Raw genomic sequence first — 71,300 nt, forward strand, 5'->3', positions numbered from 1 at the left:
TGAAACTCGCTAGCTTTGGGGCAGGTCAGTGCTTCAGCCTCTGGACTAGTTCAGACTGAGCTGCGTTCTGCTACGGAGGCCCTCAGTCCTCAGTCTGTCTGCAGCTTGTCCTGCGTTCTGCCCATTCAGCTTTAAGGAGTCTACTCACGCAGAAGTGTGTGTGTACTTTTACTGAGGCTGACAAAGAGAGAGTTGGATTAGTCATGCTTAAACAAGTATCGTATCTTATTGAACCTGTGTTTAGTAGTTGTCTGTGACCATGAAATGCACTTTTTGTACGTCGCTTTGGATAAAAGAGTCTGCCAAATAAATGTAATGTAATGTAAACACAGTTCAGGTTCGGTAATTATCACGGTCATATCCACTATTATACCTATTAGTGTTTTTCTAAACTTTCATGAGATGTCCTACCCTTTCACAACTAATTGTCGTTTTTCATCCATAGTACATTTATGTTGGTTATATTCAGATATATTCCACTGTGACAAAAACATCAGCAATTGGTATATTTTGCTATCAATTTGTCTATTTTCAAGTTACTGTTTCTTATGTCACATGTACATCAGTGTTATTTCCTGGTATCATTGACATACCTGTATGTGATTAAGTTCTTAAAATAGGATCAGGACTGCCTTCCATTGTCTCAGAAAATCAAGACAAGTTAGAAATGCCAGTATATTGGATCTTAATGAATGGAACGATTGAGTGATTTTTGGTTGCGTAAGGAAGGTGTAAACCAGTGGTTCTCAACTCGGGCCAGAAAGGGCCAGTGTGGGTGCAGGCTTTTGTTCCAACCAAGCAGTTACACACCTGATTCTACTAATCAACCTTTGGAGTCTTTACTAAGGACCTTGATTAGTAGAAAAGAACAGGGCAGCCCTCATGCAGTAGGCTACTGGCCGCTTATGCAACCTGTAGTTTAAAAGCAAACCTCCAAGAAACAGAAGGAACAAGCGAAGCGTGTTCCTGGACAGGAGAGAACATAAAACCATCTTCAGACGCACACAGTGTGCTGGAAAGCATCTCACTGCAGCCTTAAAATAGAGCTGTGGGGCATATGCACAGATGTAGATGTAAGGTGAGAGTATATGTGTGTGCGTGTGTGTGTGTGTGTGTGCACGTGTGTTTGTGTGTGTGTTTGTGTGATTGTGAATGTGAGTGTGTGTGAGAGTAAATGTGTGAGTGTGGGTGTGAGAGTAGTGTGTGTGTGAGTGAGTGAGTGAGTGTGTGTGTGTGTTTGTGGCACGTGTTTGGGGTGGGGTCGGTTGTGCAAGGGGTACTGGGTAGAGGATTGGGCAGGTTGAGCTGGGTGAGGTTCCAGGCAGGCTCTTGTTTACAAAGAAATACTCCCAAATGCAAGGGGGTCAACCAGCAAGGCATTCTGGGTAGGTGCTGGTCACAGCAGCACACCTCAGGACAGTGAAGCTCTCTGTTAATGGCCTTAAAGTCCTGGGGGTGGAGAGGTCATTGAAAGGGGGGGGGGGGGGGGGGGGGGGGGTTCCACATGAACGTAATGCCACAAAGCAGGCTTCAATACCAGTGGCAGGCTTCCATGCTTCCATTGATCTACGGTCTGACCAATCAGCATGCACATTCCACAGATTCCTCCACTGACCAATCAATCAATCAAACCCCCTTTAGTCAGTGGTTCTCTGGTTATCACCATTGGGCTGTTCACAGTCCCACGTCTGCGCCATGGCAGCTGACGGGTTTAGTTCCACTCCGCCGGTCCGTAGGGGACTCTTGAGCAAACACACAAGCGCATACGTACGTGGGGAGGAAACACAGCGGGAACAGGGCGAGCGCTCCAGAATGCCAGTGCGGCCCCTTCCACACCTCTGTGTGTGTGAGGTCGCTTTTCCCCTCTCCGGTTGAAACCGGTCTGAGCCGGCTCTGAGGCGGCTGGCCTTCGAGACTTCCTGCGTGGCAGGGGGCCCCCCGTTAGGCCTGGAGTCCTCTGCCCCCCCCCCCCCCCCCCCCCCCCCCCCCCACGGGTGAAAAACACACAGTGATGTAACAGCGTCTTTGACACTGTGAACCGTGGCAGTGATGTTTGGTTATGAGACACAACCGCACTTTTGCACGTTCAGTTGTTTTTCTGAGACGTGTCAGAACCAGAACACAGTGCCTTCTCTCTAATGTGGCCTCTCATATGGACACCGGTGAAAGCTTCCTTTCACTCAAAACTGAAACAGACTGACTTTCCTACAAGCATACCTGTAAACTTTCTTAACCAGAGAATAGATAAATACCATGCACAGTACAATGTCCATTGTTGATTCATCTATAGTTTATGAGTCCAGTAGAGAGTTTATTTAACACTGAGCATTGCAGAGCAAGAGACTGCTGGGAGTGTTTTAAAAATGTAAAACTTCTTAGAAAGGTAGAATCAGTATCATTTAAAACTTTTATTTACATTTTTTCTAATTTCATTGTTTTCTAGTATTGTGTGTATATTCATCTGATATATATTCCATTCTATCAAATCATTCACATAATCGGGATTGGTGTTAGTATAATGGGGATCTGATGTCATTGTGTGAAATGAATATTCTGTCTCGAAATGCTACACTGTGAAAGTCTTTTTTTGTTTGAGCATTCTGGTTGAAGTCACCATGTGAATATTTCTTTGTAAATTACTTCCTCCAGGCAGATTTTTGCATGCTGACAAAAACACCGACACATATGCACACACACCCAGACATTCACACGTGCACACACACACACACACACACACATACACACACACTCACACACGTGCACGCACACACACACACACACACACACACTCAGGCACACATGCACACTCAGACACACACACAGACAGTCACACATTCACACGCACACACATGCACACGCACACACACACACACTCAGGCACTCACACATTCAAATGCACACACACACACACACACACACACACACTCAGGCACACATGCACACTCAGACGCACACACAGACAGTCACACATTCACACGCGCACACATGCACACGCACACACACACACACTCAGGCACTCACACATTCAAATGCACACACATGCACACACACACACACACGTACACATACGCGCACACAAACACACACACACACACACACACACAGGCACACATGCACACTCAGACGCACACACAGACAGTCACACATTCGCACGCGCACACACACATTCACACACACACAGTGAAATCTCCTCAGACAGGAGACAAAGCCTGCATTGTGGAGTCAGTCATGTCTGCCTGGCCCCGCTGTGCTCGTCCCGCGTCGCCCCGACAACCTGCGTCCCTCAGACAGCTTCAGAAAATAGTGCTGTCATAGGTCAAGGAGAGAGAGTCACACAGAGAGAGAGAGAGAGAGAGAGAGAGAGAGAGAGAGAGAGAGAGAGAGAGAGAGAGAGAGAGAGAGAGAGAGAGAGAGAGAGAGAGAGAGAGAGAGAGAGAGAGAGAGAGAGAGAGAGAGAGAGAGAGAGAGAGAGAGAGAGAGAGAGAGAGAGAGAGAGAGAGAGAGAGAGAGAGAGAGAGAGAGAGAGAGAGAGAGAGAGAGAGAGAGAGAGAGAGAGAGAGGGAGGGATAGATAGAGAGAAAGAGAGAGAGAGAGAGAGACGGTGACAAAGGGGGGAGCATTGTGCAGATCACATGATGCAGCACAGCTCATTTACATACAAGACAAGAAGTGGATCCCTGTCATGTGACACTGTTCAGCCAATCAGAAGCCAATCACCACCCAGCCATGATGTATGTTTTCCTATGTCGTTACCATGATGGGTTACATCACTCGGGCCCCAGAAGTCCCGCCTTCTCCCTTCTTTTTTAGCCAATCCTGACAAAGGGGCTCAATCTTTTAGTGATTGGCAGCTTGCCGGTCCAATCCAGGAGGGCTTGTGTGTTAGCAACTGGCAAGCGCTTGCAAAAGGCCTGTGGCTCCTTTTCTGCTTCTTTCTGGCTGTACAGTTTCCACACTGCACTGTTTCTACAAAACCTCCCAACACCTGTCCCGTCCACACGCAGGGACCTAAATAAACTGGAACTATACACATGTATAAATCATGGATGAAATGCTATATCCACCCCCTAATCCTGCACACCTCCCCGCCCCCCACCCCCCAAATTTGTAACGTGAGTAAATTCTAGGAAGGCCCCGTCTGTCAGAACCCCCTGCTGTGTCCCAGGCAGCCGACAGTCGGAGGAGTTCGCTCCTGTTCGAAGCTCGTTCGCTGGGCGAGCCGCGGCCGTGGCGGTACTGTGCTGACTGTAGCGGCAGGAATGAGTAAACAGACCGCAGAACAAACTGCTAACCGCCTCGGGGATTTAAATTTTTTTTTTTTTACTGCATAATTCACCACGATTATTGAATGTCTAATTGTAAGGAGAAACTGCACTTTGCTGGGCGTGGAGCTGCTCATAAATTAATTAACTCTGACAGAGGCATTTTTTGGCTCTGTGCCGCATCACAGAAACGATAAAAGATTTCAAAGGACGTATAAAAGAAGACATGTACGCGCATTAATAAACTGTTGAGAGGCGCGGGGCAAACAAATATAAAAATGAAAAAGCCGCAAGGGTTTGGCAGGCCCTGAGCCAGGCCAGCTTGTTGCATTGCATAACACCGTGTGATCAGTTCACTGTGCCAAACTGTGCGTGCGCTTCAGAGGGCACAGTCAATGCAGTCGGTTCATTCACTGATCCTCTCGTCACCGCTATAACAATAACACCAAAATACTAGATGCGGACTGAAAAAACTGCAAATAAAACGTACGTTTCTGTTTGTGTCGATGGGTGTTATTCAGGCTTGATAAAAGGCTCGCAAACACTGCACTCACGAAGGGAATGAAATCACACAACTCTTTTCTGGTCTATGTCTCACCAAAAGCAACGAGTAAACAGCAGTTATTTGTTTTCCTTTTTTTTTTTTGATATAAAGCTGTGTAAATGGGTGACTATTTTTGTCCCCGCTCCATGGTTGACGTTCGATAGCCGTGCGAAACGCGGGTGACGCGCCGGGCTCTCCTCTGCGAGGCGGGTCACCTCGGTGCGCGGGAAGGCGTGTCCCCACCGGAAGCTGCCAGGTGCTCTTCATTTACACCTTCAGCAACAGGCCACGCCCAGTCTGACACTCAACTCCGATCGGCTGGCTTTCAGCATGCAGATTGAACAGAAATCTCCCTGGAGCAGTGCACTCACTAGGACTGGTTTAAAAGAGAAACATGCAACACTGGCAGTGTTCACATCATGTAAGTATTAAAATAAAATTTACAGGAGCTTAAGAGAGTGAGAGAGTGTGTGAGAGAGAAGCAACAGCGCAAAAAGATCCCACTCCCACTTAATCAGCACCTGGTGTTACCTCCTGTACTCCCCCCCCCACCACCAGACATACACACACACCCACCCACAAACATATAATTGTACAGACCTCAGAATGCTTCCAACAGCTCTCTGGTTTCAGATCGAGACATTATCAAAATTCCTTTTGTGAAACTGAATGGGAGAAACGGGAGCTTCCCCGTCCCACTCAGGTCCAGTGGTCTGAAACAAAGCCGGTCCTGTTTTTAAAAGTCATTTTAGGAAGCGCTGTTAATATACCCAGAGTCAAAGGAGAATAAATGATGTGCAATATTAATCAAAGAAACCCAATCGTCACTACAGAAACACTGAGAATAAAACCACGAAACTGAGCACGATGTGGAACATTTCCTGTCCTGTTTTTGACTGGCCAATAGCTGCATGAGGGCTCACAGGAAGTGTACTGAAATGCTGTAGGTGCTTACCAGAGTCTCTCTCTGCACTTCTGCTGGAGACGCATCTCTCTGAACTGAAATCATTCACCATGAACAGCAGTCAGCCATTGTACTTCTTCCAAGTTTTTGTGTTTACGTGTCACTTTTTATTAAAAAATCATCAGTAGAAATCAGCCTGTTTACATGACTGTCAGTATAATTATCAGTCAGCTGAATGATCCTTCCCATGATCCTCAGGGGCATTCCACACACAAGACAAGACAGGCCTCAGAAGTCATCTGAACTCAGCTGCTTTGAACGAGCAAGTGTGTTTCATTAGAAATGTGAATCATTTTACATTTTCACCAGTTTAACCAAAACCCTCCCCACTTGAGCAGTATATGCCTGTGTACAGGTTACTGCAGAGACAAATTCAGTCATTACTAAAGGCAGAAAGAAAATGTAACGTATGCATGATGTTCTATATCATATTTTCAATATTTATGTAAAGCAGTTTTTATGGGTACCTGGCAGTTTTGCAACGTGTCCCAATTGCTTTTGGGCAGAGACAAGTGTGTCACGTCAGACAATGTGGTTACCCACTGAGTGCTGGATAGTTCAATAAAAAAGGCAGTGTGGAAATGAGAAGGGATTATGGTATAAATGCCAGCCTGAGAAAAAGCCATTTAACGATAACATAATACAGAGTGTGTCTGTAAACCAATTTCTGAAACAGACTAAAGACGACACATGGAAGTTATTTTCATTAATGTTTGATTAATGGGTTTATATTGGGTTTTAACTTTGTGTCATTGGGTAAAAAAAATGTTTTGTGGTTATTAGGAAACAGGCAACTTCAGATACCAGGTTGGAGGCTTAGTGTTCACCTTTCAAAATATTTACAAGCCGCTGCCCTCAAGACAATTCACACTTTGCTTAAAAAAAGCGTGTTGAATAATCAGTGATTAATACCCAGTCAGAGCAGATCATGGGAACACCCGGCTTCATTTCTATGGTTTCTGGACATGAGGCGGTTTGGCCAACAAGCACAGTACAGGCCATTACCCAATTATCTCAGCACTGTAGAGTGCCAAGCCCGTGGGACAGTGTCCAGGTTCTCACACAATGGAACTCAGTCCTCCTGCCGTTGGGACAAACTGAACCTCAATGGTCCAGAACACAAATCTTCATCCTTTACCTGATTGTTGGTCTGAACCTCCACTTTAGAAGCACTCAACTAGTTAGACTGGAAAATAGAGTAAGAAATATTTATAAGCGATTGGCCACAAACTGCATAAAATAATGCAAGTCAGGAAGAGGATAAGCCTCTTTTGACAATCCAGATGGATAGAGAATGGCCCCATTTCAGTTAAACAGCTTTCGGCCGTCAGTGCTGCTGGAGAAAGAAATTGGATCTGGGCATGCTCAGTGTGGACAGGCCCAACATGGCTAGTCAGTCAGGGGGTATGCACATGGGATAGTTAGTGACAGGAAATGGAGGATTTACTGTACAGACATGAGTTGTAGAGCACAGAATCATCCGAAGAAACTGAACTACATTCTTTGCAATGTCAAGAAAACTGACAAGACACAAATGAAGCATGGACTCCACAGAAATGTGGATTAAAGTCTTTATTTTGCACTTGTAGCAGCAGTACAAGGACATCATTTTGGGATGGGATGAGATGGGGGGGGGGGCACCTGGAAAAGCAACCGCAGCATTCGCGACAGGAACCCAGGCTCTGCCCCTCGTGGATATGGGGAGGGGAGGGGGTACATAATATGGGCCACACCTAGCTGGGCCTGGGGGCAGGAAGAGGAAACTGCTGCTACGTCAAAAGCTAAAGAGGTCCCCCGAGGACCCTCAGGGCCCCGCAAAGGGTCTTCACAGTGTTGGCGGTACAAACCTAACGAAGACGGGGACGCTCAGACCAATCGCCGCCTTGCTGAACGAGCCCCATACAATCATCATCATCATCAGCATAATCATAATCATAAAACAAGAAAAAAAAAAACGAACTAAGTAAGTCACACTCACGGTTACATGAGTTAATCAGGTAACGCACGGCACACTCGCACAAAGATTACACAGAGTTAAAAGCCTGCAGGCACCTCCGTTAGATTTCACTAATCTCCAGGTTCTCATCTGCACCAGCGCTTAAGGTGAGTGCGGTCATGCTCAACACCGGTGGGACTGCCCAGCACCATAAGCTTTGAGTATGTTCTTTCTGCCAGTCTGAGCTTCAGGACATGAGGCTTTCCTGCCTGCAAGATCCCCTGAAACTGTCTGTATGGAAACACGTTTGTAAGACAGCATACAAATGCCACTTATCAAGCAATGCAAACGGGCAGCATTGGGGAAAAGTAAAAAAAAAAAAAAATTCCAGTAGCTAACGCAGATTCTGCATAGACTTTAAGGCCCCAGTCTCAAATTGAAGTGCCTACACCACCCCCAAACTGACCTCATCCCACACTCCCTAAACCTACCTCACTCCACCACAATTTCCTCTCATTTAAAAACAATAAAAAGAAGATAAAATGAATCCCTCAAATCAAAAACAAAACTGCGATGCAGGATTTTGGACGCATTCCCCTAGCCGTGCCCCCCGTGAGGCAGAGTCTCCATCGCTTCCCTGTATCCATGGGCCAGCTCGCGCATCACGTCACCGACCGACCAATGGGAGGGTGGCTCACGCAGGTCATGTCCTCAGATTTTGCTTTTACAGACCTGGGGGTTTTTTCCTTCTACCCCCACCCCCACACAATTTGCTCACTTATGTACAACAAGACTAAGTTGGGACAGGGTAGAGTGGGGGGGGGGCGGGCACGCGTCACCCAGTGAGGCCCTCGCCTGTCATGGGGCATCATGTCTGCCCATGAGCACATGCCCCCCCGTCCTGACTGCGCAAGGGACGCATGCTCAAACGGACCCGGCTCCCAGACAGTCGCCTCACATCTGACAGACAAATATAAAAGCACGTACGCAACAAGCGCCAGGCAGCCATTTTGTTTCGACAGCGTTTAAGGCGATTTCAGTTCTTCCATTATCACCACATTTCTGCTCCTGCAGACAGTGGCTACATTTTTATTGTTTTGTTTTTTCTTTATATTAAAAACATCCCCCATCAACATTCGAAAGTATAAGCATAGTTAATTATTAGTATAGTTATATTTATTTGTCCTAAACTTTTTCACTTTTATTTTTTTTATTTTATTATTTTTAATCGATTTTGTTTGAATCGACAGAATATGCTATACGATACGTTAAGCTGGATGAATGCTAGTCATTTTATTCAACGTTCAGTGATGCCTTCTTTCACATCTCTTAGACGTTTCTCTCAGCACATGCAGGAAAGCAAAGCAAGCGAAGCAAGCAAAACGATCCCAATACCAATTTCCGACTGACTCATGTTTGGCACTTCATACCTTAAATTCTGCCCCCCCCCCCCCCCCCCCCCCCCCCCCCCCCTCACCACCCTCAAAAATTCAGAATGGGGCATCTAGCAAAAGCCATGCTTTCCTTAGAAATTCAAGTGGGAGAAAGAGCTGCACAACCTTGAAAATAAATAGAGGGCTGGGATACACTTGCAAGATTGGCTAAAACCCACCAATAAAAGAAGCAAGCAAAGAATCTGCTCCACCCATCTGTCACCCTTATCAGAAGATATAGCGACCTCCCATTTGCACCCACCTTGCATGGCTGCCATGCATCAGCTACGTACATTCAGGAAGGTTCAGGCTAACTTACAAGGTAACAGACTACAGACCTGGGGGACCTTTATGCACGACATGACAGTTTCTGGGGGGTTTTCCCCTCTTGGACAGGAGGGCATAAACAAACAGGCAGGAAGAAATGCTCTCTGGAATCTTGGAGATCTTGGAATCCATCTTGTTGCTCCTTGACTGGGCCAGACTGGGATTGAAGGACATGCTGCTTGCGCTGACATTTCTGAGACTTGTCCTATGCCACAAGAGTCACCAAATTACAGTACAGGCGTCCAAGTCTCTCTCTCCATATACAGTACACATCCCATTTAAAAGATGAAAGGACTAAATTATTAGCAGAAAAAAAAAACAATTACATTTCACTTCAAGTAGTAATTTTGTTGAACAGTGTTCCCCTACCCCTACAGACAATAGCTTAAAGAAGGTATTTCTAAGAGACTACAGTGTAAAAATTTTATTTGGGATTGGGGAGGGGGGGGGGGAATAACCATTTGTAGGCTGGCATAGACAAGCATCCAAACTCTGGTTCAGACGGCTGTGGTTTAGGGTTATGACCACTTCCTGTTCAGTCCCTGCAGCGGCCCCTGTGGAACCAGGGCATCCGACAGCACAGGAAGTGGTTCCACGGCAACGAATTTCAGTGCCGCGCGGGTCTGCCGTTACGCTTCTGAGCTCGGGCAGCGAAACAGGAACTAGCACCGCGTGCCTCCGAGACGGTACAGCGAAAACCGACTTATGGCCGCCACGTCCCTCAAGCCTTACTCTCCACAGAGCAACCGGCAGTTAACTGCAGAGTCTCATCCTTCACGTTCATACGCATCACAGCTTTATTCAATAATCAATTCTAAAAATATAGATTACAGCAACAGACATTATAGCAATTCTGTGTTTTTGTTTTTTAAAAAGTCCTTATACAACAGAATATGACGTTTGAATATTATTTTAAAAAACTAAGTGCCACACCCATGCATTGTTCAACAGAGTTAGACCATTTGAGCTTACACCTACAGATTGAGGTTATAGGGGTTTTTTAAACCACTTAAGCAACCAATCTTTAACTTACATTGTGGAGAAAACGAATCAAACATTAAAAATACTGTAGTATTAATTAGAGTAATATTAATTCCCTTTCAGATCTGCTTATAGGTTCTTCAGCCCCTCGCCCACAAAAAAAAATTCCTTCACAGTAAGTTCTGAGGCTCAGTTAGTCTCACTGATTTTTAAAAATGCATGTCTGCTGTAGAGGTGTTTAAAAGCAGAGCTATATCTCTCCCATAGGCCCGCTTTCATGGGTTGATAGGTACATTTCAGAGGAGACTGTTCCACTAAGGATAGGGTTAACAGTCCAAGCAAGCCCTGTGCAAGGGAGGACAATGGAATGGACTTGCTTTCTAAGTGGGTTAACCCCTTTCCTTCCTACGGGCAAACGCAAAAAGCCTGCACACTCCCATGTACCATATCAGTGACTGAAACTCGGGCCTACTCTGAACATGGGGCTGGAGTTTCTAAAAACCAGCACAGCAGGACCCCCTCCCCCCAGCCTTCCTCCCACCCCTGAAGTCCCAATGATTCCCAAAGCCGAACGACTGCACCGACTTTGACATCTTAGGAAAAAAAAAAAAAAACAACAAAACAAACAAAATAAGACAAAAACGAGAAGATCTAACAATCCCCCAACTGGTTCATGTGCGAAACAGGGGAGGAAGAAAAAAAAAAAAACCCCAGTGATCGTGCCTACAGCGGTAATGTGTGGAAGATTCTGGATGTCGCCATCCCTCTCTCCCTCCCTCCGTGATTACACAGCCTTTTCCTCTGGCTTGTGGGTGGGCAGGGCCTCCTCAGGGGGTGGGCGTGTTCTCCACCTTGTCCGTCATCTGTCGGGCGCTGTAATAGGACAGGCTGAGGCCCATGATGGCCAGCATCATGGCGATCTGGTTGACCATGCGGTCCTGGGGCTGGGTCTGGACTTCCCCCGCCACCTGCCTCTGCAGAGGAGAAAACCAGACACGGAATCAGCTGGAGCAGGGCTGGCATCAAACCCCAACACCACACAGACAAAAATAAATCAAGGAGGGCTGGGTTCACTGGTGCCTTCTCCACGCCCAAGGTTTAAAAAAGGAACGAAAGACCTGAGCACACACGCCTACACACACAGTGGATGTATGGATTGCTGGTGCTTTGACCAGGCAGAGATGACTTGTCCGGTTAGCACATTTTATATCAATCAAGCACAAATTGAGTTCGACACGCAAGCAAACATGCAATTTGGAACTCCCATTCAAAACCAGCAACTAATTTGAGCATCTTTGCACACAATTATGGTCACACAATTGAAAGAAATGTCTGATTCACTAGTTTACATCACAGCCCATGTGCCCCAAATGTGCACCTTTACCATGTTGTTGAGTCACATTCTAATCAAAACTGTATTAGACATTACATGTTTAATTATTTCCATGGAACAGCCAGCCTATAAAGGAAATTAAAAGGAGGGGCGGGGGGGGGGGTGTTTGAGTCCTCAGACGTCAAACATAATGCTCTCCAACAATGTTCTAAGCAAGTGCATTCCAGCAGCTGAGTGAAGAATTCTAGTAGCCAACCGTGAGATTTCAGCACAGTCATCATGAGACCCAACAACAGGCGGAACATTCCAGAAGCAGGTGTGGGAGTCTGGGGCACATTTCGACTGGTAAAGTAAGGTTGTGGGAAAGAAAATAAAATAAAAAGGATCTCATCCAACCACTGGACCAACTGGGGTGCTGCTGGTGGTCAGATGCATGTTCCAAAACAGACACACTACTTCAGCAGAGCACAGGAGCATTGGAAACCTACATCAACAGCATTAGCAACAGTCATAATCGCATCAAGGATTGCAGGCGTGAAGCGGATTGTTCTTGCCGTGGGCCTCAAGTCAAGCCCAGACCTTACTCCCCACTGATTAGAGACACACACAAGCTGAAAGCCCCTGACTAGCTGGCGACACTAATGCTGTTTTAACAAGCCTTTAACTGGCTCTGTTAAAGCGATATCATGAGTGAGGACACACACACAGACACACACCACACACACTGAGCTTGAGTCAGCAGCAACATGTGCAGTTACTTTTAGTTGATTAGTAATTAGAAAGTAGTAGCTCTTGAGCATGTGTGTTTATAACACAAGACTCGTTCGCGTATTTGGTCACAGCCACACTAGAGCATATCACTCTAGAGGAAGAGGCAGGTCCAGCGTGTGAGAGAAGAGTAATACTTTATAGGAAGAACATACTTGGCACCCAGGCAGGAACCACTCTGCCAAAGCCTAGGGAACAGGCCATGTCCCCCCACCCCTGCAGCCCTCATTCATTAGTGCCAAAATATTTCCATCGCACCCTCTCCCTAAAAATAAAAAACGTCATCTGTATTGATCCGCCCTAACTTCACTAACAAAAATTAAAATTAAAAACCTTGATCAAAGCAACAGGCTGGTACATTCAGAAACTCTGCTGGTTTTACCAAATCCAGCTCACGCCCCCTTCCCACTGCGGGTATTTACACTATTTTTTACTTTCAAAGTCAAGCGTAACCCCTTCGGTCATACATGAAATGTCGGAGCTGGCGCTTCCTGTGCCGGCCATTTTGTAATCGGGGGGTTAAAGGCGTACAGAGGCACAACACTGAAGTAAGGACAGGAGGATTCCCTGGCCTGGCAATGGGTTGCAGTTCTGTGTGGGAAGGTTAGTGGCAGAAGGCACACACACACACACATCTGAACCAGCCACTATTTGGTTATTCATGCAAACTGGCAGCGGACAATAAGGTCTAAAAAGGATTTAGGATTTAAACACACCGCCTGCTTTTCATGTGCACTCAGGTTACAGAGCCATCATTCTAAAGATACGATTAGAAATAAATTTAATGAAATCTTGAGGGAAAAAAAAAAAAAAAAAAGTGGTAGTCCACCACAACAGGCAGAGCTGTGTTTTAATTTAAGAAATTTAAAAAAATCTGAAATCCCAACACTCTGCAATGGGGAAGCCAACTTCACAAACCCCATAAGTCAGGAGGTGTTACCTGACAGGTAGGAGACCAATCAAATAGGTCACTCTGCATAGTAAAGATTGCCAGTGTTAAAGCACTCCCATCACTCCTCTATACACCTTCACCCCCCCACATCCTCCCATCCCCAGAGAGAGGAGCGGATAAACGGACAGACCTGGAGAAGTCTGAAGTACCCAGGGGTCAGTCTGCCCAGTCTGATGATCATGTCTGCGGCACGTCTTCGTTCAGCGAGCGACGGCGGCGAGTCCGACCTCTCTCAGCGCAGTCTGCAAACCACCGAAGGGCCTGGGGAGCAGAGGAAGGAGCACATGAGGAGTCACCCTCACCCCACACTGGCCATATACCCTCACCCCACACTGGCCATATACCCTCACCCCACACTGGCCATATACCCCACCCCCATATCACTCTGAAAACCGCAAATCACATTCTTAATCCCACACACCTGGTGTCTGTGCAAATCGATGTGAAGGTTTATTTGCATATACTTCCACGAATAATACCTACATTGCATTATCAATCAACCATTGCATTTTCGAATAAACAGCAGTGAGGAATGGGGGGGGTTGGAACACTTCCACTTCAGTTCCAAAAAAGCTGCTTTCCTTTAAGTTTGGCGTTTCGTGGCATGATGAAAGAATGCGTCTGGAAAGGATGAAAACGCCTCACCCAAGGCTAAGATTAGTGAGAGAGGATATTGTCAGTAATGTCAGAGCCTTTGGAGGCCGACCAGTCACTCACGTCTGCATCTGGGTCTTGTTTCGGATCGGGCTTCCTCGCCTCAGGCTCCCAGAATGCCTCTTTCTTTGAGGAATGTGCCCGTTATTGCACGAACCAAATCTGAACCAGATCCTAGCACAGCAACAGCAACAGTGCTCCTTTCATAATCAAAATTACCCAAACCCATCGGGATAAAAGCCAGGAGGGAGGACAGGGATTAAGCCTTTCCTTTGGACACAATTACAGGAGAATTTGCCAATTCTGAGTGGCTGACAGCTGAAGGAGAACCCCTAAAACTCGCCAAATAAACCCGTTTACCAAAACTGAAGCCAAACCAACCAATCAACTCAATGCTAGCTTTGCATTCTAAACAGACCAAAGCCCCACATTTATTTTATTTAGTTTGTCCACACATTCTCAGCGGTGTATTGGGAGTCACTCTTTGATATACAGAAGAGAACCTGCCACAGGCGAAGCTCTGAGCAGAACCAGATGTGGGTGGGCAGGAAGGAAAGAAGGAAATTTAACCACAACCACTAACAGGCAGGGGTGTACAGCACCCAGCCAATCTCAGTGCACCATTCCTGGGAAAACTGAGGAAAGACGACAAAAGCTCAGTAAGAACTCTTCCAAAACAGACGGATATCCACCGAAAAGATGCAGGGTACCGGAAGACCCGGAAGATTGCACAGAAGGGAAGGGTAGGGGTGACCATACACACTTCTAGGAGGGGTGTGACTGCAGACCTGGTTGCGATTGGACCTTTTGTTAGGGTTAAGGAAAGCGAGAGCCACTCCCGGGGTGTGGGGGGGTGAGGTGGGAGAAGAAAAAAAAAAAAAAAAAGTACATGGATAAATAATCCCAAAATCCATAGGGGGGTGCCACCCCGGGGCAGGGGGGTGTGGGGCGTAAAACCCAGCGGGATCCTCACCTTCAACGGCCCCTCCAGCCGCAGGAAGCTTGGCGGGGACACGATTCCGAGCAGCAAGCCCCCGGCTTCGAACCAGAACCGGCCCGAAAGAGAAGCGTTCCGTGGCAGCTGAACGTCCCAGCGAGCAGAGGAAGCCAGCGCCGAGTGAGGACCCGCCCCACCGAGCCCCGCCTTTTTATACAGCCCCGTCTCGCCCAACCAGATCAGCAGGATCCCAACACACACACACAGCTGTCAGCACACATCACACTCTGAGGTTTCCACTTGCATGCACACACACAAAACCCCACCCACTACAGTGCAAAAGCTCTCTCGATCTGCCAGATGCGATCTGCTCATCCAGTGAGCCAGGAGAGGGGGGGGGGGGGGGGGCATTCGTTTGAGTGTGCCCACTGAGCACGCTCCAAAGAACATGCGTGCCAGGGCGCTACGTAGAGTTACGCAATCAAGTTAAAAGTCTACCTCCCCCAATGTGAAACGCACACTATGACAACTGAGGGTTCTGCTCATGTTTGCAGTTTACAGGAGTGGAATAGAGGAATTGGCGTGTTAGTTTTGTGGTTTACTTGTTTGGGGGGGTGGGGGGTGCATTCTTTTGCAATGCCTTGCGTGTTGCCATTAGGCAAGATCTTTTTCCGTTTCAGTGGACTGGAAGACCTGTGGAAATTAGGACTGCAATTCTTCAAGTTTGATGCTCATTTCTTGAACTTGAATAACTTGCGTCCCGTCCTTAACAGAAGTTAAAAGTACGTATTCAGTAAATTGATAAACTAATTGCACCAAAAAGGGTTGTTTTTATTTTTTAATCTTACAAACTGTAATTCGCAATCTTACAATAGCTCACCATTTCCTGTAACCAATTGCAGTGAGGCTGTTGTCCAATGCAGAGCTGAGGTTCAAAGCATTGTGATTTATCTGGAATGAATCGGGAGAAAGGGTTCTGCAAGGCTATGTCCTCGCTGAAGCATCCTCTGGGAGCCTCCTCGCTCCTTGCTCCTCCAAGGGGCATTTAACAGACTGTGATTTCCTTAAAGAAGGTGGACCTCCGATCGATTTCAGAGGCCCTACGGATTTAGTGTCCCGTGGATAGACGAGACTAATCAGCAGCCGCAGTGCTGATTTAGCAGAAACGCCGTGTCGATACTGCCCGCAGACTGCAGCAGCCAGGACCCATCGCTGCTCCACCTCCGGGCGTGACAAGACTGAAGACGCATGCAAGCATTCCACACCGCACAGCTGTGGGTTTCCCTGCAGGGCTCAATTCAGCAGCTGCAGTGCGGGAAACCCCTTTAAAGTCCTCATGCCCATGTGAGAATACGGTCCCCCTCATCTGAATGAGGTAGGTGTGCAATAACACGCCTCTCAAGGTGACCTGGGAAGTACCCCGGGTACACCTGTGGGGCTGGGCGTTCCCGACATTCAAGCATCGCTTCAGCCAGCATCTGTAAACACCAGACTCAGCCTGCATTCTTTTTACATGAGACAGCCTCATGGAATTATACACACGTGTGCGCCACATATAATAGGACCATAATGTACAGGGGAGGCAGGGGTGGGGGTGCAATTGTGCAAAGCTTTACAGAACTTTGAAGCAGTGGCTGGTTTTGCTTCTGACCAATCAGAAAAAGGCTTCCATAAAACCATGAGAGACTATGAACATTTCAAAGGCATTCGTTTTCAAGGAGACCCGTCCGCACGCAGCAGACGAAAGGTCGCCACAACAACGCTTCAGACAGGGACATACTCATGCACTCAAAATGGACTCCACTTGCTAAAAACAACATTCTCACGGGAATTCACCCCCCAGCGCAAAACCATTCCGCCATTACTTGTGTTAGGAGCCATCGAGACCGGATGGTATCCAGGTCCCCACCCCCAAAAAAAATGCTTCCGATTCCTTTGTTCTGAAAGCTCATCCGCCAGCGGCTAAGCGCACACTGTGTCAACGGCTTGCATCCAGGCTGGGAATGCGGACGGCAGCGGGGGAGGGGGAGGTGTGTGTGTGTGTGTCGAAGTGCAGGGACAGCGCTCGGTTTGATCTGGCTTCTCACACAAAGGTGGGGAGAGCCTGCCCGTCGCCCTGCGTTACGCTCCCGTTTCTGCACCAGCACCCCGTTCACATGCTGCAACACATGTGCATTCATCACACTCTCCCGGCCAATCCGAGTCCACCACTAAGCTCCTCCCCCACCCCCCACCTCGCCTTCAATAAGGGAAGGGGCTTCTCTGATCCCCCGGCAATGGCGGATCGTTCAGTGCCGGCGGCTGCAGCGGCGGCGGCTGCAACCCCCACCGTAGCGCCGCGAGAACCGCGGTATCCCTGCAGCCAGCGGCTGAGCTCACGGGCCAGACAGCGCGACCGCGCCTCGTTATAGATTCCGTAGGATTTCTGCATTACGCAACAGCAGTGCTGCCCTCGGTCCACTGAGGGACGGGGTCGCCCGCGACTCCGCGAGCGCTCCCCCGTCGCTCGGCGTGCGCGTGGGAACGGGACGTTTGGGACGCTGGGAAAAGCCCGTGCCGAAAGCCTTTATCGTTCCTCATACAGTAAGTCAGCGCTCCGTAATGTTCACAGTGCTCCTGCCCGTGCACCACTGTAACCAAGACGACACAAAGAACTGACAAGAAAAAGGAGACCCTCCCACCACCTCCCCCCCCCCCCTTCCCCCCCTCCCTTTCTGTGAGAGATCTGTGTCAGGTTCAACCCGAAGCGCTCCAGGCGTCTCATGTGCCCGTCGGAAAAAAAACATACAACTCAAAACCGGATTGGATAGGAAGAAAATAAAGACCGCAGTGCATTGTGGGGGATTCTCACAGCAGCACATGCACCTGACTGAAACCAGCTCAACTGCTTGGAAATGAGAAACCAGTCCCCTATATCCATCCATCCAAGAAATGTCGGACCCCGGTGGTGTTTGGATTAAGACGTTCAATCAGTGTCAAAACCAGACATATGAAAGCTGCTAATGACCTGCCGATTAATTTTTAAAAATACGAATAATAATCAGGATCTGAAGCCTGCTAATTGTGTCCATAATGGCCATCAATCCAACCAGCAACGTCACTCACAGCACCCAGAACCCTCATAATCCAAACCAACATTAACACTGGCTTTTCTGAATCGCGTGTACTACATACAGTATAACCCTTGCTTTGTAAGACAATTTTTGTAGTTTACTCGCCTTAACACGCCAAAGAACAAATTCAAAACAAGAATTAAAGAAAATAATCTGTTTTGATGCATTTTGGTTTCAGCGGGAGCCATGATATATGGCCCCCTGCAAGTGAACAGAACAGCTGTTGAATTCTTCTTAAAGATCAAATATCAAGTTCTGGTAAAAACAGACCTGGAAGTAAATGCTAATATTACCGGGTGGTATTAGTGCCGATCATATAAGCTGGGTTGTTTTTGCAAAACGGCATACTGAAAAAGGCCCCTCTTTACATAGTATTAGTATGGTGATGGTGGGGGGGGGGGGGTCCTGGCTAGGGGGGTATTGGAATTCCATTTTTTTTTTATTGCAAAAAGAAATAAATAAAATAAATGCAACATCAATGTGGAACTTCTTCAGTCGGTGAAGTTATCGGAAAGGTCAGGGTCAGTGTACATGGTGTGTCGACAGTTTAACAAATGTCAATCACTCAAAGCAAGGCTGTACACAGGTACCCCCCCCCCCCCCCCCCCCCCCCCCCCCAAAGAAAAAAATTACAGGTAATCACAATCAAATATTGAGGAAGTACTACTACATTGGTGAGGGTTTTTTGTTATTTGTTTGTGTTTTACATTTTTTAAATGAAGAGTAAAGAGCTAAAGTACATTCCTCATCACTTTCCCAAAAAACACATTGGAATTAACTGGCTAGAACGCAAATGTTGTTGCAAAAGTTAACCTTTCACACAGATCACAGACGGAGAGGGGTGGGGTGGGGTGGGGGGGGTCACCTTAAACATGGTCCATATGACAAATACGTTCTCTCCAAATACACAACCCTTTCACCCAAACCGAGTAGCTGCCATTTTATATTTCCATTGTTCTGCAAACCTTTGCCGTTTTAGATCACCGACCAAACCCCCTTCGTACTGCTCATGGTAGCGCTTCAGCCTGCTAATGGAATGGGCGAAGAGAACATCGTGTTCTCTGGAGTCTCGTTCCATTTCAAATCTGGATTTTTAAATCACTTCCTATTGTTGGTAAAGCATTTTTTTTTTATAATTAAGATTTTTTATTAATTCAACTGTATTTTTGAAATGACACTTTCACAGGCACATGGGCGCATGCTATTCTTAATAAAACAATTAACTAATGGGAATTCACATTTACTTCAACGTACTTGAAGAAAGGAAAAAAGGAATGATCACTATGCAGCTGCTCGGGGCAGGTTCGGTCCAGTTACTTCAAAAAGTGGTAGAAATCCAATAAAAGGTAAGCATATAGTAGAATAAAGCGGTTGTCCACTTTGACACACAAATGACAATCACAGGAGATGGCCAGTTAGTTCCATCAAATTATGAAAAACTGGCAACTAACCAGCGCTTATTGCCAAATTAAAACCCCAGTCTACATTTGTGCCTCGCAAGATATACAAAGATTGTTATTTTGTTGCAGGAACTACAAAATGGTGGTTGTATAACTGTAGAACTTCCAAAGTAGTTCGTTATGCACTTACCATTACTGCAAACGCGTTCTACTGAACAAAGCAAAGAGCGACCACCGCTTTGGAAGATTTTCTTCAATTTAGTCAGCCAGTCTTCAATTATATAAAACCACATTCATCGGCGACTTGTCAATATTTCCAAGGGCTAAGAACACCAATGTATAATCAAAATCCACAAATTCAGTCGGCGATATTTAATTGAAATTAGCGCTTAATTGTTGCTCAATTAAACCTTTGATGAAGGCGGTTCCTTGTTTTTGCGCAAAAAAAATGTTGAAAGCAAAAAATAAAATCCGGATTTCACACTTACCTGCTGTGCGTGATTTTGTTAGCTCTGAGTGCAGTTGGAGGGTTGAAGACAACACGGCGTACACGTATCTAGCTATATAGGAGGGTTGGACAGCCTATACATTCACCAGGGGGGTGGGGGAGGGTTACACATGGAGCATGCAACTGACTGCAGCCACAGTCATGGCTGAGAATCCCCCACTAAGTAGTATGCGCCTGCTAAATGGTGCTTTGCCAACACTATGGCCATTTGCTTTATTTTTTACGAGTTCTGTAAAAAAACGCCTTTAAATTAATTATCCAAGTTGGCTAATTCTTGATAAGGAAAGCGTCTCCCCCCATTCTACGTGTCATGCGCGCGCACGAGAAGTACGCTAACCACCTTTTATCTTAAATACGGTTTGTGTGTGCGTATGTGTTTCAATGCTTGAAGGAAGTTTTAGTTATTATTTTGTTATTAAAACTAGTTAACGGGGACTTGGATCCGTTTCAGAACTTTTTCCTCAAACCGCGACTTGCTCTTATAGTTAACGAGCCCTAAATGGAACACTGACCAGAATTACATTATTGACACCAGAAACCGGATTTTTGGGTGTAAGTAGGGCCTTCATTCTTTGAACATAAAAACGTACAGTGAAGTGCATGCTTTTGGGCATCAGCTGAAGGGATCTTTTGTAATATGCAAGTTGCTACAAAAGAGATAATGTGACTCCGCTTTGTCATTAGTAAAATACAGCTAACTGTAAAGGACACAATCAACGCACTAAGGACACTGGTGGAACTGGTGTGTAGTGTTCTCATCCATGTATGTTGTCAACAGCTTGCCGGGGGGGAAAAAATACTTCTCAGTTAGTGCCCCCAGTCTTTCTTCCCTCATCCAGATAAACTGTGAGTTCTGACCCCTTCCTCTTTTTCAACTCCTCTTCCTCTCTTTTACTCTGTTTTACCCTAAGCTCTGGACTGATGACTTTGTCCGAATTAGTCTGCGTGCTTGTACTTATACCTCAATCTCACTCCATCCCCTGTCGTAATTTACACTTGTTCCCCGGGGACCAGAAACAGCAAATAAGTTGGCATGCAGATGTACAGCAGGAACTTGTGAGCGTTCGTGCGGCGAGGGGCAGGCGTTGGTCCCCAAAAGCAGAAAAACCCGTCCCATGCTTTGTAAAACTTTTTTGTCAGTTTTCCTCACCATTTTAAAAGTTTCCCAGTGTCTGAGGAGCCATGCGAGTACTAAACCTCATTTACTGCAGTAATCTTCAGTCTTAAGACTTTTTTTTCAAACAAACAAACAAACAAACAAACAAACAAATATTAAAGAAGACAAGTTCAATGATAGAAACCCCCACTGTCTGCTGAGGGCATTTCAAAAGTCAAAGACATTGTGCCTGTCCCAGGTACGTTGACTATAACGGTTAGCTTCTGCTCCCGGTCACCTTGAAAACCACACATGCACGCGCACCGTGCAAACTTTCTCCACGTAGAGAGAGGGTGGTGATGTATAGGATACCATAGATGTGAGCACAGCGTGAGGGAGGTCTGCACCATAGAATCCCTCCCCCTTCTGACCAAAGTCTAACGGAAGGAGCGGCGGGAGCAACGTTCCATCTCACATAAGTTCTTGTACGAGGGACAAATATTAACAGGCCGGACTATCAGCAGTCTCTTTCCAGTCTGGTCCTGTTCCCTTTCTCTCTATCTACATACTGTACATTTGTAATACGAGGGGAGCGTGTTGTTTCAGTTTCACAGCCATTATTCTAGGCTTTGTCTTCTCTCTATGGACTTGTGAGTCAGAATATTACAGGTGTTCTTTTGACAGGGAGGACCCTTTCATGCCTGAACTCACAAGAGGTTGAGTAGCCCCCACCCCTAAATAATAACTGTTGTATTCCAGTTCTGTATAAACTGTTGTTCCTCATTCTTGTATGAGACGGAGGCAGACTATGATCCAGTTTCGTGAATCACTGAAGCTCTGCAGTCCTCTGAAGTAAGATCTCGGAAACTTGCCCACACGCCATTTACTAGCTCTCCTGCCCTCTTATGTGGAACAAAGTGACTGTAGGACTCAAAAGAGGAAAAACCCAGTATCAGTCTAACTTTACGACTTTACGTGTGGTGAGCAATGGGACGTCTCGCGTATCTGGTAAATTATCTCTGCGAACCAGGGACAGTGTACTTTAGTTACTTTTGCAGAGTGCGCTGAATGGTGCGCTAGAGGTGTGAAGCAGGGAGAGGGAGACCCCTGCTGGATGGAGTAAATGCCGTAAACGCAAGTCTCAACAGCCTCACTACAGCGCGGGAAATTCCAAGTTCTAATCTTATTGTGCCCTCTACTGGCTGCTACAGGTAAACACAATGAAGTACATACAGTGTAGTCAGTAAGTATCTGGAGTGGCACAATTTTTGTTGATTAGGCTCTGTCTCTGTACTCCAGCACATTGGTTTTTGGAATGAAACAAAGAATATGAGGATCAAGGCAACCAGTTGCCCCAAGGCTGCGGACTAGACAGGTCTGCCCATGCAGGGTGTGGTGGGACTGGTATGTTAGGCTAATACAAAGGTTCCAAACTTGATTTGAGAAGTAACAGGTAGCCAGTCATGTATGATGAGGGAGGCGTGTGACATGAGCAGGCTTGGGATGACTGTAGACAAGTTGTGCAGCTGTTTTTCAGTAGTAGCTACAGGGGCTTGGTGGCACAAACTGGGAGACTGGCAAGATTAGCCATGATAGACTATTGCAATTAGTACTGCTTCTACCACTACTAATTATTATTAGTAGTATTATTGTTGTTGTCAATAATGCTTTCTATTTATTTAACCAATAACCAAGTTTTTATTTGATTTCTTGAGTAACAGCATTTCCACCCCAATGCAGTAAATGTATGGGGGGTGTTTTTGAGTTTGCATTGAGTGCTTTCTTCTGCGGGATCACAAGTGTTTCCATAGTTACATAGCTATGTATTTTGTAATCATTGTTTTGATATTGCAATTTAATCTGCCTGTTCCGTCATTATCATGTCTTGTCGGGCTGGAATGAAAAAAACCTTAATCTATCCATTACCGACTGAAATAAACACACAGGAGAACTGATGATCCATTCATCGGTTCTGCCTCAGACACCCGTTGGCTTTTGATAAAGATGTTTCATGCTTTGACAGATGTTTTAGTTACCCTGAGATTTGTGCCAATCGTAGTCTAACAAGGTTAGTCTACAATTCTATACATATGAGGTCTCTTAATGTGGAACTTCATTTGGGTTTCCCGTGTTGTTTTAAAAACTTTGAATGCGAAAAGGTTGCAAGTAAGAAAATTTGAAAATTGTGACTTTTCAGGGATTATTTTTTTTGGAAAAATCTCACAGCAGCACATTCCTAAAAAAAAAATACAATATATTAGCCTCTAGCATTTAGCCTCACAGGGAAAGTCTATGCCAAGGTGCTGGAAAGGAGGCTACGACTGACAGTTGAACCTCAAATCCAGGAGGAATAATACAGGTGTCGTCCAGGCCACAGAACAGCAAACCAGCTTTTTACCTGCTTTCACATATTTGAGGGGGCCATGGGAGTTTGCTTATCCAGTCTACATGTGTTTTGTCGATTTAGAGAAGGCATGTGATCGTGCTCCCTGGGTGTCTTCTGGGGGATTCTGCAGGAGTATGGTGTGCCGGGGTCGCTATTGCGCACCATTCGGTCCCTGTGTACTCAGAGTTGTGTTCGCATTCTCGGCATGAAATCAAGCTTGTCAGACACCACCAAGGGTGATTGTCTCCCCTCATGTTCTTGGCATTCATGGACGGGATCTCAAGGTGCGGCCGAGGTATGGAGCGTGTCTGGTTTGGGGACATGGGAGTGGCATCTCTGCTGTTTGCAGATAATGTTGTCCTCTCGACCTCATTGTACTGTGACCTTCGATGCGCACTGTAACAGTTTGCAGCCGAGTGTGATGCGGTCGGTATGATGATCAGCACCTGCAAATCTGTGGCTATGGTCCTCTCCCAGAAATATATGGCTTGTCCCCTTCAAGTGAGGTGGGAGCAACTGTACCAGGTGGCGGTGTTCAAGCATCTCAGGGTCTTATTCATGAGTGAGGGGAAAAAAGGGATTCAGAGATCGACCTCTGTCTAAGTGCAGTGGCCGCAGTAATGCGGGCATTCTATCGGACGGTGGTGGTGAAGGAGCTGAGCCAAAAGGCAAAGCACTTGATTTACCAGTCGACCTTCGTCCCTACTCTCACCTATGGTCACAGGCTGTGGGTAATGACCAAAAGAGTGAGATCGCGAATACAAGCGGCCAAAATGGCGTTTCTCCATAGGGTGGCAGGGCTTACTCTCCTTGACAGGGTGAGGAGCTCAGCTGTCCAGGAGGAACTCAAAGTAGAGCCACTGCTCCTCCACATTGTAAGGAGCCAGTTGAGATAGTTTGGGCATCCGATAAGGATGCCTCCTGGGTGCCTCCCTTTGGAGGTGTTCCGGGCATGGCCACTGGGGAGGAGAGCCAGGGGTAGACCTAGGACACGCCAGAGAGTATATCTCCTGGCTGGCCTGGGATCACCTTGGGATCCCCCAGGATGAGTTGGTGGAAGTCGCTGGGGAGAGGGGCAACTGGGCTGCTGTGCTTGCCCTATTGCCACATGACCCTGATCTGGACTAAGGAGTTAGAAAATTTGAATATCATTAGAAATGTACATACAAGTTTTAAAATATCTTTTAAGGTAGTTTTACACATGGTTTAAATTTAAAATTATGGTGTACCTTCTAATCTTATTTATTGTTATCTTTTAAGCACAGAATATTTTACCTTAATTAACTTTTTTTTTTTTTAAATAAGTTTTATTTGGTCATTACAATGTCTTTGAAATGTCTGCACTCTAGAGGTAGTTGTTTCTTTAAAATACTTTGAGCATAAAGTATAAAAGCACTGTAGTTATTAAAATAATGGTAAAATCTGCAAAGCAGAACCAATTCCCTAATTTACTAGTTCAGAATATGCAAATTATTTGGTGTTTGGTACTTTTTTGGTGGATTTTTTTTTGTTAAAAACCAAAATGAGAAAAATACTCTAAGACGAGAAGGCTTAATTCATGATTCTCAGTGTGCTTTTTTTCTCAATCATTTTGTCATCAATTCCCTTATTTTCCATGCTTCAGTACAACTTGTGTTATTTAACTACTAGATTTGACTTATCCTTCCTTTAAATTAGCATAAACTGACAGACCCAATAACATCATGCATCTTCATTTTTATCTCTAAAAATAAATCATAAACATGATTGTACTATAATGGTGACAAGCTGTGCCCTCCAATCTAGTATTAGTAATTACTACGAAATTTAACATTAACAGTTTTGACGTTATACATTTCATCTCATGGAAAGGAGGAACACCTTGATGTTTGCAACGTGAAAACAGATTAAGTTAGAAAGGTTGAGCAGTGCAAATTTGTGTGAACTGTCGTGAAGTGTTCATTTTTTTTTTTTTTTAAAGTTAAGTGTAAGACGCTTGAATGGCTTTGTCTAGTTTCCAAAAACGTTCTACCAAAGATTGACCGTTGATTTGACTTTGTGTGGTCAGTGTCTTGAGAATTAACAACATGATATTCAAAAATATCCCACATTAAAACACAACCCCAAGACTCCAAATTTACAGCATCATACCTAACTGGCAGAATACAAATCAGACAAGTTTTTAAAGAAACAAAAAAAGTCAACTCAGACAAATTTTTTAAATTAAGTGCTCTTACAACCAGACATTACACAGCAAACAGCAAAAAAAAAAAAGGGTACATAAACAAATGCATATGCATCGTTACACCTGATCTTACAGATCTGGATCACAGGAGTAAATTCATTTCAAATCCACCAGCAATTCTGCTTATTTACATCCCAATCTTCATACAAGACACATTTCAAAGCTCTTTGTTCAAAATATATTAACTTTCATCGTATTGACCATCACTTGCACAAACATTTCACATTGAGGCTGCAATTAAACTTAACCCCATATTTAGCTCTTTAAAAAAAGCCAGGAACCATCAAAATGTTCATTTAGCCTGATGGCTTTGCATTGGTTGCCCTACCATGCCCAATTTCAGCACATTGAGGGCCATGGATGGGAGCCATCTGTTAAAATGGGTTTCCAATGGAAACCTGTCAGTTTAATTTATTAATATACCAAATACAGAAATGAAACTGACAAAGGGGTATATAACATGACCCGAATGGTTCAATTTAATTCCAGCCAGCTTAAACCACGACACAACTCTGAACCCATTATATCTCTTTACAGCACCCTCAGAGTAAGGCACTATAAAAACTAAAATGTGCCACCCGTTAAAAGCACCTAAACGGCACCTTTAAATTAAACAAAGTACTGGATGCAAAAGCCCAACCACGATTCAGAGCGGAGGGCCTTCGGAAATGTTATCTGCATGTCTTTCCTAGTGCTGATGGATGTCTTATGAAAAAGAAAAAAAAAAAGCGTTATAGAGCAGTGCGAAAACACTGCAGACCGGACAAATCTGTATAATGGGAGAGGCCACCCTTGTTATGAAGGGCCAGAGATGTTGTTCCTTTTATTGCCAATCTACGCTGATTACTTGACTGGATTAATCATTAAGCTTAATGAATACAGTTGAGGATATGCTGGAGGTTCTCATTGGTGTAACTCAAGATTAGTAATAAAAATCAACTGAACTGAGCAATGTTTTGTTTGGAACAAACACCAGAAACATAACTGGCACTCCAGTCCCAGGGATGCCTACCCGTTTTGAGTCTTCCTCTGGTTTGAATTAGGCTGCTTTGATCTAAATACAAAATTGTATACCTCCACAATAGGAACCGTTCCTTGCAAGTTGGTTATACATCAAAGAAGATACATGCAAGGAATGTGTGCAGCAAAGTATATTAAAAATAAAGTAAAAAAATTAGCAAAGCCAGCATTTTTTATGCCATTCTACAGGGACCTTTCCACTTTAAATAATCAAGCCAACCAAATGATTTTCGTGGTGTCCTTTATTAATCACGCAAACTAGAAAAGAACATTATTTTTAGGAGGACATCACAAAGGCTTCCAAAACTTTTAACATTATTTTTAGTCGAAAAAATAAGGGAGGAAAATACATTTTCATCAGTTCAAACAAAATCAAAGTTCACATTCCAAATGTAATCATAAGGGTTGACTTAATTTTCTCTTTTCACATCTATATTTGTTTTTCAGTGAAACCATAATTCAGAACTGCTACACATATCAGAAACCTGCTGTTCATCTCTTCCCAAAGCATTTTAACTACTCACCCGGTATCATTTATATTATTTTTTTAAAAAAGAAAAAAATATAATTGGCGAAATATTTAATCCCACATCATTTTACAAATATTTTTAGCTGCCTTGATAATGTTTGGTATTTAAAATTGTATTTTAAAAACCAAAATTCAGGAAATAAAATGGGAACATTCAGCAGTTTAAAACTGATTTAGGAAGGGCACATCATTTTTTTTTGACAGGATACGGACGGAATAAAGAGAACAATGGCATAAAAAAAGATCCTAACACAAGAACCGCCTTCGCACAGTTTCAATACATCATATGCAAGCTAAACAATGGAACTAAAAACCGCATTTCTTTTATATAAAACTTGGTAAAAAATAGTTAATTTTCCAACTGTACAGTCACCAAGTACACAGAATGATGAAAAATGTGAACGCTGTTCATTTGGTGTCTGCTGGAGCCTCCGCCTTTTGTGCCTAAGAAAATAAATAAACAAACAAACAAAAACAACAAAAACCGTTAACAGATGGAGTTGCGTGACATCGGCGCACACAAATCTCTGGCATCCTGGCACTGGAGAAACAGAAACCCATGCAAGTGCTGACATGGAACAGTAATCCATATTTAGAATAAAACACATGGGCTTCAAGGACAACAATGACCCACAAAAATCCCTTCTTTAAATTAAAATGCTACATTGGTGGTTATTTGAGTGCAATCAATTGGCTGTCGCTATTGTATACTTATTGTGCATACTGTATACTATTGCATATTGAGGCACATCTGCTTGTGTGAGAATTATGTCCATAAATGAATAGAATTAGACAAACCTGGCGCTGAACAGAGGCTCTGTTGAAGGTGTTACTCCTAGATATTTAAAATGAAATCTGTGAGCCACAGCCTTCCTGACAATTGTATTATGACATGCTACTGTGGCAGGTAAAATAACAGACCTACTGCAGAGGTGCTCGGACCACAAATCTAAACCTTTACATTCACCATTTATAAAACCTATAGTAATACACATCTGACTGACATCGTTCTCAATCATGCTGCCATACAGATTTACACATTTGTTATACGTTCATTTGATAGATATGTGTAAAAGGTCCAGTTTTATTCTCAGACAAACCCCACATTTTCATTACATCCTAGATTTGTGATGGGAGAGAAGCCCTACTAACACCAAAATGGGTGGGAGCCAACATGAATTACCACAGATTGTAAACTAAGCTCATTTTTTATTGGTTTACACTATAGTCATTGACAGCTTATGAAGACTTAACCCAATATTTGGAATCTCACACTCCCATCACTACAAAAAAGAAACTTTTTCAGAAACTGATCACCCAGTCTGCCTTACAATCTTAAACTCTGACCGACTACAATATTAACCCTTGTGTGGTATTCGTGTTTTTATTCACCCAGTGTTCATGGGTCTAGTAGAACAGCAACATTATTGGGTTTTTAAAACAATACAGCCATAACAATTTATCTAAAACTGCTTTTACAAGATGTTGATCTCTGGAGATGATATATGAGCCCCACTGAACTCAAATCCATGCCGGTCTACAGATTCTCCCATCCCTGTGGGATGTATATACACTCAAGAGTGCCATTTTTGTTTTTTCTCATGAAGCAGCATCACAGGCGGCCCAGATCTTGACTCCATATTTCAGGAGTTTAGACAGTTTGTACTGTCTGGAAGGGTAGCGGCCCCTAAATGGCATATGTTGGGCTGGGGGTTGTAAAACAGGGGAAGGCATCCACCCACTTATCCCACCCTAACCTCATTTACTCGCTTGTCTCTCTGACGCCAAACTGGTCTGGTGTCTTAGTTATGGAAGCTGATAATCCTGGGAATTTAATTTTTTCCAGGGACATTGTTGCACTGAAAAGTGCTCTGCCAGTTTTTGCATTCTGTGGATTCCCCACTGGATCTCTGGAAACAGCAGCAAGGATAAAAGCTCCAAGGTATGCATGTAAATGGGTTTGGTCCATCTCCTTACACCTCTCTCCAAAAACACACCTTCCCTTCAAATTAGTGGTCCAGAATGTCGATTATGTGCAGAAAATCATTCGCGTCAGCCCAGGTTGCATCCTTATCACACTGGCAGCCATACGGGGAGGCTCATTCCTTGGGCAAGACGACCATTCAATTTCACCATTTTCTGACACAAGGTCACAGAATGGTATTGAGTGCTGAATTCAGCGTGTGGCACGTAAAAAAATTAACACAAAAAAAAAACAGCCTCTGGAAGTAACGTCAGCACAAGAACTGTTCGTCGGGAGCTTCATGAAATGGGTTCCATGGCCGAGCAGCCGCACAAAGGCCTAACCATCGCCAGGCGTCGGCTGGAGTGGTGTAAAGCACACTGCCATTGGACTCTGGAGCAGTGGAAACGCGTTCTCAGGAGTGCGGAATCACACCTCACTATCTGGAAGTCTGACAGATGAATCTGGGTTTGGCGAATGCCAGGGGAACGCTATGGCCGAATGCACAGTGCCAATTGTACTGGCCCAAATAGTGCCAACTGTAAAGTTTGGTGGAGGAGGAATAATGGTCTTTTTACACGGTTTGGGCTAGGGGCCTTGGTTGCAGTGAAGGGAAACCTTAATGCTACAGCATACAATGACATTCTAGAGAATTGTGTGCTTCCAACTTTATGGCAACAGTAGAGAAAGGCCTGTTTCAGCTGTGGTGATGGGACTAAGCTTGGGACATCTGGCAGTAATGGTAATAACACGGTGGAGAGGGTCGTGTTCAATCTATGAAACATGCTGCAAATATAAAGGAGCAACCTAATACACGCACACACACAGCAAGCCCAGACAGAGTGAAGGTACACAGCAAACCTGTTTGTTTCATTTTTACCATGTTTACGTGTTTTTACTATTTCCACACTTTTATTACCCTAGGGTCCAGTGGACCCGAACACCACTCTGTAATATAAATGTGTAGGGGTGGGTGGGGTGCAGTGTGCACTCAATGAAAATGTGTTCTTCTGCATGTTCTTCACAGAAAATGAACCAAGGCCAATGAGTCTCAGGTTGAAAAAAAAAGATTAATTGTATAACTGTTCTTTTAGTAAACATAGAAAACGACCCAAACACCACACAAGGGTTAAATAAGATCCTCAATTGCAGTCTAATGTCATCACATTGCCCTCCATTAAGGTCAGACCAGGGAACAGACATGTCTGAGTGCAAACTGACTTAAGTCAGACTTAAATGCTTCCCACACACCTGGTCCGCCTTGGCATCGTTGTTTTCGGCGGGGACATCCTTGGCCTTCTTTGCTTTGGCTGGCTTCTGCAAAATAAATAAACTAAAATGTAAGAAAGGAGTAGCTGACACGGATAAACAGATGTCAAGCTGAGAGACCCTGTGCAATAAAAGTGTGTTCACTGAGCCACACAAGCCTCAGCGGCACCAGAGGGCATTCAGACGGATAAACCCCCCCCCCCTCAATTTTTAATATTTTTTTTTTAACAGCGGGGCCAGCCCTACGAACGTGAATGTCTGTGACTAAGTGAGTGATGAAATTACACCGCGCGTCTCTGTGACTGAGTGACTGACTGATGAAGTTACATCATTGGTCGGCCGGTTCGGTCCAGCCATATACTAGGTTTTGACCTGGTCTTGTTTCTCTCAAGAGTGGAAAACAATCAGTCATATATGGTGTAACAACTGACTTATGATTAGAATGCACAGGAGCTGGTTATCAATATAAGAATAATGTCATGTGTTAAACAGGGTTACTTCATTTAGTTTAAAAATAAAAAGCCATTTTATTATTTTATTTGTGTGGAAGTGTATATCTCAACTGATAACAAAAAGGGCAGGAAAGTTTATTTATAAATTACACATTTTTTAACACTGCTACCACAAACCGCCATCTGATAGCTTTCCTAACTACACATCGGCCAAGTGCCACAATTTTAAAACATGCGAGGCTCAATAAGGCACATCAGCTGGTCAAATGTGCTATAAGTTCCATTAGTTGAACACAATTTTTATTTTATTTTTATGGTTTGATACAGTTAACTTCCATACCTTGGGTGCAGCTTTTTTGGGTTTGAACTCAGGTTTAGGTTTCTAATGAGAAAAAGAAAAAACAACATACAATTTCGAGAAGCACCACACACTTCACAACCTGATATTTAAAAAAAAACATAAAAAAATATTTTGCAATTATTATATGATGTAATTACAGACTATGTTTGAAAGCCTTAACAGTAAAAAAGGTACTTACATCTGACAACCTTTTCGAACGTCTGGGCTGAAATTGGGGGGTTAAAGATATTTCAATAAAGTCAAGAGCAAATTATGAATAAAACAGTAATAAAATTAAGAAAACAAACGGTAATGGTTTAATTAAGTACTTTATTTCTATTATAAATACAGACCAAGCTAAATACGGAAATTTTAATATTTCATAATTAACTCAAACGGGCAGTGGCTAAGAAAATCAAACAATATTTGTCACACAAACCTCTTCCTTCGTCTTGGGGTCACTGGTCTAGAAAACAAATCAGAAATAATTAAAGAACACGTAAATATAGTCATAATGGTTGCCACATTCTGTACATGCGCAAACAAAAGTTAGAAACCCCGCATTACAGAACTTAAAAAGATTGCACACAAAGATATATAAAATAATAGCTAGACTAACGTGTCAAAACGACACCAAAGGTACTTGGTTAGCTAACGAAAATTAATCACGATGATTTAAGATAAACCTAAAACAATCAATGTCCTCCTGGCAACAAAAAAAAAAAAAAAATCACAGAAATGAACATCCATCGTGAACGGAAAAGCTTTTTTTTTTTTAATTAGCAGTACACTTCCGTAAACTTCCTTTGGCGGTTACAATATTTCGATGACAGTTGAAATTTTCCCGCACATATTCAAATTCAAATCTGAGCTCGGGCACCATCTGCGCGCCTTCTTACATTTTCTGACAGTACGATGCGCGCCAGTGACATCAGGCTGCTGGTTTTCTAAGCTAGCCAGCCAGCTTGGAACATACTAGCGTTCGTCGGTCAGATGCCATCAATAGAATTATGCTTTTAAAAAGGGTTTCGGTGTAGCTCTACATACATATTCAACTGCTTGTAACATTTTGGTCGATTTAAAGTAATGTATTTTGTTCTCATCTAGTCCACAAGTTATCTGACAAACTAGGAAGGTCAAGAGAGGAAACCGCCCACTTTCGAACATAAGAACATGTTATTACCTTGCTATTTAGCTAACGTTAGCCGTCAGTAAGTTTGTGAAGGTAATGCCAGTGTTCAATGTCAACCATAAGCCAACCGCATTCTTTATTTTAAACCTTAGCGATGGACACATTAGTTAGGCAACGGTGGCAATTGTTTCATTGACGAAAGAAACCATGTTTGCTGGTCAAGTAATCTTTGGATAGATTAGCTAACAAGGTTAGCTAGCAGCTCAAAAAACAATTGTGCAATGCAAATATAGACGATCTAATTGGTCGCCAAGCCATTGCACTTTTAGCTATCTATATTAACTACTGCTAGCAAAACAAACATGGCAGCTCAATAACGAGAGAGCTAAATAAAATGGAACTTAAACAAAAAACGGGAAAATCGTTCAAGATGCTAGATTAGACATTAATTTACATTCTGCTTTTCGGGATTTCCGAATTTTAGCTAATGTGCATAGGTAGCTAGCTACAGATACTGTTTACGTTAATTATTATTCAGACACTGACGTAGCTGAAACATCGAATGAAACTAGCTAGTTAAAATTAACTCATGCAAGGTCGCTAATGTTAGCTATTGAATCGCTTATCACCACGTTAAGTTCATCCTTTACTTATGCAGCTAGCTTGCCTCATAGTGATGTCAAGCGCCGCGCGCCAATACCGAATGTGCTGTGACGCCTGTTAACTGGCTCTTGCAATCTTAAAATACATACGGTGAAGATGCGTAACGAATTGTCACAACGCGAATCTGTATCGCATAAAACACCCTTTTGTCAAAATGTCAAGATTAACAACTCGCTGGATTATTTCCCCTCTAAGCAGGACGCAGCTGGATACCAGTTGCAAAAGACGACCATTTTCAGCAACCCGTCTAGCAAACGGGACTTTTGCTTTAAAAATCGTAACCACCTGGTAATGCTAAATATACGACTGGCTATCGAGATGACATAAACATATGCCAAGCAGATAAAAGGCACTGCATATTTTCTTACCTTTCTTTTAGGCATCTTGACCGTTTGAAATTGAGATCTGGCTTTGCAGACTGGATAGGATGGTTCACAACTACACGCTTGTGTACAAAACTACCGACCGATAAATGTCAAATAATAACGGCTGTATGTTTTATAAAGTTTTTTTTATAGAAAAATAAGATGGAAACCGGTTTGAACCAGATTTTACGCTTCGTGCACAGACATTGGACAATCACTCTATCACATGACAGGGGCGTGGCACGTTTCTTAAAGAGACCTGCTACCTCTGCTGCTGATAATCTTCGACGCAATCGTTTCGTGGGGTTGTTTTTCATTTCGCTACCGTATACTTTCATTGGATGACAGGCTAAAACAACTGCTTAAGCGAAATAGTACAATATGCACAACCACGCCCAAACGAAATTGGTTCAGATGTAGCAAACTAGCGCCGCCAAAGAGATACTCAAAACTATCGCTCTGCCGCTATTAATCTTTTCCGAGGAGGTAATGCTGCCAAGAAGTTTGACATTTTTCTTAAATTTGCATAGAATGTGAATAATTACTTAGTTCAGTGCACGATGGGCAAGATTGTCAATCGTAAATAATAAATTTACATTTTGTCTGACCAATTTTGAATTCAGTGTGTGGCTACCTTTTCATCTGTCCTTGTATTATTGGCTTGAAAGTTCGAATACGTTCTTAAGAGAAAACGCAACACTGTATAACTGGTCTGCAGACATTATATTTTAATACTTTTCATTACTTTTACAGGACCACGTGCCAACAGTTGGCTAGTTTATCACCAAAATAAAGGTCTTAATTGTTTAACATTTAACATGTATAGTCGTGGAAGTCACAAAATCAAGCAGTCTCACGTAAATACATTGAAGTGAGAATAAAATAACAAATGTATTCAAGTCAAAGAAGAAGTAGAGCCAGAATCCTCAATTTGAAAAGCTGTATAATATGCACACAACCCAGAACAGTGAGACTGGTTCCAAAGCAGCACACAAATTTGCAACCAAGTTTCTTCCTGTTGAAAACTTTCTGTTGTTCACTTGGACCACATCTTACACACTTACAGGTTGCTTGTACGCACGTCCTGTGTTCATAAATGAGAAAATGTGCATCGTCCATGTAACAGTTTTCCACTGGGTGGGGGGCTGTCAATATACTCATTTCAATCTTATTTTATAATTTATGTATACATGATAAAATTAATTATTTTAACATATAAACACACACACGCACACATACCCATACATATCAAGCGATAGATCTTGTGCAGACTTCTCCTGATACCTTGTAAATTAAACATTTCAATGCCCCATAGGGGTAAAAGAGCCTTCTCATTTCACCTATATATACATATCTACAGGGATGAGGGACTCCCCTTTTGCAGTGGTGCATTGTGGGTTAGGCGAGAGCGACCTGGCTGGTCAGGTCGGTAAAGTAACTGTCCCTCCGCTGCTGGAGGGCTTCCAGAAAGCCTCGCACCCTCTCCTCCCGGTGGGCCGCGTATGTCAGCAAGTGCTCCTGTCGGCTCTGTTTGTCCGTCGCATTCCCCTTCCCGTTCCCAGAATGCATCAGTAGCTCAGCCACGCAACGGCGGTCAGCCTCCAGCTGCTGCAGGGTCTGCTGCTCCCTGTGCAAATCTCGAGCTTTCTGCAATGTTTAAAAAAATTTTTTTTAAAACTGAACCATCGTCACATGACTCCATTCACTGGCGTTCCTGGCCAAATTCCCAACCCTGGGTCTCTCAATCTGGCCACCTAATTATTCCCCATAATAATTGGCTTGATAATTCCCCCCCTCGCTGTCCCTGTCCACCTCAGCCAAGCTTTAAGAGAGCACTCTGGCACAAAATGGCTGCCTCGCATCACCCAGTTGGGTGCTACATATCAGTGGATTAGCTGAACCTCTTACATTCACTGCAGAGCACTTTCTGATTGTGAAGAATGGTACACTATCATCATAAATTCCATGCATTGTATTAGTACACATAATATGGACTATATATTCCACAATCTAGGACAGGTGCCCCAATTGTTATCTGAAAAGGGGTGGTGTGGGTGTAGATTTTTGCATTAGCCCAGCTAATATATATTCCAATTTAGGACAAGCATCCCAATTGTTATCTGAAAAGGGGTGGTTTGGGTGCAGGTTTTTGTATTAACCCAGCTAATATATATTCCAATCTAGGACAGGCGTCCTGATTGTTATCCGAAAAGAGTCAGTGTGGGTGTAGATTTTTGCATTCTGTTAGGTGTCTTAAGTGCTGGGCTAATACAAAAACCTGCACCCACACCAGCCCTTTTTGGGTAACAATGGAGACCTCTGATCTAGGAAATGAAAATAAGGGCCTCGTCAGGTCCATGATGTCAGTACTACTACTGATTTTCTTTACCTGATAGTTGACCAATTGATTACTGTCACTGACAGACTAGAGATTTCAGTTACCTGGTGTCCCAGGTGCAAATCCAGATTAATGTGGATGAATCATAGGGCAATGTATATGTGCATGTGCACCACAAAATAGCTCAACCAGAGAAGAAATACTGTATCCACATACCATTCAACGTTCTCAGATTTATTTAAAAATTGACAACAGATTGTCATACACCAGGTTTTTCATTGAGATGAAATGGGCAAAAATATTGCTCGTTTGCCAATAAACCTGGGAAGCACTGAAACAGGGTGTATAGGGCAGCCATTTTGTGTCTCCTGGTCCGTTATCCAGAGGTCGCCAGCCCTGGTTCAAAGGGCTGCAGGGTCTGCAGACTTTCGTTATTAAAACCAAGTTTTCCACAACGGTGTCCTGTCTGGTAGTACAGAGGTACAGGCCCGTATTCAATCAACTTTCGCTCTTAGCTTTGCCGAAAGTAAATCCAAGCCGTGCACTTTTTCGTCACAAACTCAGTTCAGCGAGTTAGATTGCTAAGTTGTTGAGTGGAGTGTGCTTATTTATAAGACAAATATTGCTGGAAGGTCTAAATTCCAAACTTAATTTAAAAAGCAGAGTGCAGCAGTAATCTAAGTGTTTCTAAGTGCTGTCCTGCTCATTCAAACCCAGGGAGTCGGCGTGCTTAATCAGCGTTTGTTTCACACCTGACGACCGTCACCAGGTGATGTCTCAGTTTGCCGAAAAACAGGTTTGGAAAAGGACTTATTACAGGCAGTCATTGGGGAAGAAGAAAAATATGTTCGATTCACAGTCATCATTGACTGCAGATGTGCTCTGTCAGTTATTACATTACAGGGCCGACTCTGGTTGCTAGCCCTAAAAATTAAAAAAAGGTTAAAAAATTCTATCAGACAATAATTATTTTTTATAAAGTGGACTAAACCGAGCTCATGATCGTTTGGACACATTTTTCAAAATAAAAATGATTTTGAGCCAAAGATGGCTCTGTAAATGACAGCACCATTATTCCTGGGGAGGAAAAAAATTACATCAGTGGGTTTCCTATGTTATCTGATCAAGCCCTACGTCACAAATGTCCCAAGCCGAATAACGGATTTGTGGAGTTCAGACCGAATGTATGCAGTGACATTCACCTCAGAAAAGAGCACATTCTAAAAATGAACAGATGGATGAAATAATGGATGGACGGATGAATGAAAGAGACATACCTGCAGCGACAGGTAATTGAGCTGATACTGCAGGATGGCTTCACACAGATTCCAGAAGGAGTACTCCGGCCAGAGCACAGACTGGAACACCAGGCACGAGTAGGCGGTCTGGCAGGGAGAGGGGAAAAAAAACCACATCATCCTTCGCCTCTTCGGTAAGAACAGCACGCCGGCTAGCACGGCATGCTAGCCACTCCCGGTTTCGCCAGAAGTGCGCTAGTACATCGAGTGCTATAAGCTATAGCGTACTGCTGCTAGCTTCTACTCTATATACTAACCAGCTTCTAAACGTCTAGCGAGGCTAACTAAAATAGCGCACGCTGTTACACGATTGGAGCACAAATTTAACTCTTGTATGGTAGGTACTGCAATATAAAAAAATGAAAGGGTTCATTTTGGTTAAAGGAAACATGCACAACACTTAGTTCAATCCATATGTTATTACTTTCTGTGGTGGTGATCCATAACAAATGCTTGATTCCTTTTTGCAGGTTAAAAATAAATCCTCTTAAAATTCTGTCATGCCAGGAAAAACCAGCCTTCCAGTTTGCCGCTGTAATACAGTCCCATCAAGCATTACTCCATCTCACCAACATGACAGACTGGCTGACTTTGAAATCCTACAGAAACTGGCAAGCAGAAGAATGCCTGAATGGTGATGTATGTGAATCTTTCATAAAACACAGGAGCAGGGTTCTCCTCACCAATGACCACAGGTGGGATCTGTCACTATCTCAGCACCAGCTGTACTGTTAAGCTGCCATTACACACGGTACTTTAGATGTTTTATGTTACTGTCTGCAGATACTTTTTTGGGTTAATATTTCCTTTAGCAGGTGGGACCAACGGACGGACTGAGAAGGGTGGTGTCGGTCCTGTGTAGAAACAGGATGTGGGTGTGGCTTACCTGCCACAGCAGGAAGTCGCTGAGTCGCACTTCACCAGAGGTACGGATAAGCAAGTCTGGGTCCGGGGAGCTGCTGCTATAGAGACACTCACTCAGCAGAAACTCTGAGACGTCACTGAAAAAAAAAATTTTAAATTTACTATAGTTATTTTTTTTTTTTAAACTGTTTTCTGTCTGTGGGCAGTTTGTCAAATTGTATTTGTCCTAATACTCTAGCTTAATCTTCTGCCTAGTTTGGCTTTGCAGATGTTAGACCAGGATAGTGTTCATTGTTCTCGGCTAGAAATAGCTGTACAAAATAAGTAATTGTACCTTACTGAACCCGTGTTCAGCAGTTGTCTACGATCATGAAAATGCACTTCTTGTACGTCGCTTTGGATAAAAGCATCTGCCAAATGAATGTAATGTTAATGTAATGTCATGCGATGATCTAATCTGAAATAAAATAAAAATGCACCACAATCAAGTTAAGTATAGTGGCAGCCCTGCAAGTTTCATCATTTGTCATCGTTTCACGGATGGCACTAGGCTCTGCTGAAGCACTGGACAGAAACACTGCACCGTTCTGAGGTCTAAAGAAACCACAGTATCTGCATAGTTCATAGTCATAATTTTCCAGAGTCACTGTCACAGTCACAAGTACATTACATTAAGGCCGGAAATATACCCTATGCAAGTACGCCAACGCAGACGCTTCGAGGTACGCAAAGTCAATTTGCCGCGCGTAGTTGCGTTCTAAAATCTGTGTCACCTGAAATTCTTGACGCAGCGCAAGCACAAGCTGCACTTTCAAGCGTTGCAGCGAGGGGCACTATAGCAGATAACATCAGGATGAAGCCATCTTCTTCCATTTGTGGTTTCCTCCGCTCCGTCTTTTGCAACTGTCTTGGATCGCCCCCTTTGGATGTGTCTGAGAATCACAGCTGGGGCCTTACCTCCTTTTGTTCAATGTGAACGATCTAAAAATTTAGCACTAGCCTTGAACATCTGCTGCAGCCAAGGATGCAGGGAAACGAGGTCCAATAATCTCGACATGAAGAGCCAAAGAGAACTACCACGGGTTGTGGAAAAATATTTAGCGTGTACTTGTCCATTCCTGAGCAAAATTTCCAGAATGTTCCATTTTAAACTTGTGACAAATGACTGAATCATATCTGTGACTTCTTTGTTCCCGAGTTGTGGAATCTTTTTCCAGCAAAGATCAGAAATGCTGGAACAATGGCTTTGTTAAAAACCACTGAAGATCTTTATGATTCCTTTAATTAATCAGTATTTAACCTGTCCATACTTTAGCTGTTGCTTGCTTTTGGGTTTTCGGCTTTTTTCCCCCTACTTTCCAGCATCCTGGGAAACCTTGGCGTGGATATCACCACTATTGCTATGTAATGAGAAAAGTGATTCAATGATTGATTTATAGATAAGAAGAAAGTCGACTGGTGCGTGACACTGGTGTCCTGTCCAACAAACTTTTAAAAATCCTGACGGCCTACACCTGCCTGTTCACAGGGCTAACCCAGTGCAGCCAAGGGACGTACCTGGATTTGATGAGGCCCTGCTCCACCCCCCAGGCCATCTCCCTGACGGCGTTAGCGATCTCGTGCCTGGAGGTGTAGGCGAAGCACACGTTCAGGAAGCACCTGTTCACAGAGAGAAGGGTCCGGCATGAGCGCGACTCCTCGCCAGGAGACAAGGGGTTAAACGGGCAGCGCACCCGAAAATGAAATAAATTTAAGCTGTGCGCTCCTGGAGTGCTATCTACCAACTTATCTGGAGTGCTGCCTATCCATCCAGGTAGTCTCACTGAGACTACTGCTGCAGCTCACCCAGATACAATGGACCTCGGTTCTCAAAGCAGCAAATATTTACTTTCGAAAAACTCAGCAGCAACGTCTCTTTCCAAATATGATGACACTGTTACTCACAAGCATCCACAGACCTTGTTGTGCAAGGTTTCATAGAAAACTACTTTCTACAGAGGTATGCCAACAGCAGTGACAGCAGTGTTCTGGGCCGCGGTGTCAAGTGGAAAACACAGCTTTATTTAATTTATGGGTGAACTGCCCCTTTAATGCTACACTCATCAACATTAGTCACATTACTTTAGCCATTCCGTTTGTCATGCAGTCATTCACTTCCTCAAAGGTGGAGGCACGGGCCATCTTCAGACTGAGCCAATGACGGTCTGTCAAGGACAACCTTTCATTGAGATAGCACAGTCAAAGTTAACAATCTAATCTTTTTTTTTTTTTTTTTACTGATACTGGTAACTAAATACCAGCATTGGCCCTTGAAATGGGCCGAGACACTGACACCAACGTTATAATTTCAGTTCAGATATTCAATACGCAGGACGACATCAATATCAACTATCTGGCAGTGAAACATTACAGACAATGGACAAAATGTCAATGAAACATCCTGCAGAGAGATCAGCAAGCACCGGTCAGGCCACATTGGACGGGCTCAGTTAGAAGGAGAAAGTGGGGCTGCAGTGGTAGTATAATGGGTAAGGACCCGGTCTTGTAACCTAAAGGTCACAGGTTCAATTCCCAGTCAGGACACTGCCGTTGTACCCATGAGCAAGGTACTTAACCTGCTTCAGTATAATTCATTTCTTCAGTATATAGCCAACTGTATAAATGGATGCAATGTAAGTCGCTCTATATAACAGCATCTGCTTCTGCATCAGCATCTGCAAATGCCTGCAATGTAATGTAATGTAATGGAAGTGCCTACTTGTTGTGCCCCCTGGTGGAGACCACGGCCTTGGCGATAACCTGCTGCAGGTCCAGCGGGAGCAGCGCCAGGTCCCCCAGCACTCGGATCCGCACCCCGTGCTTCTCGAGGTTCTCCCTGTGAGGAGGGAGGCAGACGACACTTCAGCACGTTCAGCGTTGTTCACTACCACGCACCATAACGGTGAGGGAATCGGGCAAATAACCGGAAGGTTCTGGGTTCGATTCCCAGCAGAGGGGCGCTCTCTGTATTCAGATCTGCCAACCGGCAACTGGAAAATCCAGGTTCAGGAAGTAAAAGTCCTCCCCAGCTTCTAGTAAAGACCCACCTATTCACACTGCATCTTGGCTCTGTTCCTATTCCCACCCAATGGCACTGTTTGCTTATGTCATTTATTCCGGACCGTTACAGCACAAATTATGGTTTTATAAAACCCTAAATGTATAAGCCTATGATTTATCGGGGTTTATTATGGTTCTATTTTAGCATAAGTTCAGTTATATTTAGAGATTTAATGATGTTAAACGCAAGACGCGCTGGCCCGGGGGGCACTGTTGCTCATACAACTCAGGCGGATGTGTTTGTGTTCGTGTTCTCTTCCATTGAACATCGCTCTGAACAAGACTGTCTGCGAAATGAGCGCAATGTAATCCAGTAAGATTTGGAGAAAGGCTCGAAGTATAGCGTGCACTGAGAGCAAAATGTCCATTCCTTTTGTTTAAAAAAAAAAAAAAAAACCGGTAAGGAGCAAGATCATAAATGTGTGATTAAAACGTTCTAAACCGAACGATGTAATCACTAGTCACGATGGGAAAGCAATCGAGTTCTGGAACACTGACTTGGAATTTTGAAAAGAAACACTGCAAAAAACCTACTCATCAAAGGATAAAACATCGCTAACCCCCCTGACATTTTTAAAATGGCTGCCACTCACTGCTCCTCCAGCAGCCGAGCGAACTTCTGCCTGGCCAGCTCCATCAGCCCGTCCACCTCCTCCTTCGAGCGCTTGAAGTTCTCAATGCTGAAGGCGTACACCGTCACCTCCCTGATGTCCAGGTTCAGGCACCAACGCAGCGTCTGTCAATCAATCAATCAGGTAATCAGCCAATCTTTATCGTCCCTGAATGGCAATTCATTGTGGAGCCAAGTTTAAAAATCAAAACATAAAAGGAAAATTAACACAAATAGTACACAAGACTGAGAAATAAAATCTAGTAGAAATGAGATAAACTTAGCACGAGAAAATAAATAGGTCACAGAAAAATGCACTGTCAACTGCCAACACTAACATTTCTGTCACACTGTTATTGTTTGTCTTGTAGATGCCTTTTTCAATGCATAGCAGCCTAAGTCATTCCAGGTCCCATTGAAAAGACTTTAGCACACTGATACCAAAAGGCGGGTTCCACCAGTACACAAGCATGCCTCTTGCAAAAAGGAGGGACGGCATCCATTACTATGTTGCAGTGCTACAATTTAGATCACTCCCCTTTTATACAGCTGGATATTTACTGATGTGGGCCAGGTTTAGTGCCTTGCTCAGGGGAGAGGCAGCTGAGTCCCAGAGTAAAATATAACCTAACAGAACAGAATTGGTTTAGCACTGCAAAGCTACACTAAATTTGTCTTTAGCGGGCCAAGCAGCAAAGCTGCAGCAACACTATTGTATTTGTAGGAGTTATTGTCATAGCTTTCAAGGTTCTGCTCATTTCTCTTTCCCTTTTCTAGTAATTTCTGATAATTGCTGTTCTCATTTACGTTCAAATTTCAGATAATTTTTCATTCAAGTGTGTCTGACAACTATTCACAAAACCTTGCACGGTTGTCGGAGGCTGCGTGCATTGCAGACGGAGGGATTTTGGCGCCGCTTGGACACTTGGTGGCACTATTGTGCGCAACTGAAAATACGAAATTTGAAAGGGCACAACTCCTGCCCCGTTTGGCCTCGTATGCACTTGAAACTGGTTAGGCTGACTGAGAACCTCATTAGGAATATGGCGTTGCATGTTTTTTGCATTCACATATGTATTTCCGACTAAGTGTGTGGCCCCCTTAATTACTGCTTGCAGCTATATTTATTATTACTATTGTTATTATTATTGTTGTTAATATTGTTATTATTATAGGTATTTTATTATTATTATTGTTATTATTATTGAGCACACCACTAACAGCACACACAGGTGGCATGATGCCACTTCTCACCTCTGCCAGCTTGTCAAAGCCCTGTGTGTGTCCCTCCTGCCTTTCCACGTGCCGCTTGCGAGCGTACCGCCGGTTTCCATCCATGATGAAGGCCACATGTTTGGGCATCGGCCCGGCCTGCGAGACGGAGATCGGCACCAAGGGAGTCAATGAATTACAAGGCCAAGCTGGACTGATAACAACTGACTTCCACTAAACCACAAACTGAGATGGAGAAAATCAGAATACTGAAAAAATGTCTGAGTGACAAACTACAAGTTATTTTTAGTTGCCATATTATTGGCTGCCTGCCTTGACTGTATATCAAAGACGGTTTAACCAAAGGTTGGCAAGTAAACACAAATTACAAAGTAAGAGAAATGCATGTCAAAACAAGCTAATCATAAACAAACAATACAGTTAATAAGACTAAATATTACCTCAAAATAAACTCAAAAGCGAGCATAGAAATAAAATAACCTATTTCGTAACATACCCTGAGTTAAATGGAATTGGGTAGAGTTCACTCAGATATTGCTCTAGGAAGATGAGAAACCATTACAGACAATCTTACTATAAGACGCACAAAAACGAATTGTTAAAAACCGATATTACCTTCAATATATTAGCGGAGAGCCTCTCGATAAGACTCAGTTCCCCTTCGCGTATCCATGACATCTTGTGGTTCTGTAATCTATTCAGACGATAAAACGTTATTTCAGACCCATTCCAAATCGCAGTGCGATCTAAAAAAAAAAAGTATCAATCTGTGAACCAAAATGAAGGCACAAGCAAAATCTCACCCTTTTCGGAAAATAGCCAAGAAAAAGGCCAGAAAAGCAATTAACAACATGCGGCACACATATGTTGTACGTAATTCAAACGGTTCTAGTCCGAAACAGTAAAGTAGTCTAACCATACCGATTAACCATTCTTAACAGGAGAAAAATAGTCCGCACAAAGCGTTGCACAGAAATCAATGTGAAACTTCGAATTATGACATTACCAGCTCAAGATATCCGGCAGTGATCGCTGTCAGCTATAAAAACACAACACCACTACATAATGACGGACGTAAATCCGTCCAAGTGATATGCTGGGCCTCGGATAGATATTCGTTATGGTTAAAATTCCAGGTAACGACAATTGCACGCTAAATTTATTGCAAGGCAAATTGTACATCTAGCTATACTGGCTGAATTGAATGACAGTTTAACTAAGGCTGACTTGCGAGACAGCTCTAAAAAAGGAATCTTCAATTATATCGAGCGATATTGCATTGATATGAAGTATTTTAAAATGTCAAAGAGTTATTGACACCGAAGAACAGATTTTTCATTAATGTTTAAAAGAAAACGTTATGTTCCAACTCACACAGATTGTAAGATGACGTCCTCTTCCGTGTAGAATACGTGACGTCTTTAGAAAGGCGACTTCTCTCACAGATCCTCGATATTGAAAATAATGTTTCACTGTGCCGTATAAACTGCGCTAACCAAAAACTGTGAGAGCTTAGTCTAGATGTCTGTTGTATTTTGGGGAAACTAACTTTTATTGACTTTGAGTTTACGTTTTTTTTATAACATTCGACGAAAGAACCTAGATAATCTAGAACGGTAATAATTCAAACCAGCCCAAACTCGTTTTCACTGAAGAGAAAGGTCCTCATACACTACACATCGACCAGATGAGTTCGATACGGTGATTTACTAGATTTTAGGTTTGTCTGTTATTTTAAATATAAATTATATGAGTGCAACAAATAATGTGTGTAGTCAAACTGAGGATACGTCTCATGTTGAGGAGTAGAGTAGCCTATCTGGCTCTCTAAAAAAATCTGTACTTCTTCTCTGACGTAAAAAGAACTCGCCAACATGGCTTCCGGTTGCTTACTCGCAGCAAAGATCGTCAATTGAAAAGATTATAAGCTTAAAAAAAAAATTCCACTGCTACAAGTGTGACACGAGCGAATGCGAGAAGGCGGACAACTCGGAAATGGTTCAAAATAAAAGTCAGAATTCGAGAAACGCAACTCAATTTGTTTTAAAACTTTTGACATTTAAAAATGCTCTTTCGTTATCATCATCATGTTAATTACGTTTCTGGGGTAAAATTTACGTGTAAAGGTATTTCTTTCTACCTTTCTACCGTGCTGCTAGTTAGAAATGCAGAGAATCTAAATGTGAAATATCAATATCACTCTTACAATATATCACTGATTTCAACATATTGTCATAATGAACAAGTCATGTTTCTACTAAGGTGTTCTAATAACTGTAGATATAACAGATAGTTTCTCCTATAACAATTAGCCAGTAGGCTATGTGGCGTAGGTTTAACTGTGGTATGAAGTGGACATGAGTAATGTATATATTGTAATTATTATATCAAATAATCACCAGAAACCATTGCCAAATTTGGCTGGGTTTCAACAATTATATTGATGGCAAATTAAGTCAATTATGTCCCCAATGCTTGATAAATTCATCCGATATATAGTGGTCTCTTGTCTCCCTTGTATGAAGCACTAATATTTTGTGCAAGTACAAGTAAATGCATGGCTTTTTTTTTTCAGGCTTGATTGCCTCCATGGCATGAAATAGAAGTATTTTGAAAATGTACAACACTTCACAACACCGATGATGATGCCATGGATTTCATAAAAGCGTTATAGCAAATGCTGGTGAATGCTGGGGTTTATAGTCTAAAGAGAGAAAATGCCCTTCAAGTAACTCCAAAGCAGGTTGTATAGCCAAATCATACGCAAAAACTGAAATGATATCATAAACCCCAAAAAGGGAACTATTCCTTTAATATTTCTTTATAACATCACTTCATTGAGTGAACATCTCTCCTGTCAGGCACTATAATCCTGGCTCAAAACATGGAGTCGCAAGAGTCGCAAGAATGGTTCAAATTTCAGAGGCCAAAAGTGTGTGTCCAGTGTGTTTGGTCGAGAAAGTTTTTCACTTGGTAGGCATTTAGTAATGTCCCAGAACAGGTGTTGAGCAGGGGTTGTCAAATTTTTGCATGTGAGGCCCACCCAAAATTACACAGGGTGAAAGTACAGAGAGGCCAAGCCTTCAGACTATTCCCCCAATAACCCGGACAGATCAAACAAACGCAAACTTGAACCCGCCCGTTTTGCTTGGTGAAGGAGTTACGTTTTATTCACGAGAACAGGAATACGCGGCTGAAGACATATGGGAAGCGTGAAGTGGCTCATAAACGGAGGGGAATCAGGGGCGGAACTGAGTGTACAATGCCTTACAGTTCACGAACTCAGATTTTTTTAAATAAATAAAAAAGTTTTTTTTTTAAATAAATAAAAAAACAAAGAAGTTTTTGAAATAAACTTGTGAACTAAATCTAAAAGCACTTATCAGAAACAAACTGAACCCTCCAAAATGGCTTTATTTGCATAAGACACATCAAAGAGTTTTGACGTTATGCCCCGTCTCACCTCCTTTTCATAACAGAATCTCGCAACTTTTTAATTTGCTCAGAAATACCTTACGGGTACATTTTAACCTCGTACCTTGGGGTCGGGGCTAGAATACTTCTGGTAAGCATTAACTTCAGCTAAATAGTAATGCAATGCATATTAGCAGTATTATTTACAGTCATAGTTTTTGCCAGCGATATTGACGAGGGCAAATATATTGCAATAAGTCACACCCAGACTGCATGTGAGGGAGGTGATTTCAAAGAGCTGAACGACATACAAGGAAATTCGGAGCTCCACTAAATAACGGACAGTAGCGTGGATCGTTACTTGCTTCGACTCTTTGAAGTGTCGATGAAACCTTTTGATGTTCTGTTGACAAGTTCATGCTGACGGGTTGAGGACGTTTTATTCGGCCACACACTCAGAGGTAAAGTGATATTTGTTTATTAATTGTTATATAGCTGTTTCTGTAATATATATATATATATATATATATATAGTACTGGCGCAAATTATGGAAACACTGCTTTTATAAAAAATAATTTGATGATTAATGCAATATTTTGCAACAATTTCTTCTTTTTTTTGGAAAAATGTAATATGTAATAAATGTAATATGAACATAAAACTAAAATGAAGAAATTATTTGCATTTCGGCGGGTCTTGTATGCTTTATTTCAAATTATTGATGGCCACGTAATACTACTCCTGGTCAAGAGAATAGCTGTTTCGAATGCGTTTTTACAGATGAAAATAGCTCCGATAAGGTGTGCTCCATATTGTTTGGGACAATGACGCATTTTATTCTTGATTTAGCTCTGCATTGTACAACTTAAGATTTGTGATCAAACAATTCACATGTGGTTAAAGTGCACTCTCTCAGCTTTTATTCAAAGAAATTACGGCACTTTTTTATAAACAGTCCCCCCATTTCAGGGAATCATAATGTTTGGGACAAATGGCGTCACAGATGTTTCTGATTAGTCGGGTGCGTCCAACTGCTTCCTTAAGTGCAGATATAAGAGAGCGTTCATTGTCTAGGTTTGATTGCCTTTGGAGTCTGTTATTAGCGTTTGTCACCATGAGTACCAGAGTTGTGACAGTGGAAGTCAAGGAAACCATTTTGAGTCTGAGACAAAAGAAGAAGATAGTCACAGACATAGGCCAAATCACTGGGTAACCAAAAATCAATTGTTTGGAACATCATAAAGAAGAAAGAGAGCACTGGTGAGCTCAGGTTTTTTTCCATTTTTGTTCATAAAAATTAACTATCTTGTTAACTAACTATCTTTTTGTCCATCTTTACTTTCTCTCTCTCTCTCTCTCTCTCTCTCTCACTCTCATTCTCTCTCTCTCACACACACACACACACAGGAGTAGTCATGACACGTGTTGTGTGTGGCCTCAGAGCGATTCCCCTCTGCTTTGTCGTGTCGCTGTGCGCCTTGGCGCTGTTCACTATAGTTGACCTCACCCCGTACTTCCGAAGGCCAGGCGCGCGGGCGGCCGTGGTGCCCAGCGCCGCTCCCACAGAGCCGGAGCCCAGCGACAGCGCGAGCGGGGCGGGAGGGGGCGGGGGGCGCGGGAACCGGCCGACCGCGTACACGTGCTCGCAGGACAGCTCGGCGAGGGACGTCGGGGGGTTCTCCCAGCTGAAGCCCCACCTTCAGGACTTCCTGCTGTACAGGCACTGCCGCCACTTCCGCCTCCTGCAGGACGCGCCGGGGAAGTGCGGCCGGGCGCCGGAGGACTCGGCCGGCGTCTTCCTGCTGGTGGCGATCAAGACGTCGCCGGGGAGCTTCGACCGGCGGGCGGTCCTGCGGCGGACGTGGGCGGCGGAGCAGCGGCAGAAAGGCGCCGGCGTCCGGCGGGTCTTCCTGGCGGGGACGGCGGACCGGCCCGGCGCCGAGCGGCGCCGGCGCACCGACGAGCTCCTGCGGCTGGAGAACCGTCGCCACGGCGACATCCTGCAGTGGGACTTCCTGGAGTCCTTCTTCAACCTGACGCTGAAGCAGCTGCTGTTCCTGGACTGGGTGCGGGAGCGGTGTCCGCGCGCCCGCTACGTCTTCCTCGGCGACGACGACGTCTTCGCCAACACCGACAACATGGTGCGGTACCTGCAGGCCCGGGACGCGCCCGGCACCCCTCCGCACCTGTACGTGGGGCAGGTGCTCCGCGAAACCAAGCCCGTCAGGTGGGCCGGCAGCAAGTACTACGTCCCCACTCAGGTGTACGCGGCCAAGACCTTCCCGCCATACTGCACCGGCGGTGGGTTCCTCATGTCCGGATACACGGCCTGGGTCGTGCACAACATGTCGTCCGCCGTGCCTGTGATGCCCATAGACGACGCCTACATAGGCATGTGCTTGGAAAAGGCGGGGCTGCCACCAACGGACCACTTCGGCTTTCTGGCTGTGGGCGAGAACGCCAAGCCCAACTTAATCTACGCCATGGACCCCTGCCTTTCCCGGGACCTCTTCCTGGTTCACAGTTTCCAGACTTACGAGATCCTGGTTATGTGGGAGAGGATTCACAGCCCGGACCTGAAGTGTGCGATCCCAGATCAATTTTAACAGCGCGGCTGGGACTTTCAACGCCATAGCTTTGTTTGGTTTTTGCCCAGATTGGACTACAAAGCCGGGCATGCGTGCTCTGTCAGGATCCAGCCAATCACACTGGCCTACAATATGAGATAACCAAATAACTGAGTAAATGAGCTGAGCGGTTTTATTGCTTCTTATTCTGCGGTGATGGGCCTTGATGACATTTAATGGGAGATTTAACCAAAAATACATATTTTTAAAAATAGTTTTTAGGGCTGCTGGATGGCTCGAACCTCCTAAGGCCATGTTGAAGTGCGTGGATGGGCCCTATGGCCTGGTATTGAATCCAAACTGTGCCAAAGTTGACTGTGGCCAACAGTCCCACAGGGTGAGGCCATGGCCAATTACGTACTTGAACTCATTACTGTGCGTTACCCCACCCCCCCACAACACACCCACAAACCATCTCTGAGGAGCCTATAAAATGAAGAACACTGTTCAGGGTGAACTTCCTGTTAGATAAAACGGAACTTTTCTAAATTTATCACAACATTCTACCAACTGAATAAGCCCCCTTGTTTCTGGGGTGTGTTGTGAGTCATCTGGGTTTTGGCATGCTTCAACTGTTTGTTTCCACAACTGGGATGGAGAATCTTCCAGTTCTCTCATCTCTAGCAGTCTATGGTTTTACTGTCACTGGAAGTATTGCATTAACTTAGTGTATATCTTTATCTTGCCTGTGTCCAAATACATATTTATTGTGGTTGTTACAATGTGGTACAATTTTAATGCATGACAACAGAGAAGAAACTTGCTGCTTCTTTTTTTATGAAACAAAAGAGAAGTATGTGCAGTGTGAATCAGAAAGCAAAAATAACATCAGCAAAAACAGGGTTTGAAGTTTGAAGAACAGAAGCTAAGCTTACAATGGAGAGTTTAACAGTGGAGCACTGTGAATCTATTTAAGAGCTGTCTTCATGTATTTTAATCTACAGTATCTAAGGCTTTGTTTGTACTGTCCCAATGGACACAGTTGTTATTCCGTCACTGTGAATGAGCCGGTCAGAACTCATGATAAGTCGAATCTACCTAACCAAAATGGAATCTTTGGCCATCTGTACCCTGCTATATCGGTTAAAAAGATAAATCAGAGCTGGAAAAAATGATACGATGGCCAATTTACACTGACATTCGTTTATTGCCTTTTACATGGTATTTATGGTCTGTGCAAAGAGAGCTTTTGTCAATGTGTATCTAACCTGACTCTTTACTTTCGGCCCCTAATAGAGCCATTAAATCGGTCAACCAGTTCAACTTCAACTTAAATTTTATCAGGAGAAGGAAAAAAAATAATTGTATAAGAAAAGCAGAATTAATTAAAGATTATAGACTTGGTGGCTCACAAGCCATTGTTCCATTGATTTTCAATGCCTAAATGACACACATGAAAATCATTTGGTTAATAACTAAAATTTTTATGGTTTTGCATGGCCAATGGTGTTTTCAAGAAAATGGGAGGCATTGGGCCTATTTTAAAATGTGATTTTATGCTGATATTCTGAAAGTTTTTGTATAATCTTAATTTCTCTCCTGACAGAACTCCTATTTGGAACAACAGGCACATTGTCTCTAGGAATTTACATAGGCCTACAGAGATGGGTGGAAATGGGTGTTACTTCCACACTGGAAGTAACACACAATGAGTTACTTCCAGTGTTAAAGGACTTCCACGGTGTGTTTATTTCTTTGGTCCAAAATGTAATTTCTAATAACCCGATAAACTCTCTTGCTCATCACAGCTCATTTTACACCCTGTGAAACCCAGACATTTGTGTGCTTTCAAGCCGATGTTGTGTGTACTTATTCTCATACACATTCTGACTAACAGTAGAAAATGTTTCACGCCAAATATGTTTCTGAAAAGAAGTGTTGCATTTGTGCAACACTGGGTCTGACAGGGTTAACTGAAATGAGTTTAAAATCCGATAAGCTGAAAAACAAACATACGTAACCACTTTAATGACTGGTTATACCCTGTAAAATGCAAAAGATACTAGGTCAGATTTAATAAAGTGTTGAGAAATGGCATACTGATTACATTGTTTCCTGTGTGCCCTAAAGCCAAAGAGTCTTTTAAAACCTCAGGGCAGGCAACGGCTCTGCTACTAACCAGTTCAAACCGCTGCAATTTTCTCTACAACATTCTAAAACCGTTTCGCCTCGTTGCGAATCATTGATCTGAACTGGCCTTAACGTTACCGTTATTTACATTGCCATCGAGTTAATCAATATATTATAATGATCGGAATAAAGCCGGGGTATGTGGAGCAGAGCCGGGTCTGATTTCTCAAGACGTCATGCAGGAGAAAACTAAATAAAAGAATACGGCAGTGTGGATTAGCATTGTTAATATTTTATTACGCTTCCTATGTTCCTTCAGCCTTTATGCCCTTTTTGATGAAATCTCCTTTGTTTTTGTTTTATTCTTCTTGTTCTGATTGCTAATTTAACACCCAGCTCAGCTTTATTCTCGAACAGCTAGCAAAACCAGAAACACCAGGGGTAACACCAGGGGTAACATTTTGCAAGGCAGTTGTTTCAAAAATACCACACAACAATCATTCACGAAAAAGACTGCTTACTGTGCACGAGTTACGTAATTGCACGAGCCACAGCGAATCCCGCAAATTCTTCTCTGCAGTGTAAAGATGTTCATACCGGGCAAAAGGTGGATAAAGAACGTTTGTGGAAATTGATCATCACTAATTCTATCCCAGGTTTGCTACGGCATTTTAACTCGGCTCGGCAGTGTAAAGACATCTTGAGTTAGCCTAATGTTAGACAACGAATGAGTATGTACATAACGTTACTTTTATAACAACCGTTTTTTATTCAGAAAATAGGAAGTGTTGTAGTTGGCGTGCCAACTGACTGACGTCCCATAGGCGACACTGGTTGGGTCAGGTTTGGTCTATGGGAAGTGAGGTCCAAAAACACACCTGCAATTACCGCTTCTCGCCATTGGCACCGCCATAGAGAACGGTACTGAAATCTTCGAGATTGTCACTTTAAATCAATCGGACAATAATAATTGTACTTTTTTGCATAAGGAAAAAAGTGGTTTATAATAATGCCCTATTAGTGGAAGCCTGATTGAAAAAGTTAAGTTATTGGTAAGTCAAGGTTGGAACAAAAATGAATAAATGATAAACCCCTAACAACAACTGCAACAATAAGAATAAGAACTGGACAATTCCTGCAGAAATTGTGAAGTGTGGTTGCCGCCAACGCAAAGTCGACTTTGTGCTGAACAGAGCGAACAGTTTCTGCAGTATAAGCAGAGACAGAGTATTGTGTACGTGCTATACCATAAGGGCAACGAGTTTATTTGCGACACATATATTCAGAGCTAAATTATCCTTTCATCAAAACTTGAGATCTCAGTGTTTTACTTGGGTATGCGGTAACGAGTGACGGCGAATCATAAATATAGCTCGCATGTTCAGAGCCGAGCCGAGCCGAATTTCCAAGAACGAAAATGAGGCGAGAAAATATGTGTTAAAATTGTTGCATTTTAACTCATTTTAAATACAGCTTCTGTGAATAAGTATCGGCTGGTAGCCAGCACTACTAGCTTCTGTTGCAGCGGGGTGAGAAAGCGTTGCTTTCCCTGCTACAACACACTGAATGCCTAATGCCAAAGTTTCCAATACGCTGGGATATTAAACGGTGTTACAAGAGTAAAATTTGACATATTATACATAGTTAGAAAGCTTATTATATCACCTGTTGGATCGATGAAGTGTAGATCAAGCCAGTTTACTTATTCACAGAAGCTGTATTTAAAATGAGTTAAAATGCAACAATTGTAACACATATTTCTCGCCTCATTTTCGTTCTTGGAAATTCGGCTCGGCTAACACGTAATAGGCTCTCTGTCTATGAGTTGATCTCAGAGATAACAGATTAGACTCTGAATTACAGCCCAAATAAATGTTTTTAGTTGTGTGGTTAAAATGAGCTGAAATTCGCGCAAAATCATACGTCAATCAAATTAATCTCCCTAGGCCTGTCTTGCTTTTTTTAAATGGTGCGATCACACAGTGTAGACGTAGGGTTTTTCCAAGACCCTCTGAACATGTGAGCTAGCTTTATGATTCGCCGTCACTCGTCAACGCATACCGCAAGTAAAACACTGAGATCTCAAGTTTTGATGAAAGGATAATTAAGCTCTGAATATAGTGTGGGGAAAAACAGGACCCAGCCTGGGTCAGAAGAGCTGGGTGTTCTCCTCACACTGTTGAATACTTCTTCAAAATATACACTTCACAGAGTCTGATGCAACTGGATTTATTGCAGGTAATTCCAAGGTAACATGCAAGAACCCGGGCTGATCTGCACATATCAATACAAACTGTCTCAAAGCATTCCACAAGACACTTCACAGAAAACACATAAGACGCACACACACACACACACAGACATACGAGACATACGAGACATACAAGACATACAAGACATACTCCCCTCCCCTGGGGCCGAACACTCCCTTTTATCCTATCTTAGCTCCTCCTGTTGTGGAGCTCAAGCTTGGACTGTCCCTCATGCTTACATCATTTTACTTTACTCTTTTCCCACACATCATTGTTTCTCATTTTTCAGACACCATTTTTTCCCTATTCTCAGACACCATTATTTATCAGCCCCTTCCTTCCTTATTTTTTAAAAATGATAGTGCTCGTCTCCCACTTGAATCTCCCTCCCCCTTCTATCATAAATCACATATTCTGACGATACATTTTCCGGAAAAGGCAGAAGCTTCCGTTAGTTCCACAGATATGCTTGTATACAGCTTAATTAGCAGGGCAGAAATTATGTGTGTATTACGTGTTTGTTCTAATCGCACCTATTTTAGTATGAAGCGCTTCCCTGCTGCCGGTTGTTAATCTTATGGCTAAGGTCGACCTTGGTCCACCTGCATCCTTCCTCTTTTGCTAGCCGGATGATACGTCAGGGAGGAGACAGTTGGTGCTCATTAATACATTCCTTTCCCATATACACTGGGCCTGTGCTCTCTAACTACATATCTTTCCCAATGCAATGGGCTTGTGTTTTTTGAGTACATGTATATTTATTTCCCACAATAGGCTATGTGTCACAAATAAACTTGTTGCCGTGATGTTATAGCATGTACACAATACTCTGTCTCTGCTTATACCACAGAAACTGCTCGCTCTGTTCAGCACAAAGTCGACTTTGCGTTGGCGACAACCACACTTCACAATTTCTGCAGGAATTGTCTAGTTATTATTATTATTCCTTACATTTGTGTAGCGCTTTTCTCACTGGCTGGCAACTCAAAGCGGTTTACAGTGATACGTGGGAAACTCATCTCATCCACCACCTAGAAGTAGCACGCACCTGGGTGATGCACAGCAGCCATTTTGCGCCAGAAGGGAGCTAACAATTTTTTTGTCAGTTTTTAGCCAGGGCACCAGGGAATGCTGTTCTCTTTGCAGTGAGGGTCGTGGGCTTTTTCATGACCACAGTGACCACTGTCCTTGTCCCTTTGCTGGGCGATTGGGGTTTATTTGACCAGAGGGAAGATCGCCCCCTACTAGCCCACCAATGGCAGTTCCAGAAGCAACTTTTTTTCCCTCCTTGAGGTCTCCCATTCTATTCTATTGTTCCAATCCCAGCCAAGCCCAACACTTGCCTTTTCAACTACACAGCAGGAACAGAGGACATGATGGTGGCTTCTGGCCATGAAACATTATTTCTGATAAGCAAGTTTCCACAGAGAACAAATGGCTGTAAAATCATTTAGAGAAAGTGTTGCAACAATATCAATAAAGAATCAAGCTGTACCGTTCGTTGTTGATAAGCAAGAGTCTTCAATCCAGATAAGACTTGTTTAGGGTACTGGCCGGATGGGGTGTGTGACATCAACTGGGCCGAACCACTGTCGTGGTTAGGGTCAGCTGGCACTCCTTATTGTTGACCCCTGCAGGGTCTCTAATAGATTAGTATGGAATGGACACAACACGTCATGCATCTGTATAAACCAGAGAAGAGTAATGACATGTTTTTTTTCTTATTCACAGACAGCACTTTTGGTGAATGCTGTTTGAATCATCCTTCTGTTTAGTTTGGAAACAAAACTGTAGACGTTGTGCAATTTGTGAATTGCAGCAAAATGCATTTATCGTTCTTAACATTCTTGGATGTATAATTCACCCGAATATTTACATTTCTGCAGTCACACGCAATTGTGCGAGATTCTCTATTATTAACAGACATCTCATATAGATTTACCTGCCAAGGGACTACAGATTAAATTTAGCTATCAAGCTAATTCTGGCGCAGTTACTAACTGTCCATTGTCCCTTTCAAAAAAAAAGGAGAACTTTAGCGTTCTCGCTTTCTCAAAAAAAAAAAACGATGTTTGGCTAGCTGGAATGCGTACTGTTTCTATTACTGTAAATATTTTAATCAGAATATCAATCTTGAATTATATTTGTTTAATTAAATTCTAAGTGTATGTGTGTGTGAGGGCATGCCTGTGTGCGCATACACATTGCTCCACCAGGTGGCAGCAAAACCGCTTTGAGAGTGCAGGGGTAAAATATATATATATATTTTTGGAGCAAAATGTTTTACAAACAAATTCTCATAAAGGTGTAACATGTTAGTTCTAGAGTATTCTCTAGGACCTATTTTTCATCACCTACAGCATTCCCGAAGCCCTTTCAAAGTAGCACGCTAAAATATCAATGCACACAAGTGCTTAAGGCTTAGTATTAGAGCATTCACTATAAGCCATTTTATACTAAGTGTAGGCCTACTGGAGTCTGGAGGTGTCCTCCAACACAATCTTTCGATCCAACTGATGTTTGTGCGAAACTGAAAGAACTGAAGAAGATTTCCTGGGTCCTGAATATTGTTTCTAAGACCCTTTTTAAAAATTATTGCAGCATTTTGTGCCGACTTTGCTGCTGTTCCTTAGGCTTCCCGTTCAAAGTCGGAGTCCTGTGGACTAAAGTAATGTGGTCTGACATGGCCATCTTCTCCACCGCGGCTGTGGCTTTTTCCATCAGGACGAAAATGCCACAAAATTGATGGGGCCAAAGTGCCCTTTCTCCCACCCAAACGCCTCCTCAAAGGCAGTATGGAAGAACCTGGCCTCGAACCTGCCGATCCCAATGGAGGTGGTTATAATGTCCATAGCCTCCTGCCCACCAGCCATGACCACATGGCTCGTGATTGGCGAGATTGGTTGTCAATAAATAAATTTTAAAAAAATAAAAATAAATAAATAAATAAATAAATAAATAAATAAATAAATAAATAATAAATAAAAAAATAAAAAATCTGTTTTATTGACCTGCTCACGTATAGTAGGAGCTCTCTGTTTGCCAGGCCAAATATGACAATTTGCTTTGAAATACCACTGGGAAACAAATGACAGCAGATCAGTGTGGACATATGTGAAAATGTGACAAAAAGCAACATATCTACTTATATAAGAATACATTTTTTAATGATATGAATGCATATTTATCTGTTGGAACAATGTGCTAGAGTAACAATTTGCAACTGGGAACTGTAACCATGCTTACCTGAATATTCTGAAACTGAAATTGAAATTCACAGAGGGCAGAAAATTTGAACGTATTGGAGAGCAATGGTACCTGGCTAATGTGATTTGTAATGGTAAACATAGTCATAATATTAAGGTTAATACACCAATCGTCAGTGTCATTGAGATAAATCCAGACTCAGTTCGTCTTCAAGACGACGGGGGTGTCATTAACTCATGTTCAAGTAAGTTTAACTTGGAACGACGGGTGACAAAGCTGCTATGTGTTTTTGAAGCCTACTCTGTGAAAAATGCGAACTCCGTAATAATTGCGCACGTTTACAACTCCCGCCTACCAGTAGGGGGCGCTTACAAAAAAGGCCTCTGTGTGCAGAGAAGATTCCGAATTGGTGGGGGTTTTGTCCCTTTTTGTTCCGCTGGAAAGTCCTGGCTGAACGGCGAGCAGGAGCACAACACACCGGAGAGCCTGCACTGTTTCTCGGGCGATTCGCCTAGCCAGGCCGACGAAGAAGCCCAGAAAGCGCACGCAGTGGTACGGAAGGACGCCATCGGCCAGGAGCCGTTTGGAGAGCGGACTTGAAGGGACCAGTCCCGGGGTTATTGGCGGTAGAACTCTGCGGATCTGGGGGCTCCAGCAGGGCTAGGGGGCGGGGGGCGTAGCGAGGACGGAGAAGGCTGCACGCCGAGAGGCAAAGAGGCTGGGAAGCTAAGTGGCACTGTAGCGCCGGCGTTGTGGCGATAAAGCCCTGGATTTTGTAGTACCAGCGTGGCTTAGTGGATGGGATGGAACCAGGACCTTCTGGCACCGGTAAGTCAACCCCTACGTGCAAGTTGGGACGGGGTGGTTCATGTTCCGAGGTGAGCGATGGAGCTGATTGAAATGAATCTGGAATAGTCGCTAGCAAGGTAAACGTTTGTTACAGTCGTTAGCTTGCACGCTATCCACCCAAGGTGGCTCGCTACCTTATCAGACACGGTTAAGATTGCACGGTTAAGATTGTCGCAGCCGTGTGTATCATAGCTAGATTCGCTTAGCGAGTTAGCCAGCTGCCAAGTCGATATTGGGAGGCTAGCTAAGTAAGTCGGAAACAATCCGAGCAGCTCGAGTGGGTGTGCAGAACGGTTGAAGGGGAGATTGATGGCGATAGACGGGGGCTTTAGATTAATGACAATGTTTGAGGTCAGGGACTGGGGCGGGGGGGTCGTGGGAACCCCAAAACGCGGTGGCATGAGAGACAACCTACCCTCTAAGACAACCGGGCTCTCACCGCTCGCACCCCCGAACACGAGTGTCTCCTTTCTACCGTTATTATTAAACGAGTATTGCGCTGTATCCTGTTATTAACAAATGAACTGTGTGCTCAGGGTAAGCACTTATGCCTAACCGGCTAAATGGGTTGGTAATGGTCGTTTGTAGTTTGTTTCCAGTGTTCGCATGTTGGTTAGCTGTAAATTTATCCCGTGGCTGCATAACTCGCCAGATGTATGATATTCAGTAAGACAGCTGCTGTATGTCCGTCTAAATTTATTTCACTGCTGATGTTTTAAAATAGCATTCTCATGTGCTGTTGCAGGCTTCCATATCAGTGGTCAATATGCTTAAAATTATTATTACTATGAATAATAATAATAATAATAATAATGTGTGCAGCCAGGAATTGATGATGAGAAAATGTTAGGTTCCATCGTGCATGGTGCTGCTGCTACTGGCTGTGCACTGACAGCAGTTTTATGTGTTGTGTTGTATGTATGCTGGGACAGTGGCTCACTAAGATTGTTTGGACACAGTCAGTCTTTAAGGATCATGTCAGTCATTTTGAGGTGTGTGTGTGTGTGTGTGCTTGCGCTTGCGTGTGCACACAGATGTGTGTGGTTGTCATGTTTTTTTACATGTGTATCTGATGTAAGTGATGTCACTGATTGATGTAATTTATTACTCTTTTGCTTACAAGAGTACAAGAGTGGTGCTTCCACAGTTCCACAGTTCGATTTGAACATGGGATTCAAATCCAAAATCTCTGGAGTCAAGTTCAGTTGCTGCTACATGGTCCATGAGAATGTAAACCCCCCCCCCCCCCCCCCCCCCCCACCTTACATTTATGGCTCTCGATGGTTTGGCTGTGGACTTGGGCATAGTCAGTATGGGCATCGTCTGTATGGGCACAGTCACTATCGGCACAGTCAGTATGGGCATAGTCAGTATAGGCACAGTTAGCATGGGAATCCTCTGTATGCCACAGTCAGTATGGGCACAGTCCGTATGGGCATAGTCAGTTTGGGTATAGTCAGTATGGGCACAGTCCGTATGGGCATAGTCAGTTTGGGCACAGTCAGTATGGGCATAGTCAGTTTGGGTATAGTCAGTACGGACACAGTCCGTATGGGCATAGTCAGTTTGGGCACAGTCAGTATGGGCATAGTCAGTTTGGGTATAGTCAGTACGGACACAGTCCGTATGGGCATAGTCAGTACGGGCACAGTCTGTATGGGCATAGTCAGTATGGGCACAGTCCGTATGGGCATAGTCAGTATGGGCACAGTCCGTATGGGCATAGTCAGTATGGGCACAGTCCGTATGGGCATAGTCAGTATGGGCACAGTCCGTATGGGCATAGTCAGTTTGGGCCTAGCCAGTATATGCACAGCCAGGTTGTTACTTTAAAAATTTGTGGCCAGGTATCTTCCTCAAGGGTAAGACAGTTGGTACCTGGGACTCAAACCCAAGATGTGGGACTTGTGCATGGTACTTAGGGCTGTGTTTGGTATGGGCTCTTATTGTTCGCGCAGTCAGGCCACATAGCCTAAATATTGCAGGTTCAAACCCATGCTGTGTCCCAGGCCATTTATAATTGGGGCTGTATGTTAATGGGACTTGGTGGGCCTAGTCCCACCAGGGAGGGGGAGGGTTAAATTCAATCAGGTCCCCTCAGACTGCCAGTTATCAGTTATCAGCACCTCAACTGCAATTTGTGTCAACTCTTCTGTAGTACTGTGTGTGGCCTGTAGGGTGTAAAATAGTCACTGCGCCTCCTGTAGTACTGTGTGTGCCCTGTAGGGTGTAAAATAGTCACTGCGCCTCCTGTAGTACTGTGTGTGCCCTGTAGGGTGTAAAATAGTCACTGCACCTCCTGTAGTATTGTGTGTGACCTGTAGGGGGTAAAATAGTCCCTGGCTCTCCTATAAAACTGTGTTGAATGTAAGGTGTAAAATAGTCACTGGCTCCCCTGTAGTAGTACTGTGTAGCCGAGTGTAAAATAGTCAATAGAACCCAGATGAGTGCATCGTAGGAGAGAGATGACATCTAGCTGTCCAAAACTGGCTGGGAAATGTATGGAACTCAAAACCATTACCCACTGGTGATGAGTTTGCTGCCCTTGGTGCTGCTCCCAAATAACTGTGATGTGCTTTTGTGTTTTGTGCTATAGCCAAGAAGCCAAATAAGCCTGTCCCTCAGTTAAACTGAAAGCCAAACCCTTTCCTGTTTGACTGGCTGTTTGCCAGCTTGCCTTGTCACGTAATCGAATGGCTATTTAATGAGCACATTTCACACAACTTAGTACAGTGTACCCACATAGAGAATAATTGCAGGTACTAAGTGAGGACAGGAGCAGGTGAAATTATGTCCACACATTGCTGTTTTAATCCTGGGTGTGATGTTTTATAGACACCATTTTTTGAGCTCACTGGGCTTTTCCAAATAAGGAGACTATCACAAATGCTCATGTATTATGCATTATTGTGTAAGTATATAGGCATTGGTGATATTCACTTGATCTGACGTGTCTGTGTGGCTGAAACACTTTCCCTGAGATTTCACAAGTGCGAGTACTATCTTCCTATCTTTCTACCCACATAACCGCAAGCGGACAATTACAAATCTGTGTCTTCAGATCAGAGATTCATAGCAGTGTGCCTTCGAGCTCTTATACGCTCATATCGGATGCCTTATCCATTATGACGCATTCACAACTTCGGTGAATTGATTTTTTTATTAGTTTTTTGATACGTTTAAAAAGATGTAAGTTAGACCAGCCCAGGGCTGAATTTGAGGGTTACAGTAGGTCAGGGTAACACATCTATATCAGGATGGGGGTGGTGTTGCACCATAAAGTTGTTCAGTAGTGTGGTTACAGCAACATCAGAATAAGGTTTGGTATAGGTTTGTAAAGTGTAGTGAAGATTCCTCTATCAGGATGGGGTTTGGTATAAATGTGTAAAGTTGTGGCAAATACAGCTGAGTCAGGATGGGGTTTGGTATAAATGTGTAAGGTTGTGGTAAATACAGCTGAGTCAGGATGGGGTTTGGTATAAATGTGTAAGGTTGTGGTGAATGTGTCTGTATCAGGATGGGGTTTGGTATGAATGTGTAAGGTTGTGGTGAATGTGTCTGTATCAGGATGGGGTTTGGTATGAATGTGTAAGGTTGTGGTAAGTACGGCTGAATCAGGATGGGGTTTAGTATAGATGTGTAAGGTTGTAGTAAATACAGCTGAATCCCGATGGGCTGTGGTATACATGTGTAAAGTTGTGGCAAATACAGCTGAGTCAGGATGGGGTTTGGTATAAATGTGTAAGGTTGTGGTAAATACAGGTGAATCAGGATGGGGTATGGTATAACTGTGTAAGGTTGTGGTGAATGTGTCCGTATCAGAATGGGCTTTGGTATAAATGTGTAAGATTGTGGCGATTGTGTCTGTATCAGGATGGGCTTTGGTATAAATGTGTGAAGTTGTAAATACAGCTGAATCAGGATGGGGTTTAGTATAAATGTGTAAGGTTGTGGTGAATGTGTCTGGATCAGGATGGGGTTTGGTATAAATGTGTAAGGTTGTGGTGAATGTGTCCGTATCAGAATGGGGTTTGGTATAAATGTGTAAGGTTGTGGTAAATATGGCTGAATCAGGATGGGGTTTGGTATAAATGTGTAAGGTTGTAGTAAATACAGCTGAATCAGGATGGGGTTTGGTATAAATGTGTAAGGTCCTGTTTGTATGACTAATGGGGTCTGGTAGGGCCTCAGTGGTAAACTCTGAATGACTGGCTGCAGGCCTCCCTGTCTCACCATCTGCCTTTGGGGATAATGGCTGCTGAATGGGGGTGTTTGTGTGCGTTTGATTTGTCTGTGATCCTGGGAGGGGGGGGGGGGGGGCGCGTCCCCCCGCCCCCCCCCCCCCCCCAGCGGCTCTCTGACGCCGTGGCGTGGAGACCACGCCTTTCAGTGTGCTCTTTTGGTCAGCTGTGTTTGCGCTTCTGTGTGTGTGTGTGTGTGTGTGTGTCAGTGAGTATAGTGTGTATGTGTGTGTGTATGTATTTATGTGTGTGCGTGTGTGTGTGTGTGTGTTTGCATATATATGTGTGTGTGTGTGTGTGTGTGTCCTTCACCTCTGTAGCTGCTGGATGTTGATATTCGGCCCAGGCCCTTCTCCCAGGCGGGCTGAGGGGTGAGGGGGATCGATCGCTCGAGGCCTGGCTTTGTGGGGAAATGTTAATATTGTTGATGAATAAGGCCAAGGTTTTAAGAACCCCCCCAGCCCCCACCCCCCTCGGCCCGTCCCAGCCCCCACAAAAACATACACCCCGGATTTCCAGATCTCCATGACAATGAGCGTTGCCTTGGTGTCTCCATGGTGAGGCTGAGAATGTTGGGGGGCTCCCTTCTTGTGAGCGTGCATGTGTGTGTGTGTGTGTGTGTGTGTGTGCGCGTGTTTTTGCGTGTTTTTGTGTGTGAGTGTGTGTGTGTGCATGTTTTTGTGTGAGTGCATGTGTGTGTTCCTGTTTTTGTGTGTGTGTGTGTGTGTGTATATGTGTGCTTGTTTTGGTGTGCACGTGTGCGTGAGTACGTGCGTCGGTGTGTGCATGTGTGAGCGTGTGTGTGTGTGCATGTGTGTATGCGAGTGTGTGTGTGTATATGCATGTGTGTGCGTGCGTGTGCATGTGTGTGTGTGTGTGTGTGCTCTCTCTCTCCCCCTGTCTCAGCCCGTAAGAGGAGAGGGCAGCTGGGGTCTTTGTTGGGACGGATGGAGTGTTCTCTGGGGAGGGGCTGCGGTGGAGGGGGGCTGGCTGGGATGACACCCCCCTCCACAGCATCTGGAGGTGCTCCAGGTTTTTGGAGCTTTTGCCTGCCCCGCTGCTGCCCAAGTCACCGTGACCTTTCGCCCCCCCGAACGCAAAAACAGACACCATGTGACTATCGCACTTCCACGGGCTGGCAAACACACCCGCTTGCAGACCATCTCTCTGTGATCTCACGGGGAAAACATCACGCTCTGCGACGCACGTTTATCACACTCAAACGCGTCTTCAGCCACTTCACTTCCTGTACGTTAAATTAAGCACCCAGCCCAGTTCAGTCGGAAGGCAACATTATTTTAAAGAACGTAATTTTGAGAGGCTTTATTACAAACTGCTTGTTAAAGTGATGGAAACCTCCCTGTCTGAGATCTACGGTCAATTACTGTTTATTTCCTGCGTTCACACAGTGGACGCGGTTGCGATAAAGAATTATACTGGAAATTATTTTAGACGGTTGTGTTTATTGGTTAATACGGCACAGTATTGGATTTTGTGTAGTTGTAAGTTCTCAGTGTAATTCTCCAAGGCCCAGGCTGACTGGGGGGTGCCTTCAAAGCTAATAATAGCGGTTATGGTGATTATGATAAAAGTGCTTACAGCAGCCTTGTGTTGTGAACTGCGAGTCTTGTGCAGGTGCAATATCGATCTGCTTGTCGTAAATTTTGAACGGAAGCTGTTGTTTGACTGTCTCTCTCTCTCAGGCAGATGCGTTGGCCTTGTGGAGGAAACAATGGCGTTCTCTCTAACGCTTTCTTTCTCTCTTTTCCTTCCTTCCTCCTCTCATCACACAAAACTACTTTTCCACCTCCGCCTCCCCCCTCTCTGATCTGCCCATCCTTTCTTTTTCTCTTCCCCCACTTTAATTAATTCCCCCCTTAATCCATCCTGTTCCCCCCGCCTCCTTCCTCCTCTCCCCTCCTCCTCCTCCTCCTCCTCCTCTTTTATCCCTCCTTTCCAATAACTCACACTCTCCCACCTTCCCCCTCTCACCCCTGTCACCGTGGCTGTGGCCTGCTCTTTGACCCCGCCCACTCGACCCCTGACCTCCCCTATGCCCCCCCCCCCCCCTGCAGTGCCCATGGGGCCCTTCCCCCCACCTCTCCAGCAGGTGTTCCAGGCCCCCCGGAGGCCTGGCATGGGGACGGTGGGCAAGCCCATCAAGCTGCTGGCCAACTACTTCGAGGTGGAGATCCCCAAGATGGACGTCTACCACTACGAGGTGGACATCAAGCCCGACAAGTGCCCCCGCCGCGTCAACCGGTATGGCCGCCGCCCCGGGGCAGTTTGAGTTATCTTTACGTTCAGCCTTTCCGCAGGTTCATCCATCCACAGGGTCTTAGATGGCCTGCCTTTATTTCTGTTTCCTGGATTCCTTCGAACACAGGTGGATATTATCTCCCGGATCAAATTTGGGTCAGTACGTTGGTCAGGAATCCAGAAACGGTTCCCCGTCTAGGACTTGAACCGGCAACCTCTGAGAACGTTGCAAGTCCACCGTACTTCTCCCACCGCCTGCCTGCACTGCCTTGTTGTGCTTTTTTTTAGGATTATTTCCTTTGGACAACATTTGTGAATCCCAGACAGTCCTACTGGGGTTTTCTGCCTGGAACAAGTGGAGTTAATGTTACTCTGAGTGCACAAAAGCGTGATGTTTCAATGGAGGTCCGGCACTTAATTTGAGCTGCTGGTTCTGTGCGCTCTCCCCCTATTAAAATCCCACCAGACTCACGTTGATATATTACTAGTGTGGTCCCTTGATTGCTATGAACAGAACACGGACTCCGGCATTATTATAAGCCCTGAGGGCCATTGATGTGCAGAATTAGGATCAAATACAATAAATAAAACATAACAGCATCCCATGACAGTATAGAACGCACAGAGAACGCACTGGTATAGGCGTGGTGTAGCAATGGTATAGGTTTGCACTAAAAAGACAAGATTTTCGTGCTCTTTATTGGAGTTCTCACCTGATTAATTGATTTTTTTTTTTTAAATTTCCATTACTTGAATTAATCGGTAGATTAATCTGGGAACTTTAGATCCGTTAATTTAATTTTTATATAAGAATTCTGTGGAATTGGATTCTGGCTGTGGGGCTCTTTCACCTCCCTGTCCTGGACCGTGATAATTAGCCTACTTCATGAAGTCTAAGATAGCAGTTGAGATGGTCTGTGGTTTTTTTTTTTCCGGTGTGCTCAAACTTGGAGTCATTCGCTTAACGTTACATTATGTCGGTCTCTCTGAGTCAGACGGGTCATTGAAAGCTCTTGTCTGTGTAAATCACCGGGCACCGCAACACCTGATGTAACTATTTCACTAATAATCAAAACCTTAAGTAGAATCAGGTGTCTTGGTGCTGAGCTAAAAGAAAAACCTTTTTGGATTAGGATTGGACACCCCTGATGCAAAGATTCAGTGACCTGGATGTTGATGTTTTTTTATGTTACTTCCTTGTTCATCCAAACCAGGATTGCATTACATACTTAAAGTGCAAAAAAAAATTCACATTAAACAGACGGTTCTTTTTGTTTACACCGCAGATGGCTGCCTCGGTGTGTTGACCAAAACAAATTCCTCGTATGTGTAAACGTACTTGGCAATAAAATACGATTCTGATTCTGATTTTGAGGAACAAAACTTGACTTTCTGATAAAAAAAAATCATTGTGGCGAAAGAGTTTGTATTTCCGCTCTGTCAGCATTTATAAGAGGAACGTTTCCTGGGTTTTCTATCTGACTGCCCTGATAATTTAATTATAGCTCAAGTCTGTGATTTTAATAAGTATTTATAATGCATTAAAAACATTAAAAACTCAGTTACGGGCCGTAGAGTTTGAATGAACACAGACCGCATGACCAAAGTTGTGACTTCACCTCCATTTTCGCGTCTGGGGAGTGAAAGTACGACTGGCGATATTCAGCCTTCTTCATCAGGCGATAAAGACCTCTAAATGCCGTTAAGCTTTGAGAATCGCTGTAGTAACAGACTTCAGGGGCCTGATTAGCGATTAGGCTAAATTACAGGGCTCAGTTAAACAGTGGCTGGTCCGTTTCATTAGCGGGTGAGCGCGGGCGTGGCCGGGCGGGCAAAGCCTCATTTTAAACACGTGCTTTTTCTCGCCGTCAGTTAAGAGGGACCTGACCCAGAAACGGGGGAAAGTCTTCGCGTGGAATTAACGTGCTTAATTAACAGAGAGTAACAGTGCTGAAATAAGATGAAAGTTCTTGAAAAACTGGTCCTGTAGAAGCGAGCACACGCACACAAACACACGCTGCACGCATGCACGTACACACACACACACACACACACACACACACACTCACTCACTCACTCACACACACACACACACACACACACACACACACACTCACTCACTCACTCACTCACTCACTCACTCACTCACTCACACACTCACACACTCACTCACTCACTCACTCACTCACTCACTCACTCACTCTCTCACGCACGCACGCACGCACGCACACACTCACTCACTCACTCACTCACTCACTCACTCACTCACTCACACTCACTCACACACTCACTCACTCACTCACACACTCACTCACTCACTCACTCACTCACTCACTCACTGTATCCAGATCTCTTTTGAGTCTAGGCAGGTACGTCTCATTCAGACACAGGTAATGGACGCCTGGTCGAGCTTAGCGTTTTGCTTGGGGCAGGCCTGAGGTTGCGTGTAATCGAATATTATTGCTGAATAATATTGAAGCGATTGTCACGGCGTTTCACCTGTGTGAGTTTTGAATGAGAACTCACCTAAACCCCGTGATCCCCAGAGGGCACGACTCTCCCGCATCGTACGCTGTGTTTGATTGGTTCCTCACTTCTCCCTGAATTCTGAGACGACGGTGTTGACACTTGCCCTGGGAAAGCCGCAGGGTGTGCAGACATTAGTAGTTGCTCTGCGCGAAATCGATCGACTGAAACAGTGGATCGCACAGTTGAATCGCCTCGACGGGTTTGAACGTCTCGCTTGATTCTGTTGGTAATTTTCGGGTGAAAAGGACGCAGCAGAGCCAGAGGTTCTCCTCGGGCGAAGGCGCTCAGCCCAGCTCTAAGGAGCCGTCCGGCTCAACCTCCTCCCTCCTGAGCTCACGCTGTTGGTCTCTCTGTCGCCCCCTGCAGGGAGGTGGTGGAGTACATGGTCCAGCATTTCAAACCCCAGCTCTTCGGTGACAGAAAGCCGGTGTACGACGGCAAAAAGAACATCTACACGGTGCTAGCCCTGCCCATTGGGAACGAGAAGGTAGGCGGACGTCATTTGCATTTTCCTCCTGGCTTCCTTTTTAGGTTTGCATGCATGTCACGTTTATTTTTTTTTTGGTGTCTTTCTGCTTTTGTCTGTGAGGTACTTCTCTATCACTCTCTTCCTCTCTCCTCCTCTCCTCGCCTCTGTTGTTTTTTCCCCCCGCAACTCTCCTCACATTTTAATTTTCCCATCCCTTCCCCTTCTTGCCCCACCCACTTCCCCTCCCCCCACACCCCGTCCCATTGGCTGTCCTCGACCCTCTCTCTCCAGGTGGATTTTGAGGTGACCATTCCGGGGGAGGGGAAGGATCGCATCTTCAAGGTGTCGATCCGCTGGCTGGCTGTGGTGTCCTGGCGGCTCCTGCAGGAGACGCTAGTGAGCGGCCGGCTGCAGGTGCCGCTGGACTCGGTCCAAGCGCTGGACGTGGCTATGAGACACCTGGCCTCCATGAGGTACGGAGGGCACGGGACCGTGAGCTGGAGGGCTGGATGAAGAGAGGCTAACGTGGGAGATTAGCGGCTAACGTGGGACATTGGAGGCTAGCGTGGGATATTAGAGGCCAATGTGGGACAATAGAGGCTAGCATGGGACATCAGAGGCTAGAGTGGTACATACGTGGCTAGCATGGGACATCAGAGGCTAGAGTGATACATACATTACATTACATTACAGGCATTTAGCAGACGCTCTTATCCAGAGCGACTTACACAACTTTTTACATAGCACTTTACATAGCATCCATTTATACAGCTGGATATATACTGAAGCAATGCAGGTTAAGTACCTTGCTCAAGGGTACAACGGCAGTGTCCTTACTCGGGAATCGAACCTGCGACCTTTCGGTTACAAGCGCAGTTCCTTACCCACTGTGCCACACTCCGTCCCACATACGTGGCTAGTGTGGGACATCAGAGGCCAGTGTGGGACTATAGAGGCTAGCGTGGGATTTCAGAGGCCAGTGTGGGAAAATAGAGGCTAGCGTGGGACATCAGAGGCTAGCGTGGGACATTGAAGGCTAGCATGGGACATCAGAGGTTAGCGTGGGATTTTAGAGGCCAGTGTGGGACAATAGAGGCTAGCATGGGACATCAGAGGGTAGCGTGGCACATCAGAGGCTAGTGTGGCACATCAGAGGCTAGCATGGGACATCAGAGGCTAGAGTGAGACATCAGAGGCTAGCATGGGACATCAGAGGCTAGAGTGAGACATCAGAGGCTAGCGTGGCACATTGGAGGCTAGCGTGGGATATTAGAGGCCAGTGTGGGACAATAGAGGCTAGCATGGGACATCAGAGGCTAGAGTGGGATATCAGAGGCTAGTGTGGGAGATTAGAGGCTAGCGTGCGATATCAGAGGGTAGTGTGGGATATCAGAGGCTAGCGTGGGATATCAGAGGCTAGTGTGGGATATCAGAGGCTAGTGTGGGATTTTGGAGACATGTTTTGTGCCGGTTATGTATTATTTTATTGTTTATTTGACGCGTGTCAGTCTGAGGATCTTGCAAAGCAGTTGAGCTCCTGCCACTTTAAATGCTGACTGTGGCCCCAGCTTTAGCGGCTGTGGAGTGTAGCGTGCATACAGAGCAGTCAGAATTACGGAAAATAAGCGGCAGGGTGGAGATCGATCTAAATATAGGCCTCACGCCAAGCGGCTCTGTCTTAAGAGAGACATATTTGCGTCACGCTGATGTGAACCTGCTATTTATGATGCTGTTTATGAGAGCAGCGTTATCTGAAGTCTGAACGCAAGTCTTTGGGTGGCCAGCGATCATTTGAAAGACGTGTGTTCTGCGTGTGTGCGTTACGAATGTAAGGTGTCCTCATTTTTGGATTCCCCCCCCCCCATTTCATTCTGACAGGTATACCCCCGTGGGACGCTCCTTCTTCTCCCCACCGGAGGGTTACTACCACCCGCTGGGCGGGGGGCGGGAGGTGTGGTTTGGGTTCCACCAATCGGTGCGCCCCGCCATGTGGAAGATGATGCTGAACATCGATGGTGAGTAGGGAGCTGGTGGGCGAGGCCAGTTCAGAGCCCTAATGGCAAACCTATCACTGCCTCATCAGTGCCCTGCACTCTGTGATGCATTCTGTGACCTGCAATGGGATATAGTAGTAGTCCTCTTACAAGCCTTTTAATACGCACAAAAAAAAAAAATGTTTGGCCCCCTGTCCTGAGCTGGTGTCCCACCCCCCCCCACAGTGTCAGCGACGGCCTTCTACAAAGCCCAGCCAGTGATCGAGTTCATGTGTGAGGTCCTGGACATTCGCAATATTGACGAGCAGCCCAAGACCCTGACAGACTCCCAACGCGTGCGCTTCACCAAGGAGATCAAAGGTGGGCCTCTGAGTATTTGGGGGGAGGGGGACCCTTACCACCCCCCTGTTCCATTCCTCACCCCTAACACCCCCCCTCAATCGAAACCTTGTCCCCGTGCCATAAGCATAACTCCATAACTCCCACACCCCCCACAAAAACCTTTGTCAGTAAGCTTTGTTAACAACAAGCACTGTGATTGGTTGAGCTCCACTCACTTTCTTAACCAGCAAGGTGATTTTTAAAAACACATTTCCAGCCCCATTCATCGTGCAGTTCTCTCTCACGTCCACTTTCTGTGATTGGTGGTCTTACCTGTCTGTTCCTGCGTGTGTGTGCGTGTATGTGTGCACGTCTGTGTGCGCGTGTGCGTTTGTGCGTGCGCGTGCGCGTGTGCGTGTGTGTTCCCCCCCCTCCACTTCCTGTTACTGGGTCCCTAGGTCTGAAGGTGGAGGTGACGCACTGCGGGCAGATGAAGAGGAAGTACCGCGTGTGCAACGTGACCCGCCGTCCCGCCAGCCACCAGACGTGAGTGCCCCCCCCCCCCCCCCCCCCCGCCCACCCCGCCCCCTCTCCGGGTTGCCAGCTGTGCCATCGTCAGACTGCTGGGAGAACGGCTCGTTCACATCTTATACCACGCCGTACAACTGGCGACGCGGAAGCTGAATTGCTTGTACACGAGTTGCCGAGGTTGGATAGAAATAGCATAAGTTTTGTATTTATAGCCAGAACATCCGCAGCATCACGCTCGTCATTCTTGGTGCTGCGCAAGAGAAGGAATCACTGATATGCTAAAGTGATGAAAAGCATAGAAACAAAACCCAGCTAGAACAGATGAGGTAAATAATCAGCCCTGTGAAACGAATGATGTAGCATCTAAGAATAAATCACGATTTGTTCTTGATCCACCCATGCATTTTTTTGTAGTATCTTTTGAAGCGACCAAGTATTAACTTAGCACATATTTCTGTGAACTACTTTTTGAATATATTTGTAATGCTGGGGTATCCAATGTGTCAAATAGAAGAGACATAGAGTGTATTAAATGAAGGAGATATGAGAATAAAAGACCCTTGTAAATCATAAAAGCTCCCTCATCGCTTCAGTAATACTTGTCCATGCCTTAGTTGTTTTATTTCTGGCTCCCTGTAACCTAGCTGCTGATTGTTCATGAATAGCAGTATGTAAAATATTAGACACCCAGGTAGACTTAAAAGCCCCTTTTAATTTCATTCCTGTGAAACATTGTTTTGGAGAAGTTGTGTGAAGTTACCTTAGTAACAAGCAAATTAATCAATGGTAGAGGAACCACATTCCTCATTTGACTAAATCAACTGTCAAATAATTACGTTCTGTTTTGAGGAGGGATAGGTATTTGGATCAGTGCAATCAAAGTCATGACTAGTTCAGTGTATTAACCTTGTGAAACAAAATGTGATTTGAAAGGGTTAACATTTCCTTGTTTGCCTGCCATTTGGAAACATGTGTCTTGGTTTTTCATGGTCCAACTGTGTGTGTTCAATATCCAAAGGGCAAGGGGGGCCATGGACAGTGGTCTTGTTTTCTTCCTGTATGTGAACCTGTGTCATGTCAGAAAAAAGTAAAAATGCTAAGAGCGCACCACAATACAAAATGTGTACCATTAACATGTTTGACTTTCTTTTGTATGCTAAACACAGTATTGCGCCTTTTAACCCTTCAAGGTGTAAGAACACAAATATGTTATTAGAATGTTCCTTACTGAACATTCTAATGCTGACGTAACAGTCAGTACTGGAAATCGAAAGCAATGGAGTTCTAGAACACCAACTTAGAATTTAGGGAAAAAACCATTCCAAAAAACCTACTCTTCAAAGGGTTAAAAGAAAAGATGGCCTAGCATAACGGCTGTTACTAAAATTAAATGTGAATTATATATGTTACACATGTATGTTGGATTGTTTTTTTCCACTTTTCTTTTGCATTATAAACACAGCATTGTAGCTATTATTAACAGTAGAGAGAATTCATGTTTTGGCCTTGGTACATCACAAACAAATGGTGGATCATCTGTGAT

General features: G+C 44.3%; 3 protein-coding genes and 2 long non-coding RNA genes across 9 annotated transcripts in view; 2 read left to right on the forward strand and 3 right to left on the reverse strand.

Annotated features, from left to right (window-relative positions):
* Positions 1-10,236: 10,236 nt before the first annotated feature.
* On the reverse strand, positions 10,237-20,194 carry LOC118221021. The gene is made up of 3 exons (XR_004764046.1): positions 20,093-20,194; positions 13,631-13,761; positions 10,237-11,421 (listed from the first exon to the last, which is right to left on the reverse strand). It is a non-coding gene; the product is annotated as an uncharacterized LOC118221021 (long non-coding RNA).
* A 6,868-nt stretch (positions 20,195-27,062) lies between these two features.
* Positions 27,063-33,794, reverse strand: LOC118231926. The gene is made up of 7 exons (XR_004766174.1): positions 33,555-33,794; positions 31,831-31,857; positions 31,591-31,617; positions 31,392-31,433; positions 30,582-30,647; positions 28,166-28,202; positions 27,063-27,811 (listed from the first exon to the last, which is right to left on the reverse strand). It is a non-coding gene; the product is annotated as an uncharacterized LOC118231926 (long non-coding RNA).
* A 463-nt stretch (positions 33,795-34,257) lies between these two features.
* On the reverse strand, positions 34,258-44,762 carry dhdds (dehydrodolichyl diphosphate synthase). 3 transcript variants are annotated; one of them, XM_035379575.1, is made up of 9 exons: positions 44,368-44,762; positions 43,609-43,687; positions 43,015-43,131; positions 41,744-41,886; positions 40,810-40,926; positions 39,609-39,710; positions 38,074-38,188; positions 37,167-37,274; positions 34,258-35,198 (listed from the first exon to the last, which is right to left on the reverse strand). In XM_035379575.1, the coding sequence occupies exons 2-9, from the start codon at positions 43,669-43,671 to the stop codon at positions 34,950-34,952; spliced, it is 1,014 nt and encodes a 337-aa protein (XP_035235466.1). In that variant the 5' UTR covers positions 43,672-43,687; positions 44,368-44,762; the 3' UTR covers positions 34,258-34,949. The 3 variants fall into 3 exon arrangements, with proteins under 3 accessions (XP_035235466.1, XP_035235549.1, XP_035235376.1); XM_035379658.1 differs by lacking the exon at positions 44,368-44,762 and adding an exon at positions 44,000-44,361; XM_035379485.1 differs by lacking the exon at positions 44,368-44,762 and adding an exon at positions 43,797-43,980.
* Positions 44,763-46,500: 1,738 nt separating this feature from the next.
* LOC118221742 (N-acetyllactosaminide beta-1,3-N-acetylglucosaminyltransferase 3-like) lies at positions 46,501-51,072 on the forward strand. Of its 2 annotated transcripts, none has more exons than XM_035407095.1 (2): positions 46,501-46,868; positions 47,816-51,072. In XM_035407095.1, exon 2 carries the CDS (start codon positions 47,824-47,826, stop codon positions 49,012-49,014), a length of 1,191 nt encoding a protein of 396 aa, XP_035262986.1. In that variant the 5' UTR covers positions 46,501-46,868; positions 47,816-47,823; the 3' UTR covers positions 49,015-51,072. The 2 variants fall into 2 exon arrangements, with proteins under 2 accessions (XP_035262986.1, XP_035262995.1); XM_035407104.1 differs by lacking the exon at positions 46,501-46,868 and adding an exon at positions 47,066-47,668.
* A 5,755-nt stretch (positions 51,073-56,827) lies between these two features.
* ago1 (argonaute RISC component 1) overlaps positions 56,828-71,300 on the forward strand; it is a 29,147-nt gene continuing 14,674 nt past the window's right edge. Inside the window, exons 1-7 of one of the 2 annotated variants that reach the window (XM_035379135.1) lie at positions 56,828-57,392; positions 63,730-63,916; positions 66,809-66,929; positions 67,203-67,384; positions 68,790-68,926; positions 69,131-69,265; positions 69,676-69,772. In XM_035379135.1, the coding sequence (XP_035235026.1) occupies positions 57,368-57,392; positions 63,730-63,916; positions 66,809-66,929; positions 67,203-67,384; positions 68,790-68,926; positions 69,131-69,265; positions 69,676-69,772 (884 nt within the window). In that variant the 5' untranslated portion in view covers positions 56,828-57,367. The remainder of the gene's footprint in view (positions 57,393-63,729; positions 63,917-66,808; positions 66,930-67,202; positions 67,385-68,789; positions 68,927-69,130; positions 69,266-69,675; positions 69,773-71,300) is intronic. The other variant, XM_035379143.1, reaches the window with a different exon arrangement.

The sequence above is a fragment of the Anguilla anguilla genome, chromosome 1, assembly GCF_013347855.1.
Source record: "Anguilla anguilla isolate fAngAng1 chromosome 1, fAngAng1.pri, whole genome shotgun sequence".
In the NCBI taxonomy this organism is placed as follows: domain Eukaryota; kingdom Metazoa; phylum Chordata; class Actinopteri; order Anguilliformes; family Anguillidae; genus Anguilla; species Anguilla anguilla.

Excerpts from the sequence above, each read along its gene's own strand:
- LOC118221742 (XM_035407095.1), top strand. The coding sequence starts at position 47,824 with ATGACACGTGTTGTGTGTGGCCTCAGAGCGATTCCCCTCTGCTTTGTC.
- dhdds (XM_035379485.1), bottom strand. The coding sequence starts at position 43,912 with ATGGTTAGACTACTTTACTGTTTCGGACTAGAACCGTTTGAATTACGT. Across the intron at positions 41,887-43,014 it reads GCTTTGACAAGCTGGCAGAG|ACGCTGCGTTGGTGCCTGAA; the intron begins GTGAGAAGTGGC and ends ATTGATTGACAG. Across the intron at positions 38,189-39,608 it reads CAGGGCCTCATCAAATCCAG|TGACGTCTCAGAGTTTCTGC; the intron begins GTACGTCCCTTG and ends TTTTTTTTTCAG.